The 72,089-nt window shown below is 37.3% G+C and overlaps 1 pseudogene; it reads right to left on the reverse strand.

The window, feature by feature from the left end:
* Positions 1–20,934: 20,934 nt before the first annotated feature.
* Positions 20,935–21,582, reverse strand: LOC122432294 (annotated as a pseudogene).
* Between the last annotated feature and the right edge of the window lie 50,507 nt (positions 21,583–72,089).

Consider the following 72,089-nt stretch of genomic DNA (forward strand, 5'->3'; position numbering starts at 1 on the left):
TTTGCAATGCATAGTGAATGGATCATTATGGAAAAATTTGAGAGTGCCATTAAAAATGTGTTCTCTACATTAAAATGAAATAACATTTCCTACCAACACATTAGATGGTGTTATTTTGCAGTTTAATATTAACTACGTTAGAGTATCAGATTCTTCAGTGACCTTGTTAAAAATAACTAAAATGTGAACATTATTTTTAAATGAAAATACTATTTAATCATTTTAAAAGCTACATCTTTTGACATAGTTATAATCATTTTCATTGAGAAAGAGATTTATTGTTCCTTTTAAGTCATTCTCATTAACTTGTATAAGGCATGCTTATATAACTTAACTAAAATGTAACAAGATTCTTCGCCTTTCACAAATGTAATTTACAGAAGAGCAGAAGATAAGCCAGAACTCAGTATTACACTGAAATGAATCATCATTGATAACTGCACTTCTTCCTGTCTGCTTAGCTTTTTATCTTTTCCCTTCATAATGTACTCGTGGATGATGAGTAATTTGCAATGGATTCCATTCTAACAATTATACAAACTGCCCCACTCCTATTTCCTGACAAGCTAGATTTAGACTGAAAGGCGTGCAAGAATAGCACAGAATTAGAACTCCTTCTCAAGCAGAGTGTGAATATTAGGAAATAACCTGTGCTGCTGTTGGCTGGATAGTAATTTGGGGAGACGGGGAAAAGAATAAAGGCCTTGAAATATGTGGTGTTGCACATTGTACATGCACGGCGGAGCCCCCATTCACATGCAAACGCTGGGAAGGAAAGTAAAATGTCTGTGGAGCCCAGCAGAGTGGCACACAAACAGTAACTTATCATTTCATTAATGCTGTTGTTAATATTTTAATTGCTCTTGCTAATGTTTATCTTAACCTGAAACTACCTTTCTTTTACACCGATGAACTTTGCCAGTTGACTTTGGTGATGAAGATGCTCAGCTGGAGCGGCACTTGTGTGTACAGATAGGGCTGCGTCAGAATCATCTCTCTGGCTGCTTTGCTTGCTGAGTTTCATCTATGTGTTCACTGAGAATTTATTGACAAACACTGTTGTAGGTGACTTGGATGCAAATATAGTGAAGGAATCTTGTCTGTTCAAGTCCAACATGTACAACATTCATTACAACCATCCAGTAAGGGCTTCGGTAATCAACATGTACGCGACTGTATGGAAACTCAACAGGGAGCGCTTTATTGCCCGGAGAGATCAGTCAAGTCCATTTGGACTCCTTTGGGCTTGCAGTAGATATTTAGCCTTTGCGTGAAGGGAGAAGATGTTCTTAGCTGAGTAAGCATTTATGCGTAAAGACAGGATGAGAGAGCGTATGGCTTGTTCAGGCATTAGAGTGACTGGAGAGTAAGTGACAAAGGAAATGTATTTACTTTTCTATTTCCCTGCTTTTAAATATTTATTTTTTTATCTCTTTAATTATTTACCTCCTATGCAGTTGATCTGTAACTAGCCCTGTTAGTAATTTGGGTATCATTCATGCATTGTGTGCTGAGAAAGCTGGATCCTCTGACCCTGAATGGTCATAATACCTCAAGGATTTTAAGTTGCCTATGATAGTATTCTACCACTGAAAAAACAGGATGGTTGCTTCCTGTCAGGGATATAAATTATATTATAAAAAAAGATGGAAATGTTGGGAAAACATTTATGATTAAAATTTGAAAGAGTGGTATTTGCATTCTGCTTTTATAAGTAACCTTAAGCAATTTATTTATAGATTTCCTTGTTGCAGAGTTCATTGGGGTAAGCACTAATTTCTAAAGGTGCAGTTTATTTAGTCATGGCAAGGATACAAATGATAATCCTGTCAGCAGTTCAGAGGGGAAAAATGGATACCTTGAGACAAGGCAATTGTGTAATCCTCAGGCTTCCCCAGAAAAATATTGCCATGATGCCGTGGTAGCAGAGAACTTAATTTCTAACAGCTTTGATCTTGAATTTGTTACTGCATGTACAGTAGCAGTGTGATTGTTTGGAGTCATTGTGGGCCTGATTCTCTATTGATTTTCCACCCATATTGGGTACATGTTGAAAAATCTAAGGCTGCTTTGAACTTGCTGGAGAGTCATGTGCAAATGGCATGTTTCTTGCATTGATCACAATGCAGAATTGACTCTTACCATCTTGGTAAGAAATACTTACCAAGTATAAAAAAAAATACTCAAAATATTCAATCAGAGAAATAAGATGCATTGTTTATGAAGAAGCTTGTACAGAGAGCTTCAGTGTTTCTAGCATGAAGGTATGCTTCCAAAGGAGAGATCACATACATAAATATGATATTTAATACTCAAAAGGTTGCCTGTGCTTTCTAGTAGAAACAGAGTGTAGTGATGCTTCGTGTTTTTGTCTTGTTCTTAAATGGAAAGTGTAGACGGGAAAGTTTCTGATGGAAGAAGTGAGAGATCTGGGGTTTAAATACTGGACTTAAGGGCAGAAGTTTAGAAACACAGCCTATAGGCCAAGTGTGGTCACTGCTTGTTGCTCTATGGCTTGCAATTTTTTTTTTTTTTAATTTTGAAAGGTTAAAAAATAGTTTGTTATCAGTGAAAATGAGTTAAAATTGCCAATTGACATTTCAGTGACTATAGCTAAAATTTTATTGAAACAGACTCATTTCATTTTTTCACATGTGGTCTGTGGCTGCCTTTGTTTGAAAAGCAGAGATAAGTAGTTGTGACAGACAGTCAAGGCTGAAAATTCTCAAATATTTATTATATGGTTTTTGACAGAAAGTTTGCCAACCTCTGGGCTTCTTTGATGGCTCAGACAGCAAAGAGTTTGCTTACAAAGCAGGAGACCCGGGTTCAATGCCTGGATTCAGAAGATTCCCTGGAGAAGGGAATGACTGCTCACTCCAGTATTCTTGCTTGGAGAATTCCATGAACAGAGGAGCCTGGTGGGCTACAATCCAAGGGATCTCAAGGTTGGAAAAGACTGAGTGACTAACCCTTTCACACTTGCCAACCTCTGATTTAAGAATCAAGGGACTAAAAAAAAAAGAATCAAGGGACTGAAATTCCCTACCAATCCAAGGGTTAAGACTCTGTGCTCTCACTGCTGAGGGTATGTGTTCAATCCTTAAACATGAGGATTTAAGATCTGACAAGCCAGGTGGTCAAAAAAAATATATATATATATATACACACACACACACACACACACACACATATATGTGTGTATATATATATAAATATATATAATGTGATATAATATGATATATATAGATCATGTAGAATATCTTGTAGTTAAAAAAAAAAGAACTACACACAATGATACTCAAGAGTATCAAGAGAGTTCAGAGCATCCAGTTATTTGTATAAATTCCTTTAAGTGAAAGTGAAGTCCCTCAGTCGTGTCCGACTCTTTGCGACCCTGTGGACTGTAGCCTACCAGGCTCCTCCGTCCATGGGATTCTCCAGGCAAGAATACTGGAGTGGATTGCCATTTCCTTCTCCAGGGGATCTTCCCGACCCAGGGATCAAACCCAAGGATTGAACCGGGTCTCCCACATTGGAGGCAAACGCTTTAACCTCTGAGCCACCAGGGAAGCCATAAATTCCTTTAGGTTTCAGTTAAATTGCAGAGAACAGTATCTGAAAGTGAAGATAGAAGATTTTCTTTCACTTCTCTTTTGTTAAAAACTGAATATATATATATATATATTTTTGAGCCTGAAAGTCCATAGTTGATAGAAACAGGCAGGTACATGCCAATGGATTTTTCAGTGACTGCGTGGTTGGGATTCAGCGCAAGAAGTCATCTCCAGCGAGCAGATGGCCAGCATTAGCAGCAGTAAGAAGAGATGGGTAGAGCTGCATGCATCACCTCTCCCCCACTGCTACTATCCAGAAAGTCAAGTAGCATGTACTTCAGAAATCGGAGTTGCAATTCACAACTCTGTAGTAGGTGTTCTATCCTTTATAGACAGATAAAAAAATAAAATAGGTTAAGCTCTAAATAACAGAACTAAATCCTAGGATAATAGATCCACTTTAACTCCAACTGAATGGCAATATACTTGTCATACTGGGAGAAAAAAAAAATGTAGTTCTCAACACTGAATACAAAAGTGAGAGAAAAAGTCCCCAAGAAAACCACTGGACAGTGTATAATTTCAGGGTCTGCTAGCTAAACTCAAATAGCTGAATGAGTGAGTGAAAGTTGCTCAGTCGTGTCTGATTCTATACAGTCCATGGAATTCTCCAGGCCACAATACAGGAGTGGGTAGTCTTTCCCTTCTCCAGGGTATCTTCCCAACCTAGGATTGAACCCAGGTCTCCTGGCAGGCAAATTCTTTATCAGCTAAGCCACAAGGGAAGCCCCAAATAGCTGAGAGTAATATAAATACCTAAGAATGTTAGTCTCATGGAATCTACTTAACTGTATTCAGAATATTTAGTTATATTTAGGTGAGCTGATTGGGGGAAAAAACACATCATAATAGAGATAGATAGAGCCTTTGTTTTCTCAGAAAACCAAATTATATTTTTCCTAAGGTTTTCTTCTATGCAAAATATAAATAGAAAATTTACTCTTTCATAGGAAATGTATAGATTCTCAGTCTTTGAAAAATTTTCTAGGGAAGGTATTTATTGGTTCCATTTTACTTTTTCCATAAGCCCCATCCTTCCCTCATTGGGCATAGGGAATTGATACAAAAGATCCTCCCAATTTACTGTCAACAGTTTTCCCTAGAAAATGGCACCTCATTAAAACAAACAAACAAAAAACACTCTTTTCTTCCTCACTTTTCGCATTCAGGAACTGCTGAAATACCATTTTCTGATGCCTGGGTATCCAGTGTAGTTTGTATTTTTTGTGACGCACGTTCCCTCCTTTCTCATCCCTGCTCTTCTGTGCTCAAGTAGATCCTATACTGAGGCCTCTCTTCGCTGTCTCTGCTGCGGAAGATCTCTCAGCCGGACTCTTTCTTCTCCAGACCTGAGACTCTGGCACCTTCCTGTTGGTAACCTGGGCGTCGAGACAGCTGCGTTAGCGTTGCTTAGGGCCGCCTGCATTTCCCAGAATGGTCAGCGATTCAAAGAAAGCCAATGTGAAAATGTTACGGGGGTTCCACTTTGGCTAAGTGTTCTTTAAGTAAGTGGTGCCCTATCACTATCAAATTAAATACCAAGTGAGGGTTTCAAATGGCATGTTTGAGCATTTCTCTGTGGGTTCATCTTGTCCTTCAGTAAAGTTTTGCTCAGCCTGAAACAGATGCAAAGGTATCAGGAGGCAGGGCTGTTTCCAGCATTTCTGTCAGGAGGCTTCCTGGAGGTTCTCTGAAAGCACTATAAGAGCAGTTCATGAGCACGCATGACGCTTCTTTCTCTTTTCACTTGTATGTTTTTAAAAGCTATTTTCTATTTTTACTGAAGGACCTTAGTGCCGGCTTCAGGATAGGAGGTACATGCAATGGATTCTGCTGTTTTTGACATTATGCATGTAGAACAAGGTCATATAAGCTTGTTCCTTGGAATGTATAAAACTGGATTTCTGACTGTCCATCTTTATGCTTTGGCGAATTAATTTCATTTTACTAGTAGTGCTCATATTTCTATTTGAATTTAATTTATCCTCTTTAAGTTTCTGTTCACGAATTTTCTTTGATCATCAATAGTTTTTATACCTCAGACATGTCTATAAATGTTCTTTTAGTAGGGTTAAATTATTCTGTTAAACCCTCTCAATTTTTTTTTTAACCTGAATTTTTTTCACTGTCGATTTTATTAATACCAAATACATCCATATGTATACATTCTAGGTTAATACCACTTTTCCCCAGTGTTTTAAATGTGTGTGTATATATATATATACACACATATATGTATATATATATTTAAATATATATAATTTATATTATAAATTATAGAAATTTATATATTTTATATAATTTATAAATATAATTATATAAATATAATTATTTTATATAATTTATTATATATAAAAATATATATAATTTTATAAATTATAAAATATATTAATACATATAATTAAATGTATATATATACATATATATGTGTGTATATATATTTAAATATGTATATATATTTAAATGTATATATATTTAAATGTAAACACTCTAAATTCAATTAAATTTTAGATATTTTCAAATATTTCCAATGTTTTCTTGCCTTTGTGATTATTGCTGAAAAGCCTAGCCAGTGCAATGTCTTTCAAAGTTCTACCACTTATGTAATTAACCATCACAGAGATGGCTTAGAGAACATTCTTTACATTGAATGTTTTCATTTACAGTGTGAATTTAGGTCTCAAATCTATGTTGGGATCAGCTTAGGTTTATCACTTCTCATAGAAGCTTTCTTTATTTTTAAAAAATAAATTATGGACAAGGTCAACACCTGGTTTCTCAACGCTGGTACCGTTGACAGCTGGATGATTTGTTGTGGGTCAGAACTGTCCTGAGCTTTAAAATATTGAGCAGGGTCCCTGACTCCTGCCCACTCGATGCCAATAGCATGGCAGTAGCATCTCCCCTTAGTTTTCACAACCAAAAACGTCTGGAGACACTGCCATCGGGCTGCTGGGGGTGAGGGAAATACGATCTCAGTGGAAAACCATTGATTAAGACCAAAACAAACATGTTTCCCAGGAGCTCTTCTTTGCAGGCAATGTATATGTGTGTACTTTTTCTAATTAATAGTTTTTCTTTCTGCTCTTTCTTTTTTTTGATCATATTGCAAAAAGGAAACCTACCTATTTTGTGTATATCATGAAAATCTGTTTAAATGTAACAACATTAAGAAATTCCAATAATTTGCTCTATAGAATCCCAAATAATTAAAAGAGAAAAATCACTGTTTAAGAGATGAAATACTTCAGTAAATTATGCCATGGTTTGAAGAAGTATTTATAGAGTATCTATTATGTAGCTGGCATTAATATTCTTAGATAAGTTTGTAAATTATTAAGTACATTGGTGTTAATACTCCGAATAGTCAATCAGATTGTCACTGTTGTAACAGTAAAATGCTTGTTAGAACTATGTAAACAGATATATGTACAGGATGATTGTAAATAAATGAAGAATCAACTCAGCTACACATCTGAAGACCCTAACCATCTATTACATACCTGCCTAGTAACACCAGATACACAGAAGTAAAAACAAAGTTCCTGAAAAGATGACAGTAATTATACAAAACCAACATATGCTTGCAACCAAAAATACTTACCCCTTTATAATTTAGGTCAAATACAGAAGAATATGTGAATATATACAGCAGTCAAGCCCTGGAATTAATGAATCTGATTTTGAAAACCTTTATTTCAGAATTCCTTTGGACCATAAGATTTCTATAGAGAATAGTTGAGACACAGTCTAGATTTTTTTTACTAAAAACATCTTATGCAATAAAGAGAGCTAAATTTGGAGTTCCTCATGTTTGTCTCTAGTGTAGCAAACATATTGTAAACTCTGCCTCCCAGATACCATTTCCTGTCACTCTAGGTCACAAAGCCACCATCTCGTTTACATAGCTGTCCCCTGCTGCCTGGGTCCCTCACTGACATCACACAAGTGCCTAAGCGAAGCTGACCGCTTCCAGCTACAGGGGCAGGACCTGGAGATGAAACCTGGTCAATTTGCTCAAGAGTGGGCATATCACCTGAAATGGTCCGGTCAGAGTGAAGCTTAGGAATTGTCTACTATTTGTGGAAGGGACCCTTACACTGATATTGTGTGATTATGAGAAGAGGGTGTCCCAACAAGGCAGGCAGCACTAAGTGTGTTAATTAGGGCAGTGCCTGATGATTCAAGTAGCCCGTTAGCAGTAGGAAGTGTTTCCCAGCCTTTATTTTGGGCTGTGTGGGTGAGCATTGCCTTCCTACCAGCAAAACCACATTAGGCTGGAACGACACTGTTACTAATATTGTTTTCATTGAAAATCTGTGTAGGAGGGAAGTAAAGGATTATTGTTGTTTATGTGCTAAGTCATATCTAACTCTTTGAGACTCTATGGACTGTAGCCCACCAGGCTCCTCTAAGGACTTAATTTCTTCAAATGTTTCTTTAGGGATACAGTAACTTAGGACCCTGTGTGCCTGACAGCTTGCAGAGGTAAATATGGTTGTGGGGTCCTGATAACTTAGGTCGAATCTTTTAATCTATGTTAAGCCTTTTCTGACTTATATTGGTGATAGTTACTATGCTGCCCGAGTGCTCAGAAACAAAACCCAATCAGCTCTTGGCTTCTTATCTACACACTGTAATGACTGATGAAGACTTTTTAGCTCAGTTGAATTCAAATGCAGAAACCTTTTCCACATTTAGTCACGAGGAGCAAAGATCTATAATGTTAAGTGGTCTGTTACTCAGGGTAAAGTGAAAGTCACTCAGTCGTGTCTGACTCTTTGCAGCCCCATGAACTATACACTCCGTGGACTTCTGCAGGCCAGAATACTGGAGTGGGTAGCCTTTCCCTTCTCCAGGGGATCTTCCCAACCCAGGGATCAAACCAGGGTCTCCTGCATTGCAGGCAGATTCTTTACCAGCTGAGCTATGAGGGAAGCCATACTCAATATAGGAAACTCTGAAATCCTAATCATGCACCAGTCATAAAAGTATACTAACTTAAAAGGGTTCATGCCATAGAGAAGAGTGTGCTTGTAGTCTTAGCTTGAATCTTGCTCCCTCCGCTTACTTACTTCAGTGACTTATATGATCTCATGCCATCTACCAAATCTCATGGAGCCTTAGTCTATGTGGAATGAGTCAATCTCACCTCACTTATAATCCTTAAACATCATATAATATATATATGAAAAAACATCATGTAATATATATATGAAATACCCAGTAGAGTTTTTTTGCACACAATGGGTGCTTAATACATTTTAGCTGCTCCCAGAGGGAAGCTCAGATGTCCCCTGTTTTTTGTTGGGGACAAAGCATGAAGACCCTTCAAGGATTAAAATGCTAAAACAATTGCACCAAATTCTTCATGCAGTTCATTTAAGAGAGAGAGTCAACACCCCAGTGCTATTGAGTGACCCCTAATGGTGTCTTTTGAGAATAAAAGAGGATGATCTCTCATATACTTGTAGTATATGTAGCAGTCTCATATACTTTGCTCTTTGAAGTTCCTAAATTAAAATTAAAAATATAGTTACCTATTCAACTGCTTTCCTCTTCTCAACAGAAGAATATTGCATAACAGGACTTTGTCAAGGAGTCAGCAAAATTACTTTTGAAATTTGTACCTTGTCATGTATGATCCCTTTTCAAGGTACTAAAAACAAAAAACAACCCTTCTTTTCTCCCACGGCGAAGGCCTGTTGATTACTCTTCTATATTCACCCACTTTCAATTGTACTTCATTGATAAGTTACCTTTTTTTTTTTATTGAAAAGGTATTCTTAACATTTAAGTCTACAATATAAGAAAAAACATGGAAGGTAATTTTGAGAATTAGAAATAAGTATTTCCTTTATCCTTTTTAAAAGGATAAAGGTTCTACATAATGAATAATGGGATTTCACTTAAGTTAATCTTGGGAATAAAATAATTAGGAAAATAACTACAGAGATAAGTGAAATGACAGTCCTCTTTCTGCCTTCCATTCTTCTCTCACATTTCAAGCAACCATCTTTTCACACTGAGTATTCAAAAGCCTGTCAAGTTATGACCAGAATTATAATTTTTTTGGTATATATTCTATACCTAAGATAATTTTGTGCTTAGCCCTCAAATTACTATTTCAATTACAATGCAAATGGACACATGCATGCGATTTTATTTAAATGCATTACCTTTCTTTGACTGTTGCATTGCCAAGGTGCTGTTCTCTTTGGTTCATTTTCTGCTGTTTTCAGGAACTAATATTTGCAATTACAGTGAATGAGAAATTGTGATTTGACCTATAGAAACTGGCTTCTTTGAATATTCTTTTTCCATTGTTAAACCCTAAATGATGTCATCAGTTTTGTTTCTATTATTTACATTTTTTTCATTACCTGTAAGCCATTCCAAGTATGATATATTTTTTGGATTAAAGAGACTCATGGTTCTTTCATAGTTAGACATGTCAAAAATTTCACAGTTATGATTTTTACATTTTCTGTCACTGAAAGGAGGTGAATATATTTCCTGCAAAATTTATATTTTATCGTCTACCTAATTTTTTCAAGCTGTCCAGTTCAATTCTTCCTTTCCCCCTCTCAAAAACACCATGTACCAGCTAAACAATCACAATTTAGGGTTGAATGGTGAGGAAATTTCCATAGCTCCATTTCCCCAAGAAATTTTGACATTTAGAAGAATGTATAAATTCTCTTACTTGTGTGATTATGTTTTTCTTTTCTCCTTTAAGTGACTTCTGCCTTTTAACCCAAAATTGGGAAAACAAGAGGAGTTGAGATGTATAATGGCTAAAATCTGTAAAGTGGCTATTCTAGATGTTACAGTTAATCAGTAGTCAAGCTGGAAGCTGAACTAAAATCAGACTTTGAGCAAATGTCTCCTCTCACTCTACTATACAGATTATGGTTTGTACATCTGAATTTTTTGAAGCAATGAAAGAATGATTTGTTACCATAGATAATAAACTTAATCTGTTAATTATATAGAAGAGGCAGTACTATGGATGACATTGTTTTTTTTTGTTATTTAAGGTTATTCATTGAAAATTTTCAACATGGAGAAGTCTCTGTGAGGCCTTTACAGAGAAATTAAAGGACTCTTGTCACTGAAATATTTAAATTTAATTACTTTTAGTTTCTGTGTATTTTCTGTTAGATCTAACCCTAGATGCTAAATGCTTAAAGACCAATCACTGACTTCTAGAAAGGAGCTTATTATTGAAAGTTGTCTGTTCCAACATAAACGCTACTTTTTGATTTTGCTTCAATGATCGAGTCATTTAATATCTTCTTGTACCTCTCTATTGACTATGTGAAAATAACAGCATTTCTCACCTCTCTAATATAGGCAATTTAATAAATTATTAATACTTATTGAGTATTTTAAACTACTGCCTTAAACTGTGTACACTAACAGATAATGGTATGTGAGAAAAATGCCTCAAGGGTGACCTCACCTGTGTTATGATGTTGACCTCTGCACAAACCCAGATAATGGCCGATGGCTTTTCCCACGAAATAATTATTGATATGTTTCTTCAACCCACTACTTCTAACAGCCTCCTTCCTTTTCAAGGAAACCCACTGATATGCTTTAGAGGTACTTCATCATTATCTCTTCTACTTTTGTGAATAGTCAGTAGGAATATTTGAGGGCTTCTGGAGCTATATTCATTTCCCACTTTCCTCTTAAATTGTCACTTGAAGTTCAGTAGAAGTAAATAAGTCAGCTAATTGTTTAGTTTGCATGTGTTCAATCAAAAAATGGAATTTTGCACCTCTCAAGATTATCCAGGTTGAGTGGGGGGAAATTCAGAGATATGATAGCCAGAGTCAGATGAGTGAAAAAATGTAACTATACAGTATGTATACAATGGGACTTTTTATGTGTGTGAGGCATAATTTATGTTAGTGAAAATGTCGCAATGTTTTCTATATAGTTAACCCTTATATAAAATAATGAAAGGACTGAATCAGAAAAGTATATATGTGTGTAGTATATAAAAATATTTTCAAATATGCAAAGAATACTGTGTAAGTATTTAGAGTGAGGTGCTCTTATATGATTCCAGAATTTACAGCTGTTCTCTTAAAAACCAAACACTATACGTTAGCTCTGCTGAGGTTGGTAAGTGTATACACCTGAAACAATCAATCAATCAATCAAGCAATCAACTCGAATTCATTAAGTATTTATCAAACTCCCACCATAGGCTGATCACTGTGCTCAGAATTGGGTGTACAGAGATCAATGGAAAGCAATTCTTGCTCTCAAGAAGTAGCCCACGTATCAATAATAAAGAACAAAGTACTAAGTGCTGTAAGAGAGCTATGGAAGCACATGAGAATTAGGAGAAGAATCATGAAAATGATAACAAGAGAGATGAATCTTGAAAAACGGGTAGGTTCTTTGTACAACAGAACAAAATATCAAGATATTCTACTTGACTTGAGGGAAAAGATAGGAAAGAAATAGAGCTGATAAAAATAACGAAGCAGGGAAAAGTAGAAAGATGTTGGATTTCAAGAAACTTGAATGTCATGATAAATTTGGACTTTGGTCTCCTGGAAATGAAGAAACCTACAAGAACTGCAAGCATTAATGTATGGGTCAGTGATCCTCAGGGGGGCATGTGGAGGACAATATGGCCTCACAGGTATCATTTGATAATATTTACAGACATTTCTGGGCTTCCCTGGTGACTCAGTGGTAAATAATCTGTCTGCCAATGCAAGAGATGCGAGTTTGATCCCTGGGTCAGGAAGATGCCCTGGAGATGGGAATGGCTACACAGTCCAGTATTCTTGCCTGGAAAATTCCATGGACAGAGGAGCCTATTGGGCTACAGTCCATAAGATCGCAAAGACTCGAACACAACTTAGCAAGTAACCAATAACAACCGACATTTCTCGTTGTCATGTTTGGTGATGTTCTAATTAGCATCTAGTGAATAGAGAGGCCTGGGGTGCTGCTAAGCATCCTGCAATATGAAGGAGAACCTTACAACAAAGAGTACCTAGCCCACCATAGCCGTAGTGCTGAGAAAACCCTGTGTAGCCTATGGGATGGTTAGAAAGAGTTGTCCATGGTGGACTGCTTTCTTAGGGGGCTAATGCTATAGTTCAGATAGAAAACAAAACCAGAACTAAGAGACTAAAGGAACTTAAGAAGGAGACTCAGTGGATATACTGAAGAAGAATAATCTGTAAATTGGTAGCTTATTGAATACAGATTGAGATAGAGACACTGACAATGACTCTGAAGTTTTTGGACGTGGGTAACTCGGGATGACTGTGGATCTAATAAAGTTGGGGAAGTTTTGTGAGTTTAACTTCTAATATATTGAGCTTTGGGTTTCTGCAGCTCATCAGAGGGAGCTGTATCATAGGTAGTTACAGACCTAAGCATCAGGAAATTTTTATTTATTCAAACATTAGATCTTTATTTAATGCTTTAATCTAGGCGTATGGAATCATACAACTGTCAGACATAACAGATGCCCACATTGAACTCCACACTCTTCAGTCATAAAGATAGATTAGTGGTGTATATAGGTGGTGTTGGCTCTTTTTCCATGAGAAATTAGTTGTTTTTTGAAAATGTTAACATGAGGTGACAGTGATATAGGAAATAGATAATCTTATTTAGTTCTGATGGGTATATTACCCAGTAAAAGGTATTGAAGTGGTAATTTGTCAATGTGTTTAAGATCTTCCTATCTCTTGGCCAAGTTACTTAAGTTCTAGGAAACAATCAGAGATGAATTAAAACTTTTCAGGGAAAGCAGTTATCACAGCATTGTGGATAAAAGTGCATAGTTAAAAGTGATGCATGTGCCCCCAAAGTAGTATAGTGTAAGATAAATCATCACAGTTTCATAGGAGTTAACTCTAAGTAGACATGAAATTCAGTGTATGGGAATGGCCAGTGGCATGTGGAAATATCCATGACTTAAGGCTAAATGAAAAAAGAAATGCAGTTATTTATGAACATCTTAGATGAATAGATACACATTTAAATAGAAATATTTAATGTGATTCTTAAGATGATATAATTAAAAGTGATGTGCATATTCTTATTTTCTATGTTGCATGAAGGGTGATCAGGGTGAAAGAAGCTATAACTGGGGAACATAAAAGCCTTAAATTAAAAACTGTGGTGTTTGAACTCCATCCTGGAGATGCCAGAATTCAGTGAGAGATTTTAAAGGGAGGTATAATCACCGTATTACACAATTGTTAATTTTAGAGTGAAGTCTAACACATAGGGTTCTGTGAATACACATATCCTAATAACGGGTAAATAGCTTTATAGATCCATATATACTGATTTTTTCCTTTTTCTACTGAGATCCTAACAAGTTAAAATGAGACAAGTGAAAGTGAAAAGTGAAAGTGTTAGTCACTCAGTCATGTCCCACTCTTTGCGACCCCATGAACTGGGCTCCTCGGTCCATAGAATTCTCCAGGCAAGAATCCCAGAGTGGGTGGCCATTCCCTTCTCCAGGGGATCTTCCTGACCCAGGGACTGAACCTGGGTCTACTGCATTGCAGGCAGATTCCTTACCATCTGAATCACCAGGGAAGCCCTGAGGAAACAAAGTACACGTGTTTTAAAAAAGCACAGAAAGAATTAGAAAATAGCAGATCTGTAAAGGGCAACTGGTAGGCATGTAAGAGCTGACAGGTACTTGGCAAGGCACAGAGAAATGCCAGGATTGCAACTAGAGTTCTAAAACATTAGCAACTTTAAGTTCTGGAGGAATTATTATTATTAGTTTTTAGAATTCACAGAACACTAAACTTAAATGAATAGTCAACACTTCCTTGTAGTCATGCTATTTTCTCTCATATTTTCCTGTCCCACACTTTGAGATAACCAGTTGCATCCTTTCTCTAAAATCCTTGACAAAGCCTCCCATCCTTTTTACTCCAGGGTATCCTTTCCTCACACATGATGGAGAAATGGAAGTTACTGGCCACCACTTTCCCGGTTGTTGATTGTTAAATGCAAGCATACATCTATACCAATCTTTTCACCTTCTTCCTATTAAGAATTCTTGAATATTGTGAATCTCATTTCCCCAACCTTATTCAAGGAATTCTTCCCCTTTGTTCTCCATCTCCCAACTTGTCTTCAAAAGTATATGATAGATTTTCTGTATCCCTTTTTCCTCTTTGTATCAACCTCTCCATCCACCCCAAACGGAATTCTTTCCCTAACAATTCACTGAAGCTTTTCTCATCAGGAACACCAATGAATTTTGCTTTACCCTGAGATTCCTGATTATATTTGCATAGATTTTCCAGGAGGTTTCAATAGCCAGTAACTTCCTCTTCCTTGAAACACTTTCATGGAGCCAGGGCATCCTTTAGATTTTGCTGGCTGCTTACATTATTATTTTCTGTCTTTCCTCTACCCTTTCCTTGCAGGCTGAAATTCTGGATTCACCATTTTGCTTACCACCTTTCTACCTTTATCTCAAAATGTACCATGTTGAGGGCCATCTACTTTCCTGGGGTTTTAAATACCACCTAATTGTTAATAATTCCTAATGTTTTTAGAGCCAGCCTAGACCGCTATTCTGCTTTTTGGATATGTATATACAACTCAGTTTCCTTGTTTGTTTTATGGACATCTCATATAACGTGTGTCCAAGCCAAAACTGTAAACTATTTTCTCCCTCATCATGCTAAATGGAATCACGCATTCAAACACTAGTGGAAATCAGTTACTGAGAAGTTATTGCCGTTCCGCCACTGTTTACCGTCTTTACCAACATCTTAATCTAATGCAGTTAGACTAATGCAATGTATCTACTTATTGTCTTTCTTGCTTCTCTTGTCTTTCTTGATCTCTAGAATATTATTTTCTTACGGCAGGAACATTATTTTGTTCAAAATTGTACATGGGTCACCTCCAAAAATCCTGGATACCAGTGAGTTGTAAGGTTGTATATTTTTCTTCCAGTAGACAATTAAGGGACATTGTGACTTAAAATATTTGAATAGGATATATTTGAACATGAGGAGTTACATACTGAATTTGATAGTGTTATCTTTAGTAGCCCATATGGTACAGGTATTTTAAACATCTGCCAAATCAGGACATGAAACCTGGATATCGAAAACTTACAAATATATCAGATTTGAAGTGATTCAGAATACTAGAATAACCTGGGAAGGTTTCTTATATGTTAACTATATATCCCTATGTATTAACTTAAATATTAAATCATATTGCAAATAATTGTATTTTGATAAAAATACAATAAATGGCCTTGAACATGGTACTGATTTTAAAGAATTGTGTTCAAAGCATAAGGAGAGTTTGCTTCCTATTCTTTTGATTTAAATTCAGATAGCATTGAGAACTCACTTCTCACTTGCAGGATGTCTTCTGGGGAGCAGCTGGGACTGTGGTTTGCAGGGTCAACTGATGTTCATATTTCTGTCCCTTCACTTTGGAATCTATACTCTACGTTTTTTGCCTTTGAGTCATGTTCACTTCGATTGCTGCCTGCCACATAATGCTGCCATCACCTAGCAGTAAAGAGCATATGCTGCCTTGTTTAAAATTGTATTCAAACCTTGTTTCTCCTCTACACTTTGGATGAACTTAGTTTTGCTCCTAACACTACAGTCTTTGAGTTATGAGAGTTTTAGAGTTATAATAATATAGATGATGATCATAGTGGTGGTAAAAAATTGGTGGTAAAAAAAAACACCATCATCGTTGATGATAACAATAAAGCAATGTCTTTGAGTCTCTACACAGAATAGAACTTGGGTATAATGCTATGGGGCTGACTTACATTAGCACCTACTTAATTAAACAAAGGAAGAGCTAGATGCTTCTTTAATTCAATAAGGATGTATTTTAAAGGGGATTCAGAGCACATCTGGCTCTCAAATTGTGACTTTTCCTCAATTCAATAACTTCACCCCTAATGTACCTATATATTAAAATGCTTCACCTTCTAGTGGGTTATACAAAAATAAAATGATATTTTATTTCAAGAGGACATTTACTTTCCAATCACAAATTGTGAGTAAAATGTTGGACACTGACTAGAGATGTCAATAGTGTACTAAATTTCTGTTCAATGATTATATAGTGTCATTAACTTTTAATTTATGTACATTAATGAGTTTACAATATAGAAAGTATATATTTTAATGTCTATTTATCTACCATAGTTACACATATGTGCTTATTCTTTTTTTGCTAAATAAAATTCCATTATCACCAACTGCTATTTAAAAAGACTATCTTTTTCATTTAACTTTTACCTAGCTCAAAATTGTAAGGTAAACAAAAATAATGAAACATGAATTTCAAGATGGTTAGTATCACCGAAATAATTCTATCCATTTATATTCCTGTTTTTTTAAATTAATTTATTTATTTTAATTGGAGGCTAATTACTTTACAATACTGTGGTGGTTTCTGCCATCCATCGACACAAATCAGCCACGGGTGTACATGTGTCCCCCATCCTGAACCCCCCTCCCACCTCCTTCCCCATCGCTTCCCTCTGGGTCATCCCAGGGCACAGGCTTTGAGTGCCCTGTTTTATGCTTTGAACTTGGACTGGTTATCTATTTCACATATGGTAATATACAAGTTTCAATTCTATTCTCTCAAATCATCCCACCCTCACCTTCTCCCACAGAGTCCAAAAGTTTGTTCTTTATATTTGTGTCTCTTTTGCTGTCCCACATATAGGGTCATTGTTACCAACTTTCTAAATTCCATATATATGCATTAATATACTGTATTGATGTTTCTCTTTCTGACTTACTTCACTCTGTATAATAGGCTCCAGTTTTATCTACCTCATTAGAATGATTCAAGTGTGTTCTTTTTAATGGCAGAGTCATATTCCATTGTGTATATGTACCACAGCTTCCTTATCCATTCGTCTGCTGATGGGCATCTAGGTTGCTTCCATGTCCTGGCGATTATAAACAGTGCTGTGATGAACATTGGGGTGCACGTGTCTCTTTCAGATCTAGTTTCCTCGGTGTGTATGCCCAGGAGTGGGATTGCTGGGTCATATGGCAGTTCTATTGTCACTTTTTTAAGGAATCTCCACACTGTTCTCCATAGTGGCTGTACTAGTTAGCATTCCCACCAACAGTGTAAGAGGGTTCCCTTTTCTTCACACCCTCTCCAGCATTTATTGTTTGTAGACTTTTTGATAGCAGCCATTCTGACCAGCATGAGATGGTACCTCATTGTAGTTTTGATTTGCATTTCTTTGATAATGAGTGATGTTGAACATCTTTTCATGTGTTTGTAAGCCATCTGTATGTCTTCTTTGGAGAAATTTCTGTTTAGTTCATTGGTGCATTTTTTGATTGGGTAGTTTATTTTTCTGGTATTGAACTCCATGAACTGATTGTATATTTTTGAGATTAATTCTTTGTCAGTTGCTTCATTTGCTATTATTTTCTCCCACTCTGAAGGCTGTCTTTTCACCTTGCTTTTAGTTTCCTTCATTTTGCAACAGCTTTTAAGTTTAATTAGGTCCCATTTGTTCATTTTTGCTTTTATTTCCATTACTCTGGGAGATGGGTCATAGATGATCTTGCTGTGTTTTATGTCAGAGAGTGTTTTGCCTATGTTTTCCTCCAAGAGTTTTAAAGTTTCTGGTCTTACATTTAGATCTTTAATCCATTTTGAGTTTATTTTCGTGTATGGTGTTAGAAAGTGTTCTAGTTTCATTCTTTTACAGGTGGTTGACCAGTTTTCCCAGCACCACTTGTTAAAGAGATTATCTTTTCTCCATTGTATATCCTTGCCTCCTTTGTCAAAGATAAGGTGTTCATAGGTGCATGGATTTATCTCTGGGCTTTCTATTTTGTTCCATTGATCTATATTTCTGTCTTTGTGCCAGTACCGTACTGTCTTGATGACTAACTTTGTAGTATAGTCTGAAATCAGGCAGGTTGATTCTTCCAGGTCCATTCTTCTTTCTCAAGATTGCTTGACTATTCAAAGTTTTTTGTATTTCCATACAAATTGTGAAATTATTTGTTCTAGTTCTGTGGAAGATATTTCCATTTTTAATAATATACCGAGGAGTAGAATAATTGAATATAGTGATATGTTGACTAGTTGTGAGCCCTCCACCCAGCTAAATAACTTCCATTTACCTGGATGTTCTTTCTGTTTGCTGTCTGTTTGATTTACCGAATTGTTACAACAAGTAACTACATCAGGAGAAGTCATATAAGCTTTTATGAAATTTTACTTCAGAGACTTCCATATAATCTGAAAATTTAAATTAAAAAATCAAATGATAATGGCACAGAGAAGTTAGTAACGGAAAACATTGGAATTTACTTTTTTTTTTCTTGGTAAATGTCAACTGTTATTGTGTCCTCATTGTACTAGCCATGGCCAGTATCATTTTCTGTTTGCTTCTAATAGAGAGATATGGGTAATGACAATTACTATATTAGTTTTACTTGCATGATGAGTAATATGATTTAATTTGTGGGCTTAGCACATATTGATTTTATAAATTAGCTATCCATTGTTTAGGTTGGGCACATTACATGAATATTGTTGCTTTATAAAATTATGTGAATTTCACTCTGGCAGTTACTTGAGACTGAGTTTTATGAGTCTTGATCTTCACCATTTGTGGATATGTGACTCTCTTAATATTAAATATATATAGTCAATTTGACATTTATTTGAGTAACTTAAAATTTTATATTATTTTGAATCAAATAACAGAACATTCAAACAATAAATGGCAACAATTATAACGCTTTGTACTCAAAGATAGAAAAATATGAAAAGTAATGCAATTAACATATTCACTAAAATTCTACTTTGGAATTAGAATAAGGATAAAATAATATATCACAGATGTAATGATAATTTCATGTTTGAAGAGTTTTCTTTAAATTTTATGTATGCATAACTAAATTTGAAAAGGATGAAATGAATTATTCAAGGTCACATTAGTTATTAGCAAAAGGCCAAGGGTGGGAACCATGGTAATCTGTAGTTCAATAGGGTCATGAAGCATTCACATTGGGTAAGAATTTCAAATATCTTCCATCTCAGTCTAAAGGATTAAAAAACTTTTGTCATCTCAGTTTGCTACTTGGACTTCCTAGAATGAAGATTAGTGAGATACAATGAAAATAATAAAGACTTTTGAAATCCTGATAGATCACAGTTTGTATATCAACCCTGACACTGTGTCATTGAACAAGTTCCCAAATATCTCTCATCTCAGAGTTCTTATTCTCTCATCAGTAAAACAGATTTTGTACCTCAGAAATAGTCAAAGATATATAACTGAGGCCACTGTCTACAAATTTTTCAATAAATATTAATGCTTTGTTCTCCCAGTATGGTGTTTCCCAGCAGATTATGTTGCTGATCCAACCTGGGGTTTAAATAACAATTTGATCCAGCTATAAAACAATGTATAAAGAAGCTGGATTCAAGTGAAGGCATGACTTGCTTCCAAAATATGTGCAATCAAAACAAGGAGGGAGCTTCCTAATATCAGAAGAACTCATAATAAATAGTGATTTCTATAAATGAACAACAGTGAAATTAGAAAGAGATGGAGCTGGCATGGTACCAGTGGAAGTGGGGCAAATGACTAATTCATAATCTCCTTCATTTACCTAGTTCTAAAATGTACAGTTCTTGTGTAAAAAGCATTTTGATGCAACTCAATGTTTTTTGGAAGAAAGTTACTCTGTCTTCATAACAAAAAGTTACTTATAATACAATTAAATTGATAAATAATATCTTGAAGTTTTGTGTATTTTAAGATGTTGTTATTGTTCAGTCGCTAAGTCATGTCTGTCTCTTTGTGACCCTGTGGATTGACTGCAGCATGCCAGGCTCCTCTGCCCTCCATTATATCCTGGAGTTTGTTCAAATTCATGTCCACTGAGTCGGTGATGCTATCTAACCATCTCACCCTCTGCCGCCCTCTTCTACCTTCAGTCTTTCTCAGCATCAGGGTGTTTTCCAATGAGTTGGCTTTTTGCATCAGGTGGCCAAAGTATTGGAACTTCAGCAGTAGTCCTTCCAATGAATATTTAAAATAGTCTCCCCTGTTTTGAGGTGGAACCACATCTTATGCTGAGAAGTATGAGAACATAATGTTAATAATGTTGGAAGAATAGAATATTCTACATTTCTTTTTTTTTTTTTTTTTTGCATTTAAGGCCAATCCATTGAGTATTTTGAAATATCCAATATTTTGAGGTATTTTTAAACTTTTATATGCAAGTAAAATCTTCATCTAACTTTTCAAACACTGCTATATTTGAATATTAAAATAATAGCAAGTAGTGAAAGTATGATGATTATAGTCCTTCACTCTGTTACTATTAAAAATAAAATGCCAGCAGTGAGTTTCACTCCTGGCCTTAGTAAGAAGTCTGACACTGAGCACCACCTCAAGAATGATCATCATCCTCATATGCTTCTCCACTGAATGGCACCATGTTTCCTGAGCTGAATCAAAGTCCACTAGTTTTACTTGGTCTGTTTCATCAATCTCTTCTACTTCCTTCTTCTCAGGAGTTTTTCTAGCAAAGAGAGTTTATCAGGGGAGAGAAAGCCATTCTTGGGAAAGTGTAACCTCAATTCAGTGATTAGGCAGCCCTTTTCATATAGTCTATGATAAATTGGCATGCCTTCGTTTAGCACACACTTGATGTCTTTATGCTTGACAATCTGACCTGGATGAGAAGTGATGACTATGGTTTGGTCATCAAGAGTAGACTGCCTTTTGGAAGCCACACAAAACTTCAGCCATCTCCAAGTTCATGCACACGAGATGGTATTCTCCTGCTTAGTTAAAAATATGGTCCTTCTGATCTAAAGCGGTGATAATATCCTCTGTCTCCAATCCTGGTTCTTGGTCTCCTTCACCATGGAATATTATCTTCTGGCCATCTTTCATGCTTTTTGTTAATATGAAATTCTACAGTTTTCTTCTGAAAATACTGATTGCTAACATTCTCATTTAACACTAGTGTCATAGTGAAGTCCAGTATGGAAATATTAATGTCAAAATTAGGGATAGATATGATGGAGTGACAGTAAACAGTACCCTTTCACATCTATACTCAACAATCATGAAATTGTCATTGAATAGTTAAGAAAATTATAATCCATAATCTTAATCTTACTACTCTTTATTTCAAAAACAAATCATGCCAAAATCTGCTCAAATCTGTAGATAGATAGCCAGGGAAAACTGTTCTGTATCAACCTCTTAATCCTTTATTTCAGTTAAACAACATAAAAAAGAATGTCACTTTTCTGAAGATTCCCAAGAAGTTGGAAGCAAGAAGATGGAAGCATTGCCTTTTGGAAAAATCTATTCCAAAAAAGTTCTTTCATTTTCAAGATTGTCATTAGACAAACTGTTGAAAATCTGCCCACCTAGTGTTGTCACCTGAAAGAGATGAATAAATTTAATCAATTCAAGCAATCAGTAGGATGTTTTGTCTACATGGTGAATCCAAATATCTGTGCATTTGAATGTTACTAAAATATCTGGAGAAGAATTTGAACTTTTACAATTTTGACAAGAACGTCTTTCCATTTGACAGAGTTAAGCTGTTCCACTTATCCCCCATTTAATTAAAAATCTGTCCTTACTTCATACTTCTTAGTAGTTTAAAGTTTGTGCGTTTTCCCATATTTATAATTAATTTGCATATACTTTTACATAGAGCTATTTTAACTAACTTGATATATTCAGTCAATAGAGTCACATCAGATGTTTTAATACATAAACTAAGAAATTTAATTGATCCAGAAATAGTCAAATCAAATTATATTGATGTCACACAACATAAGTCTACAGTATCTCTCTTCTTAGAACTCCAAGTGAGGAGGAGATTTTGTCCCTGTATAGTTTAGTATGCCAAGAAATATTTTATAGTTTTTTAAAGATCCTGGAGATGCTGATAAAGTACCAGAATACTTGATCAGGAACAGCCATGAACTCTATTATGTTTTATGTGCCAGTTAGCTCTTAATGCATTTACATGTCTCAATACATTATTAAATAAATATATTGAAAAAAATAAGACCATAAAGATATTCTTGAACAGTATGCCAGGTCCAGAATTATTTGGGTTGAGAGTTGGAGTCTGAATAAATCCCATAAGAGATGGAATGCTCTAGCTCAAGTTTTTGTTTTTTTCCCTCATTTTAGAGGGAGATGTGTATTGAATGGCTTCTTTCCCTCAGAAACCTGGTGAACATATTGGTTAAATGAGACACTCATTAATCAAGAACCTCGCCTGCCTTGGTATTAGGAATAGAGAATTTCCATTTACCCTTCGAGAAGCACTTCATTATATAGTATTTGGTAAATAGTAAAGCTTGGTAAAGCTGATCTACAATATTTTGGCCACATGACACAAAGAGGGGGCTTACTGGAAAAGACCTGGATGCTGGGGATGATTGATGGCAGGATGAGCTGGTTGGATGGCATCATCGACTTGACATAGTTTGACCAAACTCCAGGAAAGAGTGAAGGACAGGGAGCCTTGTCCCCCTGCTGTCCATGGGGTTGCAAAGAGTGGGACATGGCTAAAGTAACTAAGAAACAATAGCCTCTCATGTCTAAAGGTAGGTTATTATTTTCTAAATGGCAAATAAATCTATATTAAGATTCAAGTCATAAGGTAACCAACTGTCGTGGTGTGCCTGGAATAGAGTGACTTCCAAGAGGCAGGGATTTCAGTGGGAAGTCTGGGAAATTGCCAGACCAGCAAAGACGATGGTCACCATATCTGTAGAATAGGTTCATTTTCTGAAGTCTTTTTTTTTTTTTTTTAATGATTTGCTAATTGGTTAATAGCTTTGATAATTTTGTTGTTTTTCCTTATAATATCAAGTTTGATCATGTTATCTCTGAATTTTTAAAATTCACTTTACTTAGTAAAATCTTAGAGGGAGACCAATACAGGACAAAGAAGCTACCATTAAAGGATTTCCCTTAAAAAAAGCCCTCTGTGGTTCAGAAGTAAGCCTGGTTTTCATGCCATTGTTAGGTTCATCAGTTATAGTCTGTACTTAAGGATAAAAGATTTCCTAATGTCTTCTGTGGAAAAATAGGATTCTCTTTCTTTATACATAAGTAGCCTTCCAAACCTTCATCCTTGGCTCTTTGAACAAAATAGGAGAGGAAGTTAGAAGCTTTTGCAGGAGCTGCAAGTTGGGTGACCATATCTAAGCTAAGGAAGCCTTGATTTTAGGACCTCTAGTTTGGAATGAATAGATCATTTTGCTCTTTCTTCCTTTGGTACTTACTGAGTTGGAAATTTTCACCACGCATGATCTCTTGCAGCAGAAAGCAGTGTTAGTACCAACAAAAGGGGTATGAATGGAAATCAGTGACATGTGTCTGCCATTTTCTAGTCTAGATGGCCTACACTCAATCTTTGTGATTTTGGTATTAAATCTGTCTACAATTCCCATTTACAGGTAACAGCTTTTACAAAGGTTTTTTTTTTCACTTTCAAAACATTCATAGTAATATATAGACATCTGTATCTCTGTATACTTACTTCAATAGGCAGTTCAAAAAAATAATAATAAAACTTTGAAAAAAAAGAGTCATGTTGGTAATAATGGTAACTTGCTTGCTCACTTTTTAATTTATTGGAGGCCGAATGAAGTCTAACTTTTAGCCTTTTATCTCTTTGCTTATTGTCTACTCTTGTTCTTTGTCCAGTTTTGTTTTGGTGTTAACATTTTTATCTCTCAGAATTTGTATATAGAAGATATTATTAACCCAGTTAGCATACTTGTTGCAAATAATTTTCCAAAAATGTCACTTGACTTTCATTTCATTATTATTTCTTACAAAATATTTAATTATATTTTCAAAGTTACTGATTTTTTTCCCTTAGTTATTTGTTTTTACTGTCACTCTTCTGCTTAGGGAGGGATGTAGGCATATTTCTTAATCATATCTTCAGTTCACTGGCAAAGAAATAAAATGAAGTAATTTTTTTTCAATGTTTTCTTATTTCTCTTGTATTTTCACTTATATGGCTCTAATCAAAGGATAAAAGTTTTGAAGGACGGTCAAAATAGGCAAGAAATCAAAATTATTTACTAAACACAAAGTTGACTGCACCCTTCCTGACATCAATACCAAGCTCTTAGGTTTCTCTGGGAAATATGCTCTAAGGAGTATTTTGTTAACCTTTTTTTTTTTTAAGAGATAAACTGAAGCTTTACATCATAAAATACTATTAACCTGACAGATTTAAGTAGATCATTTTAGTCCTTCCCCCCCCCCCTCCTTGGAAAGTGGCAATCACATTATCCTTATGCTTCTTTCTTGTCAAGCATATTTAATAACATGCTCAGAAGCAGATGGACACAAACACTTGATGTGAAATCAAAAACTGTAAGTCTTCTCAACTGAGAAATTCAGGTTAGTCATCGCAGAGTATGAATACTTGAATCCAGTATCTTCCCATCTTTTTACATTAAAGCTGGGCCACTTAGCCTTCTCCCTATAGATTTAGTTTCATTTCACAATTTAATTTCAGGCTTGGGGAGAAGGAAAAAAAACACAAATTATAGAATTGACAAGAATGAGCATAAAATAAAAAAGATAACCATTTATAATGGTTTTCCTGCATCCAAAGTTAGTTACTGGATGCTTTACATATTCTCATGACAATCCTCAATGATAAATTAATTTGCATTGTACCCCTTTACAAATGAAGAATTAGAGGTAAAAATGTGCCAAGGGGCATGGTAGCTTGTTTTCCAATTGGGGTATAACTGACATATAATATATTAGTTTTCAGTATACAACATGATTAGATATTGGTATACATTGTAAAGTGATCACCATAATATGTCTAAGTAACTTAACAATCTGTTACTGTACTTAGTTACAAAAATTCTCTGCCTTTTATTTTCTTGAGGAACTGCTATACTGATTTCCATTGTGGCTACACTAGTTTACATTCCCACTAACAGTTCACAAGCGTTTCCTTTTCTGAACATTCTCCCTGGCACTCATCTATTTAGTGTTAACTGTTCTAAGAGGTATGAGATGATTATTATAGTCTTGATTTATGTTTCTCTGGTAGTGATGCTGAGCATCTTTTCTTGTGCCTGTTGACCATCTGTATGTTGTCTTCGGAAAAATGTCTTTCAGGTCTTCTGCCTATTTTTTAATTGGATTTTTTTCCCCTACACTGAGATGTGTGAGTTCTTTGTCTATTTTGGATGTTAACTCCTTCTCAGATATGTGATTTGAAAATAATCTCTCTTATTCAGTAGATTGCCTTTTCACTTTGTTCCTTTGCTGGGCAGAAGTGTTTTAGTTTGAACTTGTACTTGTTTTGCTTTTTATGCTAGATTAAAAAAAAGTCACAAAGACCAGCGTCAAAAAGTTTACTTCCTATGTCATCTTCTCGGAGTTCTTTTGTTTCAGGGATGGTACTTGAATGTAAATTCAAGTTTCAGGTCTGTTTTGAGTTAACTTTTGTGTATGTATGGTGGTCCATATTAATTCTTCTGCATGTGGCTATCCAGGTATCTCAGTACCAGTTATTGAAGAGTCTGTCCTTTCCTCATTACATATTCTTGGCTCCTTTGTTATAAATTAATTGACCATGTATGTGTGCATTTGTTTCTGGTCCTTTGTTCTGTTCTATGGGCCTATGTGTCTGTTTTCCTGCCAATACTTTACTGTTTTATCGACAAATCTTCTGACCTCCAGGCCAACCTTTGAAACCAGTTGGAGACATTAGCCATTCTTACTGCCATTGTTGTTGACACCATACTTCCTTAGTAATAAGACTAATGTCACATTTCTGACTCCTTGAGTCCCTGCTTTCTGCCAGATTAATCTAGAACAATACTGTGCATGTGTGTTAAATCACTTTAGCCATGTCTGACTCTTTGCGACCCCGTGGCCTGTAGCCCATCAGGCTTCTCTGTCCATGGGATTCTGCAGGCAAGAATACTGGAGTGGGTTTCTATGCCCTCCTCCAGGAGAATCTTCCTGACCCAGGGATTGAACCTGCATCTCTTATATCTCCTGCATTGACAGTAGGGTTCCTTACCCCTCGCATCACCTGGTAAGGCACAGAATGATACTCTCCTCCCTATATTTCTGTTCTGGCAAGTGTCTAGATTTCCTAAGAACTATCAAAATGTTCTTTGCAACTGAGTCCTCAGTATTCATCACTCAGCATCTTTTGTGGCTAATACTCTATTTGCAGACTTAGCCTCCATTGATAAACAGACAGCCCTTTGGACAATAAACACTCTGTACCTCAGATTCTCTACCCATGAGTTGAGACCTCATGAAGAACTGGCAGAAGGATTAAGAGAAACAGGATCCACAGGGCATGTAGTGTAGTGCTTGTCACATAGTAAACACTACATAAATGCTTATCAGATTTTTTTAAAGCTGTTTTAAATTCCTGTTTCATTTATAATCAAGATTTCTCTGTTGCACAGTGCCTGAAGGTTGCATTTGGAATCAGCCTTTAATTCATCTTCGGAATCTTAAATGTGGCTTTTCCAGAGTTTTCCATTTACAAAGAGAACACATAGCCTTTATAAATGGACCTTAGACCCCACTGAGTTCACATATCTTTAATGGAGTTGTAAAGATTTTTTTCATTTTTTAAGAACACTTTTATAAAAATGAATAGCTTTGACTGGACTAAAATAGAAAATGTAGAATTAAAAATATTATATTTTACACTTGGCAAGGGTATATATTGTTTCATAAAACTTTTATGAGATGTGTATGTGTTAGGTTGTAATGTACATTATATAATTTATTCTCACAGTCATTAGTTTGAAATAAATGAGTCCATATTATTAAGTATTTAAATAGTATGTCTAGAGTGGCTTGAGAATCATTGGATTCTGTAATCTCACTGTCAAAGGATACATAACAATCTATATATGTTCACAAAATTCAAAGCAATATTCAGTGAATAGTATTTTTCAGTTTTTGCTTTAAGAGAGCATAAGCTTCTTTCTGTACATTTACCCCTTTTTAAATGTCATATTTGAGATTTGTATGGGAAGGAAGAACTGTAAACTGTGCTTTTATATATTAAGGGTAGAAAACCAACATCCCAAGTACTATGTTATGTAAAACTTTAGCTGATATATACATGGGCTTCCCTGGTAGCTCAGCTGGTAAAGAATCTGCCTGCAGTGCAGGAGACCCTGGTTTGATACCTGGATTGGGAAGATCCCCTGGAGAAGGGATAGGCTACCCACTCCAGTATTCTTGGGCTTCCCTTGTGGCTCAGATGATAAAGAATCTGCCTGCAGTGCAGGACACCTGGGTTCCATCTCTGGGTTGGGAAGAACCCCTGGAGAAGGGAACAGCTACCCACTCCAGTATTCTTGCCTGGAGAATCACATGGACAGAGGAACCTGGTAGACCACAGTTCATGGGTGGCAAAGAGCCAGACATGATTGATTTAGTTCAATAAAATAAGTATTAGAGATCTTTGTTTTAAAAGAAAATTAAGAAAAATCTTAAAATTTACCTAGATTTTCTATGAATTACCTGTTCTTCAGCTAATCTAATTCTATTTGCCAGTTTCTCCTATAGAAGACATATTAATTAAAATTCTGCTTTAAAATATTAACTTTCGCAGTTTTCTTATTTTTCTTTCCTTTTAATTCCTTCCGCTTATCTGTCTCCCTCCCTTCCTTGCTTCCTTCCTTCTTTATTTTTAGGAGATGGAGTCTTTTCTAGAAAATTGATATAAATCTTGAATAGCTCCATGAAATGCAATTGGATATAGAGGATCAATGTTTTTAAGAGAGTCACATGTGACTAAACATATTCTTTAGGTTTTTCTAAGTATGGGAGAAACCTCTGTCTTTACAGATTATGATTTATAGAGAATAAGGAATAAAGTGAAACAATTTGTACCTTTGAAATGGATGTAATTCCCATGAATTCCTTTCACAAAGCATAAAAAAGATGATTAACCAAGCAAAATAATTGGCCAGTTCCTTTATCTAGCTATCTTGAATTGAAAAAAAATTACTTGCAATTTAGCTCTGTATTTTTATATGGATAAGTGTCTATTAGGAACTCAAGTACATTCATAAAAATAGTGTCCGTGAAGTCTCAAGATGCTAAAACACTGTTGTCAGATTTTACTGTCTCTGAGAGTCTTGCCATGAAAGGTAAATTAATTTTAGTTACATGTAACTTAGGTATAATATTGTTTTTCCCCTCTTAAGTTGTGGAAACTGCAGTTGTTATAATTGATCTTGCCTAATTGAAACCTCCGTTGAGTGTAGACCTTGTTAATCTAATTTAGATTATAAACCCAGTTAGTCTGGAGGGATTTTACAGACCTTGTTACATTCTTTTCACAGATTTTACTCCTCTCATTTCTTCTCTAGAGACATTTAGTCAATCGATGCTACCAAAAAAAAGGAAACAGTGACACTGGGTTTTTCATGCACCTGGTTTTTTGTATACATGCTCCTCAGCTGCAAGTAAGTTACCTGCAAGTGAATTTCTATCTTGCCTTTGTTATTCCATACTTAACCTGATCCTATCCCTTTGAATATCTTAATGGCACCTTGGAGAGGCAGTCACTTGCACATCCATTCAAGAGATTATTTCCCCTACTCTGATTAAATACTCCAGCCAAGTGGTTACTCCAGACATTACTTTTAACTCTTATTCTTCTTATTTAAATATGAAATATAAATTATGACAGTCTTCTATTACTGAAATAGCTTTACCTATTGTGACTTTCCAATTGGCGTGATTATGTACTTTGTTCGATGGCTAATATCTAAGCCATATCTGAATTTTGCATTGCATTTTAAGTTGGCTTTGACTGTGACATCTTGTTAGTAATTGATTGACTCATCTTCCTTGGGCAAATTCTCTCAGTCCTCACAGAGCAGCACGGGGCATGAAACCTGGCTTTATGGAATTCACAATTAAGTGTCGATAAAATAGTTACACAAATAGTCTAATAGAAGGAGGACTGTGATGTGGACAAAAAGGTAGGTACCAAGAGTAACAGAATAACAAAACACCTTCCATCTTTCTGGTTTTCTTTCCATCCTTGTCTTTGGCTCTGATACCCGTTATTGGGAATCAGGGGTCATGTGTGATCATAATGCAGTGTACCCAGCTTGCCGTCCTCATTGTTAGCCTATTTTGGCCTTTATCCAGTCTATTTGCATATCCTCACCCCCAAAGAAATCAACTCATTCTTTGTGAAGACAGTGCTAGCCATGCGCTCCTACACTGGTGTTAAGTACAGATCTCATCTCAAGAAGTCTTGATAGAGTAATTGAGGCAAAAGCCATTCTTGTCAAATCCAAAGTTTACCTTGTTGAGGAAGACAGTGGCTTGTGAGCCTGTGGAATCATAAAGTACAGTTTATTCAATGTCAGCTCTGTCTTCATGAATCCCCTGTGAGTTTCATATTGACTTTGGAAATTTGGACACCAAGGGGTAGGGCTTATGAGATAGCCCAGCTGGGTTTGAAGAGCCAGATGCCCTAGATACTTCCATGCCTCTGAAGACATAGCTGATCATGCTGCAGCCCTGGAGTACTGCCAGCCACTTGTGGTCTATGAAACAAGTGAAACTCAGTAGAATGTGTTCTCAAAGTGTCAATTTTAAATATATAATACGCTTATAATAAAAATGATAACAAACAAACAAATGGAATTACTTATAGAGCCTTACTATGACTAGCAGTGCATCTCATTCTACTCATGCTTTATCTTATACCAATATCATAGCAACCTATGAGGTAGAGATTACAGTTGACTCTACTTTAGAGCTGAGAAAAAAAAAAATGGCTCTAAACAAGGTTAAGTGATCTTCCCCCAAACTGCGCAGTAAGGAAGTCACGGAGCTAAAATTTAAACCCAGAAAAGGCTAACTCTAGAACCAGTGATCAAAACACTGCACTGGTTTTGAGGATTTGGGGGAAATTTCAACTCCTTTAACAATAACAGTCACGTTTTAAAACATTTATAAATGCTGAATCAAATATTTTAAAACTATGACAACCTTATACTCTGGTTTCTCTTCAGATCATATAAAACTATGACAACCTTTTTTCTTTTGTGATGAATTGATGGATAAATTCTTTCAGAATGTTGTTAAGGGAGCAGAGGGTATGACATTAAAAAAAAAATCTCCAACAATATCATTTGAATTTAGAAATGAGACTATACTTGATTCTTTTCAGCTCATTACAGTTGAGCTATTGTTTAAAAGTAAATTGTTTACTTTATTCAATATTAAACTTATGACCTGAATTTTTAAAAATAGTTATTATTGACACCTCTTTGAGAATTCAAAGTTAGAGTCACTTCAGTTTCAGTCGCTCAGTCATGTCTGACTCTTTGCGACCCCATGGATTGCAGCACGCCAGGTTTCCCTGTCCATCACCAACTCCCAGAGCTTACTCAAACTCATGTGCATCGAGTCAGTGATGCCATTCCACCATCTCATCCTCTGTTGTCCCCTTCGCCTCCCGCCTTCAGTCTTTCCCAGCATCAGGGACTTTTCCAACGAGTTGGTTCTTCGCGTCAGGTGGCCAAAATATTGGAGTTTCAGCTTCAGCATCAGTCCTTCCAATGAATATTCAGTACTGATTTCCTTTAGGATGGACTGGTTGGATCTCCTTGCAGTCCAAGGGACTCTCAAGAGTCTTCTCCAACACCACAGTTCAAAACATCAATTCTTTGGTGCTGAGCTTTCTTTGTAGTCCAACTCTTACATCCGTACATGACCACTGGAAAAAACCATAGCTTTGACTAGACGGACCTTCATTGGTAAAGTAGTGTCTCTGCTTTTTAATATGCTGTCTAGGTTGGTCATAGCTTTTCTTCTAAGGAGCAAGCATCTTTTAATTTCATGGCTACAGTCACCATCTGCAGTGATTTTGGAGCCCCAAAATAAAGTCTCCCACTGTTTCCATTGTTTCCCCATCTATTTGCCATGCAGTAATGACTAGAGTCACTTAGGTAATAAACATATGGCTGGCTCCTCAGTGTGCAGGTTTTTCTTCTCTTTTGTAAAGTGTACTAAAGGTAAAGTAAAGCAGTATTCATTTAATATTTAAAATGTTAGTTTTTTGTTTTTTTTTTTTAAAGCATAAGTGATTACTGAACACCTACTACATGTCAGGCACTGTAGCAAGCCCTGGGGAATACACTGATGACTGGTCACATCCCTTCCAGTAAGTGGAGAGAAGATACAGGTAAACGGAGCAATAAGCCCTGTCTTGCCTGTCCTGGGGATATATGGCTCCTAATACCAGCCTCCAAGAGGCACAAAGGGCGTGGGATAGAAAGAGCAGAGGAAGCTTCTGCCCAGAGATGTGCTGTGGAAAGTGAGTGGGAGCTAGATGGAAGAGCTGGGTGGCAAAAATCCCAGGCATATAAGATGATTCATGGGGTATACACTTTCCTTTTCCAAACTATCAAGGAGAAGAGAGGAAGCTGATAAAAACTGAAAAGGCGTGAGCTGGAGCAGATGGCACTTGGCATTGTGTATCTTGATATATAGTTTTGGTCTTGTCCTGTGAAAATGGGATGTATCAAGATTCCATTTGAGAGTCAGGGCGAGCCATAGTCAGATTTGTAACTTGGGATGATCATCCCTAGTGATGGAAATGTCAGGGGAGCGGGGGAGCCAGAATAGGCAGGAGAATACCCGCTAAGAGTCCGCGTGGGTAATAAGAAGCATGATGCCAGGGGCCTGAGTTGAAATCCAGGCAGGGATGATGAGCTGACAGCTGCTTAACAGGCAGGACTTGGCAGGTAAGTGGATTGGGACTGGGAGGCGAAGTGGTAGGAGCATGTCTCAAAAGTCTCCCAAGAATCTACTGAGACTATTTTGAAGTTGTTGCTCTTCTTAGAGACTGGAATAGAGGAAGAAGAACAAGCCAGTGGCTCTTTGGTGGGACTAGGAATGTAGCATGGTTTCCTGGTTTTTGATTCCTGTAGTTAGCCAATGGTTAGGATGCCTTTAGAATTTCCATTGTTGACTTATTGGCCCATTTTAATTATTCTGCTAATGAATCAACTGTTTCCTTGTATACAGTATATGGAGAGAGCAAGCTTACATTAACATTTCAAAAAAATGACAGGAACTTAATCTTTCCTTTACATATTCACTCTTTCCTGTGTATGGAGATATGGTGTGGTGATAGACAATAGATCTCAAGTCAAATGCTGCCTGGGTTCAAACCCTGATTCCAGACTTAAAATTTCTGTGACTTTGGACAAATCAGTCAACTTCTTTGTGCTTCAGTTAGTGTATCTGAGCAATGAGGGTGGCACAGTGGCAAAGAATCTGCCTGCCAATGCAGGACACGTGGGTTCAGTCCCCGGGTCTGAAAGATCCCCTGGAGGAGAAAATGGCAACCCGTTCCAGTATTCTTGCCTGGGAAATCCATAGACAGAGGAGCCTGGCGGGCTCAGTCCATGGGTTGCAAAGAGTCGGATACGACTGAGCATACACACACATAATGAGGTCATTAACTCCCACCAGGACTTGTTTTGAGGAACAAATTGGCCAGTGTATGTAAGGTGTCTGGCACATGGTAATCACTAAAGGTCATTAATTAGCATCTTTTCTACTTCTGTGCTAAATCTTGTTTTTGGAGCTTTAAACACAAAGACAAATGGGACATAATTATATTAGGCTGTGGTACTTTGTCTTTCATTAACTCACGGATCAGATGTGTTTAACACTAGAGAGTTCATGTCCTTTTCTTTTAGTTTAGTGACATTCTCTATTTTTAGAGTTTAAAAAGTAAAAAATGATTTCATTGTTTCCTGGAAAACCATGGTACTCTAATTTAATGGAAAAGGATGTTGAATTGTGAGCAACTTCATCCTGAGTTTGACAGACAAGTTATCAAAAAAGAGAAACCCTACTTTTTTCATGTAATTTGGAAACAATTCTCTGGAACGACTTATTTTCTGATTAAAATATTTTTAGTCTATTTTGCTTTGTATCATCAATTGAAGTGTAAAGTAGTTACAACACTGTTAGCCAAATATCTAAACAACATACTTTATGACAAGATTTTTTTTTCTTTTCTTTTCTTCCTTCACATTTATTGTGAGCTTATATACCCTGAGAGTATTTCCTAGAAAACTAGGTGAATACAAATCTGATTTTTCTCCATTTAGTTTTAAGCTTTGTGCTTTTAGAGCTGGTTCCATGACCAACAATGAGTGAAGCAAGGCAAAGTTAACTTTCCAGAATGGCACAGCAGTTGTTAGGAAGAGATGGTTTCTTGTTCTAATGGGTAGAAAACTATCTTTTCTTTCCAAGGTAAAAAATATCACATCCCCAGACCATGGAGAATACAGAATTGGATATGTATTGAAATAATAAATTGGCAGTAGCCTTTAATGTTCAAAGCCCTGAGAGTTATGCAGCCTCTTCCATTGTACTCCAGAGAATCACCTACTTGTATGCACCCCCATAAAGCATCACTTCTCAGCGTGTGCTCAGGGGCACCCACAGGCTTCTTCAGTCTCTTTTTAGGGTGTTCTTAAGCTCAAAACCGCAAACCAAAACAATGCTAAAACATGATTTACCTTCTGCATCCACTGTTGAACAGTGAGTTTTCCAGAGACTACATGATGTGTGATATCACAAAGCAAAAGTTCCTTGAAAAAATTCAAAATAATAACATTTTCTTCACTTTTTTTGATGTGAATTGTAATGTTGTATTAGTTTGAGGTTGCTTTCAGTGTTAGTTGAAAATAATTCATTGAGATTACAAGCAAATCAATATTTAGATCCCATGTTAAAACTAATCCAGCTCAAGAGAGAGAAAATGGACAAGAATTTTTCTACCATTCACCCAAATATCTGTCCCTCCATGAAAATAAAAGTGGAAGATTTTCCGTCTCTGATGATCATTTTCAAGTGGCATAATGAATTAGGTGGATCTAAGTGGAAGATATTTTAACTGGGAACATACTTTTAACTGGAACAATCAACAGATTGAGTAGAGAACACCCACTAATATTATCTGTCTCTTTTGACTCCATAGTTTGCAGTACATTTAGCCCCATAGAGCCACACAGGTCCCTTCTCTCAGGTAGGACCCTTTATGGACGTCTGTGACCATTAAGCAGAGACAAAAGCAGTTATGTTACATTCCTGAGCAGGGGATTCTTGAAAGATTGTCGTCTCTGAGGATTAATGTTGTGGCAGCAAAGGGTGGATTGGCGAGGAGAGACCAGAGTCCAAGAAAATAGCTGGAAGCCTCTTATAGATGTTTGGGGTAAAGAATTCCACTGTTAAAATGGGAAAAAAAAGAGAGAGAGAAGATGCAAAAGAGAAACAGGAGGAGGACTCAAAAATGATGCTCTCGAATTAGGTCATGTTAGAAGCAGCAGAGTCACAAGCAAGTCGAAGGTTTTAGAGATTACTAGAGAGTCCAGTGGCTGGCAGATTGTGATAAGGAAGACTTGGTCCATAGGGGAAAAGAAGGAATTCAGTAATGAGCAGAAGTTTGACTTCAAAGCAAGACCAACAAGTTAAATGTTTCGTACTAAGTCGTGAATAAAAAAAAACTTAGATAAAAATGAAGCATTGAGCATGAAGTCTCCTGTAGCAGAGGGGCAGTGATGAAGTGAGTCAAAAGGAGGGCTGCCCTGAGCTTGAATGAGTTGGAGGAGAGAGATGAACCTGGACCACTGTTGCAAATTGGGTTGTCTCATCTTTTCAGGCAATCTCTGTGCACCCTGAGTTTGCAGAGCACTGCGCCAGAGTCTAGCTGGAGCTTTATGAACTGTCATGTCGGGGGAGAAAAGAGTGTACAGGTCTAGTAAACCTTGAGGCTATAATCACAAGAAATCAACACATATTTCATGTGAAGTGTGAGTTGCTCAGTTGTGTCTGAATCCTTGGAACCTCATGGACTGTACCCTACCAGGTTCCTCTGTTCATGGAATTCTTCAGGCAAGAATACTGGAATGGGTTATCATTCCCCTCTCCAGGGAATCTTCCCGACCCAAGGACTGAACCCGTGGCTCTGTCATTGCAGGCAGATTCTTTACCATCTAACCTTAATCATTTATGTCATTATCTTCATTAACTACTTGTGGAACTAACGTCACTGTAATGACAGCATGTTCTGGCATATAAAAAGTTGCCCATCTCTTACAGAAATAACTAGCACATCTCCTGTTTGGATAGGGGTAAGAATGGCAGCTTCTGACAGTGGGAACTGTACGTAATGAGCTTCACTGTTTATTTATTGAAATTGTCTGAGAAGAGAGACTGACAAGTAGGCTAATAACACACTAGTGTCAACAGTGGGACGCGAGCGCTCTCCTCACGTGGCCGACGTTTAACGATGCCATGTATTTATGAGACATTTTAACCTTGGTTGTTTTTAACTGTGAAATACCTAGATCATATTATGTATAAAAAAGTATTGACTGGGAATCAAATTTATGGAGAAAAATATCACGCTTTGGGTTGAAAAATTGACCACTACTAGAATATAATTTCTGAAAATGCAGCCTGAAGGCAATTCACTAGAGGGTAATTTTTCAGTGCAGTAGGCAAGTTTTCACAGGCTTGTGACAGCCTCTCTCTCCCTTTCTCTCTTTCTCATAACCTTTAAGGCATATTTTTGTCCTAAATATGCTTCAACATTATTACTCCTTAAGACATCTTGTTTAATTCATATAGTCATATGACATATGAAGCATAATTAATGCCTAATATCAGAATCTGGGTTTTTAGTCAAGATTTTTGAATGACTAATTTGCAAAACAATATAAACATCCTAAGTCTAATTTTGATCAGTAATGATAGACACATGTACTATTTTGTGCACAACATCCTAAATAATTTCCCAGCTCCTAGGCTTTTTATTGTTTGTTTTGTTTTCTCCCCTTTCCTGAAGAATCCAAACACAGTCTGACTTTTCTTTTCAAGCACATAATACTGGCCATGTTACCCTGCTCCAGAACCTTTGCTGGTTTCCTACTGTTTGATAAAAGTAGAAAATTCTTAAACGGGAAAGTAAGGATCCTCTAATCCAATTCCAGTATGTTGCTGTTCAGTCGTGTCCTACTTCTTGTGACCCTGTGGACTGCAGCATGCCAGGTTTCCCTGTACTTCACCATCTCCCGGAGTTTGCTCAAACTCATGTCCATTGACTCGGTGGATGCCGTCCAACCATCTCATCTTAATCTCCTCCTGCCGTCAGTCTATCCCAGAATCAGGTTCTTTCCTCAGGAGTCAGCTCTTTGCATCACGTGGTGAAAATATTGGAGTTTCAGTTTCAGCATCAGTCCTTCAAATAAATATTCAAGGATGATTTCCTTTAGGATGGACTGGTTTGATCTCCTTCCAGTCCAAGGGACTCTCAAGAGTCTTCTCCAACACCTCAGTTAGAAAGCATCAATTCTTTGGTGCTCAGCCTTCTTTATGGTACAACTTTCACATTCATACATGACTACTGGAAAAACCATAGATTTGACTATATGGACTTTTGTCAAAAAAGTAATGTCTCTGCTTTGTAATATGCTGTCTAAATTTGTCATAGCTTTTCTTCCAAGGAGCAAGTTTCTTTTAATTTCATGGCTGCAGTCACCATCCACAGTGATTTTGGAGCCCAAGATAATAAAGTCTGTCACTGTTTCCACTGTTTCCCCACCTATTTGCCATGAAGTGATGGGACTGGATGACATGATCTTTGTTTTTGAATGTTGAGTTTTAAACCAGCTTTTTCACTCTCCTCTTTCACCTTAATCTAGAGGCTCTTTAGTTTCTCTTCATTTTCTGTTATAAGGGTAGTGTCTTCTGCATATCTGAGGTTATTGATCTTCTCCCAGCAATCTTGATTCCAGCTTGTTCTTCATCCAGCCTGGCATTTTGCATGATGTACTCTACATATGAGTTAAATAAGAAGGGTGACAATATGCAGCCTTGATGTACTCCTTTCCCAATTTGGACCAAGCCCTTATAACATGTCTGTTCCTAATTTTTGCTTCCTGACCTGCATGCAGGTTTCTCAGGAGGCAGATAAGGTGGTCTGGTATTTGCATCTCTTGAATAATTTTCCACAGTTTGTTATGATCCACACAGTCAAAGGCTTTGGTGTAGTCAATGAAGCAGAAGTAGATGTTTTTCTAGAATCTCTTGGTTTTTTGATGGTCCAATGGATGTTGGCAATTTGATCTCTAGTTCCTCTGCCTTTTCTAAATCCAGTTTGAACATCTGGAAGTTCTTGATTCACATACTGTTAAAGCCTAGCTTGAAAAATTTTGAGCATTACCTTGCGAGCATGTGAAATGAGTGTAATTTTGTGGTAGTCTGAACATTCTTTGTTGTTGCCCTTCTTTGGGATTGGAATGAAAACTGACCTTTTTTGGTCCTCTGGCGACTGCTGAGTTTTCCAAATTTGTTGGCATACCAAGGGCCGCACATTAACCCCATCTTTTAGGATTTGAAATACCTCAGGTGGAATTCTATCACCTTCACTAGCTTTTTCACAGTGATGATTCCTAACACCCACTTGACTTCACACTCCAGGATGTCTGTCTCTAGGTGAGTGATCACACCATTGTGGTTATCCAGGTCATTAAGATCTATTTTGTACAGTTCCAGTATGTGTACCTGATTATTTCCCTTACACTCGCCACCCCCTCTATGCATTTGCTCATGGTGAGGACTTTAATACTAGCTTTTATAACATAGTAGTAGCCAAAGGTGGCATTTAACATTTCCCTTAGGAGCAGTTTTTAATATTAAGTAGTGCACAAAGTTTTAAATATTTCAGGCATTCTTTCTAGATTCCTTTAAGGTTTGCTTTCATGAGTAAAAGGAGTAATAGGAGTGAAGAAAAAGAGAGAGGGATGGAGGGAAAGAGAAAAATAAACACAGAAAGAAGAGAGAGAAGTCTATCTATTTAGTTGCAAAGTATTTATGTTACAAATCCAGTCAAATGAGAAGTTCTCCTTAAGAGTTATTTTGGACACAGATTTCATTCCACACTTGGATTTTCCTTTTTCCCTCTGGGCCATTTTGGCATAATAACTTATATTGGGATGTTAAATATTAATGGTTTTATATATTAATGATAGGCCTTTGCTATATTAAATTATAAAATCTATTCTATTAATGGTAAAAGTCCATATCTTATGAGGTGGTGTAGATCATTGGAACAACCAATACTTCAAATTAAGAAAAAAGAAGAAAAACCTCTTAGAGCTTAGTACTGACCTGGTTCCATGTTATATTCAAATGTTACCTTGAATGTCTTGGTCTTTTCTCTATGATCTATGTAGACAAGTGTTAGTTGCTCAGTCATGTCTGATTCTTTCCAACCCCATGAATTGTACCCCGCCAGGCTCCTCTGTCCATGGAATTCTCAAGGTAAGAATGCTGGAATTAAAAAAAAAAAATACTAGAATGGGTTGCCATTCCCTTCCCCAGGGGATATTCCTGACCCAGGGATTGAACCTGAGTCTCCCCTATATAGGTTAATCTAGTAGCTTTTACAAATTTTTTTGTGTTTCAGATTAAAACTATTGAGTGCTCCCATTTTTTATATTTTTGGGCATATTATTTTAGTCTCTCTAAATTTCTTCTCCTGACTTGGAATATCTTTTATAATGATTCTTCTGTCTAGCTGAGAAATTAGGTATTTTTTCTGCCTGTTTGTTTTATGCCCTATGCACAACTTCCTCAGTAGATGACCTTGGATAAGTTTCTCACCTGTCTGAGCCTATATTTTGTTGTCTGTATAATGGGGATAATACTAATGCTGACTTCAGTGAGGTTATGCATGTAGAGAAGTTGAAGTGTGCTTAGATTATAGTAAGCACCCAATAATAAGCATGCTGTCAGAAACATGTGAAGCCTGTGTGGGTGAATGTTTAACTGAACATCTTACTGTAGCCCTTGTGTCAATCCTGAATGTCAGATTGGCTGAGATGAAGAGGTGCAATCTAGTGCTCAACAAGCCTTTTTTTCATAGACTTGCTGTGAGTAAGCAGCACAATATTTTAGAATTAAGTATTTTTGAAACTCCTTTTGAAAGTATGGTTTCTAGGCAGTAAATGGTCCTTTATTCCACTACATGCCACCAGTAAAAAGAGAAAAAAATGATGAAGAAGTATTGAGTAATTCCTTGCTAAAAAATCCAGTTTTTAATTTATAGAGCTAGGCATGAAATAGTTTTATTTTACATTAATTGCTAAGTTTGGCTATTTTGTGAAATATTTTGATCAGGCCTCATTTATTTAATTGACTTCACTTCTCTCTGTATTCATTAAATTATTCCACAAATACTTATTAAACATATACTATGTGTTTGGCACAATGCTAAGTGCTTAGAATACTATGGTAAACAAATAAGGCTCCTTGTCTCAGAGAGCTCGCCATCTCTAAATAACTTCTCAATGTATTTATATCTTGACATTAAAATTGACATTGAACATTTCTTGAAAACCAATTAGGAAAACATCTACACTAAAATTATATTTTTTCCTGTGCTATGTAATTTTCAAAAACACTACCACTGTGTAACATATACAGATATATCCAAATAATGTCAGTGTGACGAATTAAAAGAAACATTGCCTTTCCTTATTTACAAATTAGATTTTGAACTGTTTACTTAGATGCAGTTTAGCATAAAATATCTTTAATTTTCTCATCATTCTGGTAAAACTACTTCAATATTCATCTACATTGTATGTAATGAAAGCATAGCTTGGATTTGACAGGGAGAAACATTGATTTTACATATAAATTCTGACCATTTATGAGCTTACATGGGTTACTTTGCAATTAGACTTGGTAGGAATCAGAATATATGAAGAGAATTGTACATAAATGTATATGTACAACACGTAAAAACAGTGCTTCTATTTTTGTTGAATACTGTAGTAAACAACTGAGAAGTGGTTTTTTGAACATATATCTGACCTTTCAAAGATGCAACTTGCTGGCTTTTGTTTGTTTTTCTTTTCCAGTGATGTAGCAACAGCCCCTAATATATGGAGCAGATGCACACTTATAATAAGCTTCTAAATATTTTGGTAAAAACCAGAAGCAAACTTTGCTTAATATCACATTGTTTAGAAGGTTGGTGGATTGAAGAAGGGATTTTTTTTTCCTAAGCCACTCATAATTTTGATGTATTTTTCTCAGTTCTAACCAAAAATGTGTTGAATACACAAAAAGCATTTTCCAGGGCTGAAGCTTAGGCTTCCCAAACATACATCTCTCAAATCTGCTTAAGATGTTACTATGCAACCTAGTTTTATTTTTTCATCCATTTGCATTTTTAGATGCGTTTCTCTCCCTCTCCGGTTATTAAAGTTGGCGGCTGCATGGGGTAGATAGCGAGCCCCACTCTATGTCGGTGTCTTCGTGGAAATCACCTGGGGCCGAGAGTTCCGTCTTTCTTACCTTATCGTATCTGGAACACAGATTTGCTCTGCTCGTCATATTTTGGCATCTGTGAATCACTGTCATGTTGTCATATTCGTAGTTACAAAGTAGCCGATGGGAAAGGAGCCAACTACTTGAGGCATTTTCAATGGAAAAAAAAAAAAGTCTGATTTCAGCATTATTCATTGGAAATGCTACTTGTGAAAGCATTTACTTCAGTTTCTGAGATGCTGGCAATGACTTTAATAGGCAACACATAATCTTGCTTTTTAGAAGTGCTCCTATGTGCTAGAGAGTTGAAGCAACCAGTAATTACTGAGAGCTACAGGTAAAATGGCAAGTTTAGGAGCCCAGAATGAATACTTATCCATGATTTATTTACATGTTATCAATAGTTCCTGCTACTTAAATGGACAATGAGCAAGTCATGTCAATAGAGGTTATTTATGAGAATTAATTCTCTTAATCATGTACTAGTCCCTTATCATTTTACTTTTCTTCATGAATTAAAATGGGCAAAATTAAAACTAAATTTTAAAATTAAATGGATTCAGGGTAAATCTGGAAAAATAGTAGCAAATAAATTTGTAAAAAGAAAGGATTTAATGTTTTTAAGTGAAGTTAAAATCCATCATAAGGCAAAAATGCTAAAAATATTTTAAACATCATGTTTTGTTTTAGCTCTATATATTTAGTAAAGCTTTCTCAGTAAATTAAGTTCTCATCTCTGTATACCTATCCCTTTGTGTATTATTTAAGTTAAGAGGATCCCTTTTTGTAACCTTTATGGAGATATAGGGTGTAAACACACACACGCGCGCACGCGCACACACACACCCACACACACACACACAGAATGACTCTACAACATCTAACTACATTAAGATTCTTCTAACTCAACTTAAACTTTGAATTTATGAATCTTCTCATATGGTCCCCTAGTAATTTTGCTGTTGTTTGAATGACTGTGGTGACAAGATGGCAGTGCTAAGACAAATATCCAAGGAATGCTATTCATTTACAATGGAGTGTATAGATATTTCCTTAAGCAAGCATTTATAAAACTTTTATTCTATGAATACTATCGGTGGTGGTATACTTTGAAAAATAAATCTCAAAGGACTGTAGTTCAATAATTTTGGAAATTCTACACATTCCAGTTTTACTTAGAGCTTCGTAATGAACATTAGCATTTAAAAGTGTCTGCAGAATCCTTCAATAAAAACACTTTACAAAAAACACTTTGAAATATATTTGGCCACCGATTATTTTTTCTCCCTTAAAACACAGTTGTACCCCAGGGAGCGTATTTTGTTTGGAAAATCTATCTTAAACAGAGAGACTCATGGCTGCTTAAAAAGATCGAAGCGTCCTTCAAAGCAGAATGGTGAGCTACATCTGTATTCTAGAAGAATCAGCTTATTTAGTTTTTTGGCAATTCTGTTCTAAACCCACATCTTAATCATTCATACCACCACATCATTCAGACCACCACTCCTAACACAGGAATGTTAGTCTTTCCTAGGACTTGCATCCCCAAATCTTCACAGTAGAGTCATCTAAGTGTTCAGTCTTTCTGCAGATGGTATCAGGAGAAGGAAATGGCAACCCACCCCAGTCTCCTTGCCTAGAGAATCCCATGGACAGAGGAGCTTGGGGGGCTGCTGTCCGTAGGGTCGCACAGAGTTGGACACAACTGAAGTGACTTAGCATGCATGCATTGGAGAAGGAAATGGCAGCCCACTCCAGTATTCATACCTGGAGAATCCCAGGGACAGAGGAGCCTGATGGGCTGCTGTCTGTAGGGTTGCAGAGTCAGACATGACTGCAGCAACTTAGCAGCAACAGCAGCTGATGGTATGAGGCCCAGGCCCACATTGATGACATGTGGGAACATATTGAAGTTGGGTGGCCTCAGCCTGCAGTGGCTTGGGAAGCAAGGTTTCCATTCCTGGCCAGAGATTAAGTGGGGTCATGGCAAAGAGAGCACCAAACCCTAGCCACTAGACCAGTGGTCGGTGACAAGGGCCTGGCCCTTTGGCTTTGCAAAAAAGATTTCCCACAAAGATGGAAAGTGGTGAAGCAAGTAAAGTGTTTATTAGGAGGAAAAGAGTGCAATGCCTATGGATAGACACTCCTGCAGACTCAGAGTCGCAGTCTTGTGAATCGTTTTTATGGGGCATTTCTTCCAGGTTTCCTTTGGTCAGTCATTTTGATATGCCTCGTTCTGAGCCCATATTTGGTTTATCTCTGTATCTTCTCATGTGTGCACACACATCTCTTAGCCAAGATTAGTTATGCCAAAGAGGACTTTGGGTAGTTGGCATCACTTACTACGGGGTGGTACTCCCTCCATTATTGACCTCCAAGGAGGCTTTCTGTGAATGTGTAGTCAGGAAGCTATCCTGACTTTGAGAAGGAAAAATACATGGTCTTTCATCTCTTATCTGGGCAGGGTCCAGCCTCCTCTCTCAATTGTCCTGCTATTCTTATCTAAGAGTATCAGTCCACAAGGAATGAATCTCCAATTGCTTTACCCTCTGGGGGGTGAGGGCATCTACTTCCTGCCTCAGTGTGAACCATTTTGCAGAAATACATGCATGTTAAATGAGATGATCTTCTGAAATATGACAAATGATTAATGCCTTTAATATAAAAAGAACTTCTACTAGTGAATATGGAATAGATAAAGAGTCTATCAGAAAAATAAGCGAAGTGTGTGAACAGGCAATTTCCAGGAAGGAGAATGAAAGTAAGCTTTAACTCTATATAAAAAGAAGTTTGCCTTCAATAGTGGACGTGAAATCCAAATTAGAGCAAAATGAGATTGTATTTTCTTTCACCCATCAGATTACCATATGGATTCACATCTACAGCTGGTGAAAATGTAAGGAAATTGGCACTATTAATTTATCAGTGGATTATGAATTATAACTTTATTTAAAGTATAGTCTGTCAGTAGCTATTAAGATTATAAGTGTATCTCTTGATCCAGTATATTTAACTCTGGAGGGAAAAAAAAAAAAAGACATTATAAATTTCTTACTGGCTGAGTTCTTCAACCTCCCCTCCCTCTTACGTCCCAGCCTGCTGCATCCAGCTATACAGATCCACCTCCTTATCCCGTCCACTGTTAGCTCAAATACCACTGATGGGTCAGTCAAGGTGGAGCTGGACATCTAGGTAGCACTGCCTATGTGAACTTACTGCCACTGCTCTTGGCCACGTTCCCGGTCCACTAACCCCCAGTCACTGTCTCTAGAAGCTCCTTCTCCCACTGTCCTTGTGCTGTTGTTCAGTTGAGATGACTTCTTTTCACGGTGGATGAAGTCAGGCTTCTCAAATCTCGAGATTTCAGCTGTTTGGAAATGTAGCTCATTCAGTTCATACACACATCGCTGGCCCTCCCCCAGTGCACCCAGGATTGACATGGCGAACGTGAAAGGTTTCAGTATCTGAAAGATGCTGGTCCAGGGTAGTTGGTGGTTTTAGTCGCTAAGTCATGTCTGACTCTTGCGGCCCTGTGGACTATAGCCTGCCAGGCTCCTCTGTCCATGGGATTCTCCTGGCAAGGATACTGGAATGGGGTGCCATTCCCTTCTCCAGAGAATCTTCCTGACTCAGGAATCGAACCCAGATCTCCTGCATTGCAGGAAGATGATTTACTGACTGAGCTATGAGGGATGCCCTGCCCAGGGTAGCAATCACCTCTGACTCTTGGTCCTTAGAGACCAGTTGACTGTCCTAGACTCCTTTCAGCCTCAGCGTAACTTCCCTCCCAGGAACACTTGGCCTTCTTGATCAGGCCTTGGTCACTAGTGGTTTAGATACTGGATGCTTTTTGTATAACGTTCTAATTCAGACAACAGTTAGGAGCTCAAAGTCCTCTGGAGGTGCCTCCATCTTCTATGCAGATACCTAGGAGGAGCGTCGGCACCCAGCCTTAAACACAGCGAAATGCATTGAGGAAGTGCTGACGACCATCAGACCCTCATCCAAGCAGAATATCTTGCTAAAATAACTGAAGATGATGGAAATTCTCACACCGAGGCTGCCTCATGGCGTTTAGATGCCAGTTCTCTTAAGACAACAGTCTGGAAGCGATTATTTTTCTGCCCTTGTTTACCTAATCAAGCTCATTGTTATGAACCACACATGTTCACTCTCTCCTGCTGGCAAGAGCAGCCTCTCCAGGAGTCCAACCCACCACACTCCTCAGGTTTAATTTCTGCCTAATTGACTGCCTTGCCAGATCTTCCTCCTCTGTTCAGATTCTGATTTCAGAGTCCCCTGGAGTGAGCCTTCTTCTCCCTCCCCCACCTCTTCTCATGAGATCATCCATATTCCCAGTGTCAAACTCAGCCTTTATTTTTATATCTAAATGTGTATCTCTAGCCCAGTGATTGTCAATCCAGAGAAATTTTGCCTTCCCACTATTTGGCAGTGTCTGGAAACATTTTCATCACAATCCGTGTGATCGATATACTGTCATCCAATAGAGAGGGGCAAGAGACGCATGTGTGCTTTGTAGGGTAGCTCACAGCATAGGACAGAAGCATCTAGACTAAGAGTGATTAGTGTGGAGGTTGAAACTCCCTGTTGCTGAAACAAGCTCTGTTCTAGAATTATGTATGGAACATTACCACTTACATGTCAGTGTGGTTCACACACTTGATACTGATAAAATAGAAATATTTTCTTCCCTAATTCTATGTTATTTTTCCTTTTTCAATCCCATCTTGGTAAATGGGAGCATATCCTATTTTGCCTCCCTGAGACCTGGGAGTTAATGGTGCTTTCTCTCTGTCTCACATCCAATCTCTCTCACATCAGCAAATCCTGGGAGCTGTATATCCCAACCTCATTCTGCCACCATCCTTGTGTCTCTATCTCACTTGTAACTGCTGTGTCCAACCCCCATCATCTCTTTCTTGGTCATTGCAATAGCCTCTTAACTGCTTTCCTGGCTTCCACCCTTGACCCTTGCTAGCAATTGATACAACAACAGAATTTTAAAAATATAAATTGGACCAGTGCCACCCCTTCTTCCAAACCTCAGTGTTGTCCCTTTTAAACTTACAAAATTGCCCTGAAGTCCAAACCTGGTCCTATGCCCATCTTCCTGACTGTGCTCAGAAGCCTTCCTACTCACAGGATTTCTGCTCACAGATTGCAGCAGTTTTATCCCCATCTATGCCCTCCCTGTTGCGCTTCTTTCTTCCTGGAAGGTCCTACTGCTGGATTCCTCCTAGACTGATGACTGCTTGTCATCCATTCCTATCTTCGATCAAGTGTTACATCTTCTGAATGTTCTTTCAATGTTCTGCAAAATGCAGAGGCCTCTCCCATCCACTGGCATGGTGTCACCTGTTCTCTTGTAGTATTTAAGCTGCTTTGTTCATTTTAATGCCACTTTTAAATTTAGATATAATTGAAAAATAACATAGTTCTATGTGTACAACCTAATGATTTTTATGTATCACAAAATGATTACCACAATAAGTCTGGTTGACATCCATCCCCATACATCCATCACCATACATTGTTACAATGTTTTCTTAGTAATGAAAAATTTTAAGATCGATCTCTTAGCCACATTTCAAATACACGATTCACTGTCATTAACTATCGTCGCCATGTTATTCCATCCTCATGGTTTATTTAATTTATAGTTGGAAATTTGTGTTTGTTAACTCTCTTCACCTATCCCCCCCACCCCTGCCAGTAATTAGTAGTGTTTTCTGTATCCACAAGCTTGGTTATTTATTGTAGTGATGGTGGTGGTGGATTTTTGGATTTCAATTACAATTTGTCTTGCTCTGTCTGATTTATTTCACTTAGCATAAGGCCCTTAAGCCTATCCATGTTGTTGCAAATGGTAGATTTTCTTTCTTTCTCATGACAGAATTGTATTCCACTGTATATACATTTCACATTTTTTTTTATTTGTTCATCCATCAGCAGACCCATAGGTTTCCATAGGTTTCCATATCTTGACTGTTAAAAATAATGTTGCAGTGAACATTGGTATATAAATATCTCTTTGACATAGTGTTTTGTTTCCTTCACATATATTCCCAGGCGTGGAATTGCTGGATCATATGCTTATTCTACTTTTTAATTTTTGGAGGAAACCTCCATATTGTTTTCCACAGTGGCTGTATCAATTTACATTCCTACCAACAGGCCACAAGGGTTTCCTTTTCTCTACATTCTCACCAACACTTGTTATTTTTTGTCTTTTTATTATTGGCCATTTTGACAGGTGTGAAGTGACATTTCATTTTGGTTTTGATTTGCATTTCTCTGGTCGTTGGTAATGCTGAACACCCTTGCATGTAACTGGCCATCTGTATGTCTTCTTTGGAAAAAATATTTATTCAGATCTTATTTTTTAATCAGATTCACTTTTTGCTGTTGTGGTGTGTGAGTTCTTTTTGTATTTTGGATATTAACACATTAACAGATTCTGTTTGCAAATATTTTATCTCGTTCAGTGGCTTGACTTTTAATTTTGTTGATGGTTTCCTTTGCCGTGCGCGGCTTTTTAATCTGATTCAGTCCCACTTGTGTATTTTTGCTTTTGTTGCCTTTCTTCATCAAATCCAAAGAATCATTTCCAAGACCCATGTCAAAGACAGTTTATGTTTTCTTCTCAGAGTTTTATGGCTTTAGGTTTTGTATTCAAGTCTTGGATCCAATGTGTTCCCTGGTGGTCTAGTGGTTAGGATTCGGCGCTCTCAAGTCTTGGATCCATTTTGAAGTGATTTTTATATGTGGTTAGGGGTCTGTTAAGTTAGGGATCCAGTTTTCTTCTTTTGTATGTAGCTGTCCAGTTTCCTCTGCATCATTTATTCACGAGACTACTCTTTTCCCCACTGTGTATTCTTGGGTCCTTTGTTATAAATTAATTGACAGTGTTTGTATATGTCTAGTTCTGGGTTCTGTTTTATTTCATCGATCTATGTCTGTTTGTACGCCAATGCTATACTGTTTAGATTACTATAACTTTTTAATATAATTTGAAATCAGGGAATGTGTTGCCTCCAGCTTTATTCTTTCTTATGATTGATTTTGCTCTTCTGAGTCTTCTATGTTTTGTTCATTCTGTTCTCCTCAGCGCACTCACATAAAGACTCCTGTCTTCTGTGTTGGTTAGATTAATTATGGTTTTCATCAATACAAATAATCAGAAATAAAGCATTCACTGTTAGTCTTACACTAAAAACTTTGTAGAGAGGCTAGAGATCATAGTTCTAAAATTGAGTAAACTATTTCCAGACAACAGTGTGGGTCCACATAAGATGATATAGCTTGGACATCTTTCCCAAACTTTGCCTGCCTGCCAAAATTAACAATTTCCCTCAGTTCTCTTCTGTTGTCATTTTCTCATAAAAATAATCCTTTGTTACCTAACATTGTATTTATTCCTATTTCATTTTCAACTAGATTACGGATTTGCTTAAAGGCAAAGATTCTTTGTATATTTGTATCACTAGCAGCATGGTGCCCCACCTAAAAAAACAAACAAGCAAAAACTCTGAGACTCCTCTTTATAGCCAACGTGTTTCAGATGTTGTACAAAAAATTTGTGATATATGTTTGTTACTCATATTTTTATTACTACTTGATTTTCTGCTGAGTTCAGGGTAATTGGCGCATTATAGTATTTCATATTCAGCAATGCCTAACTTATATAATAATTATCACTTGGTAACTACTATACCAAGAAGTAGAGCAACAGAGTCACTGACACTGATATAAAAGCTAACATACTGAGGGTGAATTATGTGCCCAGCCATATTCTAAATACTTTTAATATGCTAACTTATTTAATCTTCACAATAGCCCTATGAGATAGTGATTATTTTCCTCTTTTGACATTTGAAGAAACAGTGGCAGAGAGAAGTAATTTGCTGAAGGTCACACCATAATAAAGAAGTACTAAGTGCCCTTTCAACCTAGGCAGTATGATTCCCAAGTCAATATCCTTAACCTCTAACCAGTCACTTTTGATAAAAAATATAATTGACTTTGAACAGGACTGTGTAGCTTTAAAGTAAAAGAGTTCTTTCCATCTAGATGTGACTTCTTAAAATTCCAGAATGGATTTATTGCTGTATACACTATACAATTACAGATGTCTCAGCCTTCCACTAATTTTGGTGATAAATAGTATTTCTGCTTTCTGATACACATGACAAATTCTTTTTTTATCCTCTATGAAAATGCAAGACTTTAGTTGAATACAGTAACATATCTCTGCATAGTTGGGTGGGGGAGGGTGGAATGCAGGAAAATAAATCACTCTACCAATGCATCTTGGCAGCGTAATCATCTATTTCTAGCAAAGAACAAAATAGACGTTACACGACACACTCTTATTTGAGATAATCTTTTAGGTTTCACGATTAACAATCCAAATAAATCAATGTGAGCCAAGTTTAAGAATAAAAAGATAACCCCAAAGCCCTTTAATTGTCCTTTCTATCAAAAAGAATACAGTTGTTATTTACAACCACAATGAACCATGCTAATTTTCGCAAGAGGCTAGAGAGGCAGCATATTCAGTAACAATAGATTTGCATAACAACGATGAAATGCACAAATAAAAATCTCCATTAAAAGCTTGTTAGAGGCCAGCCTGAAAAAGAGAAATTAAAAATATTCCACGGCCATCTCTCACTAGGTAGCCAACTCAACGCTAAGAGCCATCTGGTCTCTTTTCATGCTCCATATCCACTGTCCTCTCCGACGTAGACATGGACATGGTTTTTGGTCCTCTAATTAAGTGGAATCAATGTGGAATGGTAGGGCCGAGATGCAAGACCATTTGCATCATTTTTTTGACAAGGTAATTGCCCGTCAGTAATTAGGTTTCAAAAGGATCTCACACCAAGGGAACGAAAACGTTCACCAGAGAGATGACTGCTTTCGCTTACTAAATCTTAACTTCACAGTATTTTAGATAAATCACAGGTCGAGACACCATCACTGCCTTACAGATGAAAAAACTTGATATTTAGGTGTGCATTTAAAAGTCAGGAGCCAATTCTACAACGGAAACAGAATTTAGAGGAAATAAAATCTTTTCTTTACCACCTAGTAGCTCTATGCCTTTGAGGTAGCAGATATGTCTTGGTTTCATTTTGCTCAATTATAAAATTAGAGTGATGATCTGGTCCCATCACTTCATGGGAAAAAGATGGGGAGACAGTGGAAACAGTGTCAGACTTTATTTTTTTGGGCTCCAAAATCACTGCAGATGGCGATTGCAGCCATGAAATTAAAAGATGCTTACTCCTTGGAGGGAAAATTATGACCAAACTAGATAGCATATTTAAAAGCAGAGACATTACTTTGCCAACAAAGGTCCATCTAGTCAAGGCTCTGGTTTTTCAAGTGGTCACGTATGGATATGAGAGTTGGACTGTGAAGAAAGCTGAGCGGTGGAGAATTGATGCTTTTGAACTCTGGTGTTGGAGAAGACTCTTGAGAGTCCCTTGGACTGCAAGGAGATCCAACCAGTCCATCCTAAAGGAGATCAGTCCTGGGTGTTCATTGGAAGGACTGATGCTGAAGCTGAAACTCCAGTACTTTGGCCACCTCATGCGAAGAGTTGACTCATTGGAAAAGATCCTGATGCCGGGAGGGATTGGGACCAGGAGGAGAAGGGGATGACAGAGGATGAGATGATTGGATGACATCACCGACTCAATGGGCATGAGTTTGAGTAAACTCCAGGAGTTGGTGGAGGCCTGGCGTGCTGCGATTCATGGGGTCGCAAAGAGTCGGACATATGTGAGCGACTGAACTGAACTGAACTGAGCCAAGTCTGCCAAGTTTTTCCTGAACTTCAACAACTTGAAACCTTTAGTCTGTTAACCCATCATCTTCTCTTACCTCTCATTCTTCTTATTTCTTACATTATGTGCTCAGTCGCTTTAGTTGTGTCCGACTCTTTGCAACCCCATAGACGGCAGCCCACCAGACTCCCCCGTCCCTGGGATTCTCCAGGCAAGAACACTGGAGTGGGTTACCATTTCCTTCTCCATATGTTACTTAGTTCTCCCTTTGTTCACTTCCCATTGCCTCTGTCTCAGTTAAGTTCTGTACCTTCTCAGCATGGATTACCTAAAAAGTCTTTCAATAGGCCTATTTCACCAACTTTAACCAGCCACCATACTGCTAACCTGATTATCAAAGTAAAAAAATATGGGATCACTCTTCCTTTTTAGAATCCCCTGTATCCTTCAGTTAAACAAGTAGAAACATCTTAACAGAGCATAAGGATTTGGGCCTTTCATCATTACTTCCTTTCCCCTCTAATTTAGCGATGTACGGAGTAAAACTATCCCCCGCCCCTTGTCTTTGACTTTGATCTACTCTTTTGCCACTGTGTGATTAAATTCCACTGTCCTCAAGATTCACACTTGGACTTCAACCTTCAAAGAAAGGAAAATGCATTACCTCACTCACCCCAATAGTATATCACACACACACACACAAACACACACACGTGTGCACGCATGCATGAACTTAACCAGAGTACTAAACGTCTGAAAGAAGAGGCCCATTTCAAGGACCTCAGTGTTCATATAGACAGCTCTTTATTTGCCTGTCTCCATGGAGAATTCACTTGAAAACCGATGGTCTCAGGGGGAAGTCTATTGCTCCCAGTTCTGCTCAGAGAGGATTTTGCATTGGCCTGATTACAAAGAGGGTGGCGAGCTCTTAGGAGTGTTGAATGGTTCCCTCTCTTCTATCCTCACATCCAAACCATCATCAGTACATTCATGTGGAGGAGTAAACATCAGCGGCTGCAGCCCATGGTTGGGAATTAGCTGACAAATGTGAATGTGTTTATGGCAGAGAGAGAAGCTGATAAGAGGCTGGGAAATGGCAGCTCTGGGCTTGCCCAGAAATGAGCCCAGGTTGCCTGTAAATGGCAGTGATTTGGGCTGTGGTCCAGCTGCTGAAAACCTTATAAGTTTATCTCACACTGTTCTGATCTTACTTAAGAATATTTAGGGGGGTTCTTTTTTAGGGTAACTGCTTAGTACAGGAAAGGAACAGTCAGGACATTTTACACTTTATGTAACATAGAATGAGAGTAACCATCAGCCCTTAAGGCGCATCAGCTTCTTCAATGTCTTCACTTAAAATCGGGCTTCCTTTCTGAGCATTCACACAAAGCTGATGCTTCCTCCACAGAATGTGTGCCATGTGGCCAGGCTTGCTCAGACCTGTCCTCAGTTACACGTAATGCATGGACACCTAGTCTGCTTAATGCATGGTCACCTAGCTTTCATTGGTCTGAGAAGCTCCCCCAGTTAGATGGTAGACTGATGTTCACTCTACCTGTAGGGAACTAAGCAGAGCTCAAACTTTCTCTCTGCAGTGCTTGAAAAGAGAAAACTGAGCAAAACACAATTGCAATTTTGCAAAAGAGATCCAGCTTAGGATTCTTGGGAAGAATCTTGGAAAAAAAAAATGTTTGAAATTTGTAAGTGAAGTCAAGGGTCATAAAGGTGAAAGGACTTTCTCAGCTTTCACACTGGCTAAGATCCTGGCTTGAGACCAGAAAGAGGGTCACTGATGTGAGCAGAAAAACAGGCCAGTATCTGTAGTGTTATGAGAAGGTCTTGTGAGAAATTACAGTAGAAAAAGTCAGAAAGTTTCAGAGCAACAAGCCTTAGAAACCAGGTCAAGGGTTTTCAGATTCATTCTGAGTGATAACCGAAATATGTAAGTAGTGCTGAAACTTGATGACATCTGTTCTTTCTTAAAAACAAAAACAAACAAAAAACCAGTTCTCTGCCATGTGTATGGGTAATGGATCAGGGGTGGGGTTAGGTGTGTATAGAGCAGAGGAGTTATGGAGGCCCCCTAACAAGGTGACTGACAGTCATCGTAAAAGACTGTGGAAGTTAATCTATTGTGGTGGTTTTGGGGAACATAAACTATTTATCTTCGAGGACTTGAAGTTTTTGTTTTGTTTTCTTTTGTTTTTATTTGTTGTCCTGAATGCTTCCATTTATATCAAAGTGAAGAGACACCTAGAAGTCATCCCTATGGGCAGGTGCATATTTTCATTGTATGATTTAATCAGTTTTGCCCTGAATGGCTGAGAAGGGCATCCTCAGAGAGGGAACATGTCCTGACATTTGCAGGGGGCAGTCAAGGGCGATATGAAACAGTGGGGCACCAGGGGTAACAGAGGGTCTTCTGGGAGCGCAGCCCAGCCCCATAACCAGGAGCATCATCAGGTCACCTCTCCTTCCATCCCTGGGCATCTCTTACCCTGTCTCTAAATCTTATTAGAGAGTCCATCTAGGACTTAGAGTGAGAAGCGATTTTCCTGTCCTGACAATTTAACACTCAAGTGAACTCAGATGAATTTATACCAGGAGCCACCTCTGTTTGCAAATTAGTATCAGGACGTTATCAGTTTTGCAAGTCTTTGGCTCTTGTTTTCAGGATACAGTTAAACTCGGTTAAAATGATATTTTTCGATACCTACAGGTGTCTCTCAATATCAAGATTTGTGATACATTTAGACAGTAGAAAAAATGCATCTGTGTAGTCTTACATATGCAAATAGAGTTCATAAGAAAATTATTCTTGATTTTTTTTTTCTTTTTTGCCTCTGAGAAAATGAATTCAGGTCCTGTGGGAAAGGAAGTACCGTCAAAGGAGTTTCTTCTACGGCTATTATTTCTCCTACTATAGCCTAGCCTCTGATTAGGATTAAATGTTATATTGATTCAAGCCAGTGTTGTTTCAAGTACAATCTTGGCTGCATATTGTGTGGGAACATGACTTTGTTTCATCTCAGTGACAGTTGTCAGGCATTGTAAATAAAAATCTCTCTGACTTGAATGTGTCCCAGTAAGAAGTATATGAGAAATTCAAATAACTAATGCAATATTTGAGGAGAGTACATCTTATATTAACAACTTTTCTCCAGTACTTTATTTTTATTTAGTAGAAATGAAAGTTGCTCTAACACCTAACCCTTAAAACTTTCAGCATAGACATTAATTCACATGTGTCATATTACAGTCATTGAGTGGAAGGTACTGAGATCTACAGCCACGACCTGGATAATATGCCCCGTAATTTCTGTTTTTGCTCTCAAACATGAAACTCATTAGCTTTTGTGCTTTCAATGCACATGCACTGAACAGAAAGGCATTTAATTATTACAAGCAAGGAGGTGATTTTAATTTTTAGTGAAAAAAGAAGCTAAATGAGATCAGGAAAAGTTTTTAAAGTTGGCCTATAATTGCACTGCAGATAACAATGAATCATCCTTTATATTATTTACTGGAGACCAATAAATGATATGTTTTATTTTAACAGGCAATTTGCTGCCAGAACTGTGCTTTCCCTCTAAAAGGTAAGTGCATTTTAAGAATTATTATATAAAATTATCATGGTTTCTGATTTATAGCTTCGAAGAGCCTATTAATTTTAAAGTCTTGTGGTTGACAGCTGTGTTGTTCAAAGGCAAGGATATATAGTATTAATTATCTTAAGCTCCAGATTATTGTTCATGGTGGAGACATTGCATATAAAGGACAGACTGGCACTATTTTCTCTTTTAGTAGGAATAATTAATTAACCTGGTGACTCTAAAAGAAATACCTGTTGAAGTAAAATACAAAGAATACAGTTTTAGTTTTATTAATTTGCTTCAGTTCTGGATGGCTTTTGACAATTTTCATGGAAATTACCAGCCAATTGGACCTTGCCTGCAGTTTTTGCTACTGATCTTTCTTGATTGGTTGCTTAAGGCTTAGTCATTTTGAGGGTGAAAAGTGGTTGTATCTTCTCGGTAGTGTTTGACAATAACACTTTTATTGAATATATAGACTTTTAACATTTTGGTGTAATATATTGGGTTTAAGTATGGCTTAAATTTTGTTGCTAATTCAATCTAGTATTTCAACTTTCAAGAATCCTATGAGGTTGAAAAGTAAACTAAATGCTTGAGTATAGCATATTCTGTGTTTACTGTGTAACAGGAAGCAACCAGATCATGGTCTTGTGTCTCCGCTTGCCTGTCTCGAAGCATTTGGGCAGACAGTGAATTCATGACAGGGTTATTAATTACCCTAGCAGTAATTACCTTAGCAGTATACCTAGTCTAGCAGGCATAGAGTCTGCTTCTTCATAAAGGTGTGGTCTTTGTCTTCAAATGATGCCCTTCAACACCTTGCATAGCAAACATCGATCTCTATTACCGATCTTGATTCCATATCTCGTTGATTCTGTATGTTGGCTGCTGAGCATCACATTTTTACCATTACCTTTGTGGATGCTGGAAGGAGAGGTTCACTCTCTTTCTGCCATTGGGCCCTCATGTGGGTTGTAGTAACCAAGTAGCGGTATGTGTAGCTAAGTTGTTAAAATGAGTAAATTCGTAAATTATCACTCTTTTGCCACCTAATAGTTGTTTCTTCATATGCTTTGTATTTGTGTGGTCTGATGATCTCGGGCTATGAGCCTAATTTATTGTGTTAGGACCCTCATGCCAGGTTATTTAGTAAGCAAAGAAAAGCATTTTGGGAAAAAAACACTGCTGCTTTTCAAAGTCCTCCACTGGATTGGAGCCTGTGAATAAGTGAGCAAGAGATATTTTTCAGAAGCATAGTTCAAATTCTCCCTTCATAGTGGGTGTTAGCTAATAATAATTTCAACAAAGTCTTGTTAATGTTTAATCTGAACTATATAAATGTGTGATATGGAAGTTACAGTCAGTGTTCAGATCACATTGCATGAAAACAAACAAAAGAAGTTAAAGTTTCAAGCATGTTCCAGCACCCCACCCCCTCACATGCTGTGATGGATAGAACATGGACTTTGGAGTCAATTAAAACTCATTTGTGCACCTAATCCCAGCTCTTACCCTGTGAACAACCTCAAATAAGCTCCTTAACCTCTCAGAAATAGTTTCACTGTTCTTCAAACTGGATATTATCATACCTACAACGCAAGCCTGCCATCAAGATGCCAGAAGATGACTTGTCAGTTCCCTACTTTCTAAGAGTTAATTTCTTATTATGGACAAACTCCTTATCGCTCTATTCGATAAAGCAATAGTTTTATGGTGTGCTTTTTCCTTCTTGTGTATTTTTTGCCTTGGCTCTGCTGACTTGGTAAGATATTGAGATTTATAAACACGAGGGCACAGTCGGTGTCTTGCTCACTGTTTATAGAGACGTTGTTATATTCTGTTGGTGGTGTCTGTGTGTAGACTCAGGGGATTGTTCTCAGGCATTTGTGGACAGAGACAACTCTTATTTAATACTAACTCTTTATATATCTTAAATATTTGTCTTTTCTTTGATGTTCCTACTTAAGGTCCCACATCTGCAGATTCAACCAGCTGCAGATCAAAAATGTTTGGAAAGGAAATTCCAGAAAGCAAGCTTGAATTTAGCTTAGCTCCAGATAGCAAGCTTGAATGTAGCTAAGCTCTAGAAAGCTAAACTTGAATTTTCTGTGCACTGGCAACCATTGATATAGCAAGTCCATTGCATTAGGTATTAAAAGCAATTTACAAATAATGCAGAGTATATAAGAGGGTATGCAGTAGGTTATAAGAAAATACTACACCATTTGACCTGAGACTTGAGCATTTGTGTGTTCTGGTATTCCAGGAGGTTGTGGATCCAGTTCCCCACTTGGATACCAAGGAACAACTGTATGCTGACGCTTGGAACCAGGGCCCTTTTTTTGCTTCTTTTATTCCATTATCTAGAAAAAACATCTCCTTTTTTGCAATGCTTTCTATTAAAACAATGCTGGGTAATTGGATAGTTAAATAGTTGAAAATGGTTCAATAGCGTTCCTAGGTAATATTTACATTTTAATGAGCTTTGTAATGGTCTAACCTAAATGCAAGGGAATATGATGACCTCTGTGGCAGTGGGAATCATTTGAGGCCATTAAATCTTTGCCAGGCAGCCCTATAAACTATAAAAAGTAGGGTTGCTTCCTCTCTGTCCTTACGGTAAAGCTTCTATGTGTGTGTACCGTCTCATTCATATTCTTTCTTCCCCCTGTCTCACTGCCTGTAAAAAACTTGAAACTGACAGAGATTGATATCCAAGCCTCTTCTGAAAATTGTAAACACATTTTCCTCTGTATCCATTTTAAATATCCTCTGTTCTGTTCTCCTGCCCCTTAGGTTTATTAGTTTCTCCCAAACTTTAAGAATAATTTCCGTTTTTAATTGTGTTTACTTGTCAGAGATTTTCACATACTTTAGCCAAACAGTTCCATTAAGGTTGGAAGGTGTTATCTAGTGTTGCTCATCGGGAAATGAGATGAGGTTGCTTGGCTCATCAGAAGAGCAAAGATGGGTTAATGCTAGGGCTTTTGACATCCAATCCACTCCAGGTAGGCAGACATTATTCTATCACGTAAAAGCAATTTGTGTGCTATTTTTCTTCTACAGATTTATTCATACGTATGGAGATAGGGGGGAAAAAGAAAACCAGACAAAATGTACTGCATGTGGTAATGTGACTGAACTCTTCAATAAGTCAGACTTTCACCAGGCTACTTGCCAGGATAAACTCAGTGTTGACAGGGCACTTGATTTTGGGAGAAAAAAAAAATATATATATATATATATACAGTAGAAAGCCTAAAACAAAAATACTTTACAAATGATAAGTAAGAAATTCATTTTAAAAATAGAGTTCTCTGCTTAAATAATGGAATATGTATATGATATTGCTAAGCTTTTTGACAAAATAGGTCCTGCTTGCTAGATTTTGCTGGACACAGTTAACGGATTCTGGCAAGAAAAAAAAAAAAGTGGATTCCCCAGAGAAAATTTTAATGTCATTCCAACTGCATTAGTAATAAAGACTTAAATTATTGATATTTGTTTTTATCTCAAAATTTTATGTGGATTTATTTTCTGTTATTGCTGAAAAGTGACTGCTGGGTTCCAGTGCTTGCAGAAAATGCCTTTTTTTTCATCTCAGTTCTTTCATCTGCTTGAGTGTAGTGGTTCGCTCTACTTGAGCCAAAGCTTACCAACTGTATCTGTCATAACATGATTTTTCCCCAGTTGGCCAAATGGATGCTTTATCTGCTTCTTGATTAATTAAAAAAAAATCTATGTTAGTTTTGATAAGTTCAGATAGGTTAAATGATCATGAGAGGATTATTCTTGAGGTGATTATCCATCCATGCATTTAGTTTATCTCAAATAGGTTGCAAGTAAGGTAGGACTGTCTGTACATTATGAGGGATTGCAACTATATGAGAAACACTGAAAACTAAAGTTAACCTTTCTGAAAGAATTTCAATTTTATCATTCACTTTTTTCCTAGAAGACTGAAAAATATTTTTCTTTACCATTATAATGCCCTCTCTTAACACTCACATTGTGTTGGTATACTATTGGTTTTCTCACCCTGTTTGATGGTCTCTCTTTTATTTTTGATCATTACTCCCAGTCATTTTCAATAACCATTAAGATGTCTGAAAAACACTGTAGCAAGTCCTGTTGGGTTATGAAAGTGAAAGTGAAAGTTGCTCAGCCGTGTCCGACTCTTTGAGACCCAAAGGACTATAGAGTGCATGTAATTCTCCAGGCCAGAATACTGGAGTGGGTAGCCTTTCCCTTCTCCAGGGGATCTTCCCAACCCAGGGATCGAACCCAGGTCTCCCGCATTGTGGGCAGATTCTTTGCCAGCTGAGCAACAAGGGAAGCCCAAGAATACTGGACTGGGGAGCCTATCCCTTCTCCAGTGAATCTTCCCAAACCAGGAATAGAACTGGAGTCTCCTACACTGCATGTGGATTCTTTACCAACTGAGCTATCAGGGAAGCCCTTGGCACTTCTTTCATTTCTGAATCTACCTCTATGTTTTTTTTTAATACCTTTCAATTTGTGACATATTTTCACTGGTGATTTGATTATTGGCATGTATGTGAAACCTAACTTTGAATCAGTATTTCGTGTAAATATTTAAAGTATAAAAGAACAAAATTTGTTTGATTGTTCTTTAAGGGGTTTCTCTCTGTGTAGAAAAAACCCAAGATTCATTCCTTTTTTTCTACATATTATTATTTGCCTTTATATGTTTATCTTGAAGTATAGGTTTGTCTCACTTAATTTTAGAAAAGGATTTAGAGGCATCCCTGGACCACCTAGACTTCCCTTGTGACTCAGATGGTAAAGCATCTGCCTACAATGCGGAAGATCCAGGTTCAATCCCTGGGTCGGGAAGATCTCCTGGAAAAGGAAATGGCAAACCACTCCAGTATTCTTGCCTGGAGAATCCCATGGATGGAGGAGCCTGGTAGGCAGTCCATGGGGTCACAAAGAGTCGGATATGACTGAGCAGCTTCACTTTCACCTTTTGGACCACCTATCTGTCCTCAGCATTCATTGTGATTAATTTTTTTTTTTCATTAAAACAAGTACTAGCAGCATAGAAACCTCATACTGACAATAAGTATAGATACTAAAGATTCTATAATTAAATGAATATAGGTAAACTTTTCTTTGGGTAATCAAAACATGTTTGTTCTAGAAAGAGTACCAGCTGTAGCCAGTAGACTGGTAAATTTAAAGGAGAAAAAAACCAAATTTACCATAATCCAATCATACCACCCCTTGAGATATTTCTGTGTGTTTTCCTACTTTTTGATGCATCTATTTAGACATAAAAATTTGATTATACCTTTGCAGGCATATTTCAGTCATTTTCTTAGATAGATTAATTTCCATCCATCTTTCTATCCCAAAAGGCACCAAGGGCCTCCCTTGCCCTCTGGCTTCTTTTGGTTCAGTGAGTGAGAGATGTCAAAAATGAGGAGGAGAGAGCGGAGGAAGAAGCAGGTTTTATTTCCCTGGTTCCCTTCTTCCAGGGTTGCCTCGAGGAACCTCAGCCGCAGCTCAGCTCCTCTCACTCAGCTTCCCTAGACAGTTCCCTGGGTTCTAGGAACTGCTTGACAGGGATGCAGAGCTAACATTCTCCTGTGCATCCCTATGTTTTCTGTGAACAAAACACATCTTTGTAAATAGTCCTTTCTTAAACTCAGAGTTGTCCTAATTTAAGCACGCCATCTGTTTCTAGTCGGAACATTGACTTATGCTATACTTGATAAATGATTTTATCACCTGCTTTTTATTGGGCTCTACAATGCCTTTTTTTTTTTTCATTTATTTTTATTAGTTGGAGGCTAATTACTTTACAGTATTGTAGTGGCTTTTGCCATACATTGACATGAATCAGCCATGGAGTTACATGTGTTCCCCATCCCGATCCCCCCTCTCACCTCCCTCTCCATCCGATCCCTCTGGGTCTTCCCAGTGCACCAGCCCCGAGCACTTGTCTCATGCATCCAACCTGGGCTGGTGATCTGTTTCACCCTTGATAGTATACTTGTTTCAATGCTGTTCTCTCCGAACATCCCACCCTCGCCTTCTTATTGGGCTCTACAATATGCCTTGAACATCCTGGCATGCCGTTCAGCATCATTTTACCGCATTCTAATCATTCTTGGGCCATGCGCATCATGAACGGACATTTACTTTGTTTTCAGTGGTTTGTTACTAGAGAGCCTCATTAGAACTGACTCATCAGAAAAGACCCTGATTCTGGGAAAGATTGAAGGTGGGAGGAGAAGGGGGCGACAGAGGATGAGATAGTTGGATGGCATAACCAACTCAACGGACATAAGTTTGAGTAAACTCCGGGAGTTGGTGATAGACAGGGAGGCCTGGCGTACTGCAGTCCATGCGGTTGCAAAGAGTCAGACACGACTGAGGGACTGAACTGAGAAGGCACCTCTGTAGGGATATACATCCTTTTTATTCTCTTGGGATAAATTTCTGAAAGTGAACTACCAGAAGTAGTTTCCAAATATTTATATGTTATTATTGCTTCAGATCTGTAATCAAAGAATGCTCTCTATTGATCATCCTTTGACTGCACCAGCTCTGCACTACCTCAAGCCCTTCAGCAGTCACTTTTAAGTCCTACTGCTTGAAAATGAGACATCACATCTCCAGGCTCTAGGGTTTCCTCTGTGTACATTCTAAGCTTTGTTTACTCAGAAGGCCATCAACCCACTCTTCTTAATTAGCAATAGGGGAATCCATTATGGCTTAAAATCAGGTCAGAGAAGTAGGAGGCTCTGCTACCAGGGGGCTGTTCAGTGCTTGGGAGGGCATTCGGCTAGAAAGTCCTCTCTTTATATCTGTCCAGGCTTCACTCATCCCAAACACCAGTTCTTCCCAGTTTGGGACAGAAAGCCTGTGTCTCCTGAAAAAGTAGCAGAGGAGCGGAGAGAACCCAGCAGAAGAACACTCGGGAATAAAGCTACTGACCATATTGGAGCATCTATAGAGTTTGTTGATACACAATGCCCTTTAGCAACTTCATGTTTAAGAGTCCAGTCACTCCCTTTTCTCACCCACCTGCAATAGCATAGGGCTGACCATCGGGGCCAGTCTTGAATCATATAAACGCCCAGCTTTATATTCTCAAGGAACTGAAGCAGTTGAAATACAAATAAAACAGAAATTCAGGATTTTTTTTTCTTCTTTTTGTTAAATAGAATTATAGATTGCACACAACTCAAGTACTTTATTTGTAGCTATAATAATGACCTAGGTGATACAAATTTTGTCACCAGAGTTATCAGCGTGTTTCTACATCTTGGCTAAAAGCCCAGAAAGAATAGATTTACAGACTGAAAATCTGGAGTGTTTTATAAATATTATAAGTACTCTTCTTACTGAGGAAAATGTGTGTTTGGGGCAGCAACTCTTACAAGGAAAATGTAAGATTTTCATATATATCATTTTCTCAAATATTTTCTCATCATTTCTGTGTTAGATTAACCAAAAAGAAATCGCTGTTCCTGGAAAACAAATAATAAGCAAATAAAAGCAATTAAAATACCTCGTCTCCTCATGACTTTCAGTGTTTCAGAGATGTTTTTCAAACTTGATCTCCTCAGAAACTACACATCCTCAGACCTATTTTCAGAGGTCCCTGGATTCCCAAGCCAGGCTTCAACAGTACATGAACCGAGAACTTCCAGATGTTCAAGTTGGATGTAGAAAAGGCAGAGAAACCAGAGATCAAAATGCCAGTATCTGTTGGATCATAGAAAGAGAAAGAAAATTAAAAAAAAAAAAATCTAATTCTGTTTCATTGACTACGCTAAAGCCTTTGTGTGGATCACAACAAACTGGAAAATTCTCTAAGAGATGGGAATACCAGACCACCTGACCTGCCTCCTGAGAAACATGTATGCATGTCAGGAAGCAACAGTTAGAACTGGACATGGAACAACAGACTGGTTCCAAATAGGAAAAGGAGTACGTCAAGGCTGTATATTGTCACCCTGCTTATTTAACTTATATGCAGAGTACATCATGAGAAACGCTGGACTGGAGGAAGCACAAGCTAGAAACAGGATTGCTGGGAGAAATATCAATAACCTCAGATATGCAGATGACACCACCGTTATGGCAGAAAGTGAAGAGGAACTAAAGAGCCTCTTTATCAAGGTGAAAGAGGAGAGTGAAAAGGCTGGCTTAAACTCAACATTCATAAAATGAAGACCATGGCATCTGGTCCCATCACTTCATGGCAAATAGATTGGGAAACAATGGAAGCAGCGACAAATTTTATTTTCTTGGGCTCCAAAATCACTGCAGATGGTGACTGCACCCATGAAATTAAAAGACTCTTGCTCCTTGGAAGAAGAGTTGTGACCAACCTAGACAGCATATTAAAAAGCAGAGACATTACTTTGCCAACAAAGTTCTGACTATTCAAAGTTATGGTTTTTCTAGTAGTCATGTATGGATATGAGAGTTGAACCATAAAGCTGAGCACCAAGAATTGATGCTTTTGAACTGTGGTGTTGTAGAAGACTCTTGAAATTCCCTGGGACTGCAAGGAAATCCAACCAGTCCATCCTAACGGAAGTCAGGACTGAATATTCATTGGAAGGACTGATGTGGAAGCTGAACTTGCATTACTTTGGGCACCTGATGCGAAGAACTAACTCATTTGAAAAGACCCTGATGCTGGGAAAGATTGAAGGCGGGAGAAGAGGATGACAGAGCATGAGATTGTTGGATGGCATCACCGACTCAATGGGCATGAGTTTGAGCAAGCTCCGGGAGTTGATAATGGACAGGGAAGGCTGGTGTGCTGCAGTCCATGTGGTCACAAAGAGTTGGACATGACTGAATGAACTGAACTGAACTGAATTTACTATAAGATGTTTATACATAAGTATATATCTTTAAAATATTGATAATATCAGTGAAATCCTAATTAATCACCTTATAATATCGGCTGTCTTGCTATTTCAAATTGTACTGCTATGATTGATAAGAAGTCACAAAGGTGGGGAGGAAAGAAAGAGAGAGAAACGATGCATTAATGTTAAAGCCCCTTGAAACCCGGAAAGCTTTACTAACCAAAATTTCAGTTTATTTAGAATGTAGCAAATTGCGAGGAGAATTGACATGTTATTACATTTCAAATATTAGCACAGTCATGTGGAATTTACAAAAATCCCTGTGCTAAAATTCAGCAATGTCATCACTTAGGAGTGCCAGTTTATTTTCAAATAAATGATATCATCTATTATATTGTTTTGTGATAATATATTAGCCCTGTTATTTTGAATTGTGTAGGCTATATAGTTTTATTTATGAAAAGTTTTTTTAAACTATCAGTGTTAATTTTCTGTTTATATGCTGATAAATAATATTAAAGCAAAAGTAATTTAAGCTAAAATTAGGCATTTGTGTCAAAATTTGCTTCATATGTGACATATTGATTGTGAAATTTTGAGACATACTTAATATTGGTTATTCTCCTGGCACTCTGAATCAGAATTATATCTATTTTTGAAACATGCTTGTGTCTCACCACTAGTTTTTCCATGTATCCAGTTAGCCATTAAGTGTCAAGGTTAAATTGCAGTGTAGCTGCTGAAATTAGCTTAGGAATTTCTGTGGAGAGTATGGACATTGGTCATGATACACATAAATATTTCTCAGTAAAACATACATCTCACTGAAATGTCTGGAAATGCAGAACTTACTTTACAGAAAGCATTAAGTAACCAAATGAATGTGTGCAATGCTTCACCGTGAATCACACAGGGATATGGAAGATGATTACATTTCTAAGCATTTTGAGACTAGGACTTGCTGAGGTGTGAAGAGCTCTTAAATTCATTGTTGAAAGATCTTCTTGAGTATTTCTAGGTCCTTCTAAGGCTCTGGTTTCACTGTAAGATTTGGATATTTTGCAACATTATTCCTTATTAATAAATATCACATGTGATTCTTCATGACTGTATATTAGAAGTGCAATGTTAGAAATAAAAATATTTCTAACCATTTTGCCTTCAGTCTGCCAATCTGCTCCATACCATCTTTCTTGACACTGCTAAAATAATCTCTGCAAATTTTTTTCACTTGTTTGAAAATCTTCAATATTTTTCATGTCCTAAGGTCTTACATTGACATTTAATGCCCCTCTTCCTTAACCTGTCTTTCTAAATGTCAGCTTCCTACCCCATATGATGACCCTCTGCTCCAGAAAGACTTCTGCTCCTGATGCTGAAACGAACCTTACTCACATCAGCCTGTCATCTAAGAATCTTTTTGTGCCCCGTGTCTAACTTTGTTATCCACCTCTGAGCCTCATTTCAGACAGGATACAGATCATCAATCCTTCACTGATTTTTATTTCTGATATTGGAAGTTGTTTCATATTCCTCTAATTAGATAACACATTTGAGGAGAGTGTAACTTCATATCTTATGTAGAATGATTTTAGTCTTATCATAACATTCAGTAACTTGTTGCTGCATTAAAGCCTTAATTTTGATTTTATATTTATTACATTAAAGCTATTTATACTTAAAGATATATTTATGTTAAACAATATCACATTTTTTTATGTGCTCTGCAGTAATAGTCTAGAATAATACCTCTCTGATTCCATGGAAAATAGAACACCACAAAATAAATATTTTGAAAGGAAGTAAGGAGACAGTTGTAAAATTTCTAAGGCATTCTGGAGTTTCAAATTAGCTGAAAAATACCAAAATATGGATGTTCCTTGTATGTAAGCAACTCCATTTAAAAATCCGCAAACTGCTCAGCTCCGTACCTCATTTACCCAATGCTGAGTTTTACCTTAAGTAAGAAATGCACAGACATGGAAAAGATATTTTGCAAAAGTAAAAATACCTGACTACATAGATATTAAAACAACTAAGTTTCTGGATACTACTTACCTTCAGTACAGAGAATTTATTACTTATGGGTGTAAATCAGGATAATTTCACACATGTCATACGTAATATATAATAAAATCTTGACATACTATATATTATTCACTTTGAGGGGAAACTGACAACTCCATGAAATTGGTTCAGGCCTCACCTCTGTGAATTATCTGAGAATGTGGAAAACGTTAGACAAATTCATAGTTGTGGTTTAGTTAGTTAGCAAGTCAGCCCAAAATCTTGTGTTTGGTGACATAGAAGGCAATTTTGTGTGAGAATACAGTTGCCCACTATGTCAGCCTTCATGATTCAGAAATTTGTTCCTTTAGCAAGACCACTGCCCAGTTCCAGATAGCCTTCTATCTGCCTGGTATTGGAGAATAGCAAGACAGATGGTATAACATATACGGGTTCTCAAATATGCTTTATTTCTTTTGAGTTGGCAGTTGTAGCGTCTCTTATGATAAAAATACACACAGAAGCTTGGGCTGGAGAAGTTTTACTACTCACTGATAGTAAAACTGAATAAGAATTTTGTTCTGAAAATGGACTAGAATGAAAAATTGTGTGTAGTTAGTTCAGAAGCTTTTGAAGAACGACAGATTGAAACTTTCAAGTACACAATTTCAAGAAAGCGTTTAGGAATTTTTATAATAGCAATTTCAACAGATCATTTAAACAGATGTAAATACACATTCAAAGGGATGTTGGCGTTATGATTAGAGTTTAGCCCTAGAAAATCTAGAGCATCGATATGATTACAATTTAACCATAGACTAATTAACATATTATTTGTTTTGACACTTTAGAGACCCTCTTAATTCATTTAGGCAAGTCTTAATTTCTTCTTCTTCAGGAGGAAACAGAGATAAAAATGCTATTTCATTAGGTTCTGACCTCCATAATGGCATCTCTAAACAACATCCTTATTAGTAAAATATGATAGAAGTGCCTTTAGGGTAGAAACAATGAATATTTATTTAGAAACTGGCTTTTGGCCAATTTTTCTGTACCCTGAAGGCATAAATATTACATACCAGAGTATTTCCTTTCCTGTGCACTTAGGATTTCATTCTCTACACTTTTGTGAAAGGAACTAGTATCTGCCTGGCGCTTTGGAGAGCTCATTTGTCAAAGGCTCACTTGCAGTTGGAAGCCATAACAGGCATTTCTATTCAATCATGAAATGTTAAATAGGTATAAATTTTGAGTAACCATCTCCAATAAATAGTTCAAATGTAGGGGAGAGAGTGGTAACTAGTTGCCAAGATTTTGAGTGAGTGGTTTTCAAAGGTGAGGGAAGTAGTTAAAATGAAAATAACTTGTATCCCTGAAGTCAGTCTTTGAGACAGTGCAGAAAACTGGCAAGTGGTGTTTTGAGAACATTCTCTGTGTTGTCTTTCTGTTTTCCTGTGGAGAATGTTTGCCACACCTCTCAGCATAATCACTATAATTGGTGGAACAGGTAAGCTGAATTATGGATGTTGATGCCACAGCTTGCTAAAGGTAACCATTGGCATTATGTTCAAAGCCCTAACATCCCTTTGAAAAAAATGCTAGGGTGGTTTCCATGCAGCAGAATTCCCCGATTACTCTTTAAACAGCCTAGGAAAAAATCAATTTCCTAATGTTAGAAATAGGAATGGTTCTTTTTTTTTTCTTCTTTTGACTCTCAATTGCACTGGATTGTCTGCAGCATTCACATCTCTAAATCATTTGTGAGTAAGGAGGGAACAGCTTGAGAAATATTAAATTTTCATCACGTTCACTTCTCTACTATGACAACATTTACTTTGTATTTAATACTTACTGTGTTTTATACCTTGTAAGTGAAAGTCACTCAGTTGTGTCAGACTCTTCCCAACCCCACAGACTATTGCCCAGCAGGCTCCTCTGTCCATGGGATTCTTCAGGCAAGAATACTGGAGTGGGTTGCCATTCCCTTTTTCAGGGGACCTTCCTGACCCAGGGATCAAACCTGGGTCTCCTGTAATTTGGGCAGATGCTTTACAGTCTGAGCCACCAGGGAAGCCCCTTTATGCCTTAAGTATTATTATTAAAATGTCATATGCTCGTAAAACACAGGATCTGAAGATTTTTTATTTCATTAATTGACTTTTCAATAAGTATTGTGCATGAGTTGAGACTTCACGAGTCATTTTGATTTTTATTAAACTTGACAGCATTGGTTGTATGTACTTTCTTTCTTTGAAATTGAAAACACACAGTGTTTTTAATGACATCATTCAATCTTCTTGGCATTATAGTTATTTTGGTATAACCATGCCTAGAATATAGTTCCCCAAATCTAAACTCTGCACCAACCAGCTTGCTTGTTCTTTGTTTTCAAATACAGGGTACATGAAAAAATGATTATTGCTAAACCAAATTCACAGTCACCAACATAAACCATGGACTTAAACATTTCATAATAGCTTTTAAAATTAACTATATCTCAGCAATGTAGATAAACATTTCCCAAAAAGCTGGTTCTGTGGATGTGAATAAAGTATGTACAGTAAATACAAATATGGGCTTAAAAAAAAAAGAAAAAAGGTGATTCCCTGTTTTAGAAACCAGAAACTACAAATAAGTAGTAGTGGGGAATGAGGAAAGAGAGAAATCTTTCTGGGGTTTAGGCACTATTTGATTACACTAAGAAAGTTCTCTGGAGGAAGGAGCAACCCCGTGAAGCCCAGGGCCTAGATGACAGGAAGGCGGTCAGGTGGGAGAGAGTGAAGCCAGGCATCAAGAAGCAGAGATGGAGGGTCTGCCGCGTGCAGGGTGCGGTACCACGTGGAGCAGGCATGCATTTTGAAGATTAGAGAGTAGTAGTCATAATCCTTCAGGAAGATAAAATCACAGAGAAAGGCAAGATCTCAGAAAACCTACAGCATTAGTGGAAAGTACAGTGAGTGCTTGAAATGACTGCTGAGAGAGCAGGGTGATAGAATCGTAGGAAGCAAGAGGCTTGTGAGCAATATATGACATCATGGATGTGAAAACTCCACGTCACCTCCCCGGTGATGTAAAGCTATGTGGCTCAGTAGAAATGAGTCTGCGACTTTCGGCTAGCCCTTTCAAAATGATGTATGGGTAATACCAGGGAGGTTATAGATACAGAAACCAGTTGCATAATAGCAGACTAAGCTCATCTGGGATAACGGGAGCAAGAATCAAGGATTGTTGGTAAGAATTTACATTTTCTTCTCATTAGATCTTGAAACAGATTTCCTGATAGTCACATTAGCTAGTAACACAAATTCACATTTCAGTCATCATTCTAATGATTTATTTACAGTGTTCACACAATGACTTTAGTTATACTATAAATTGTAGTTAGGTATCTCAGCCTGACCATACAGCTGGTTAGCACTGTATATTTAAACCACAGTATATCTGTATATATGGCAACAGTGGAACTTTGTTAGTAAAAATATTTTAAAATTCATACCCAACATAAACATAAATGTTTATAAGCCTATTGCATGTATTTCATGTTAATATATCGTGTGCCTTATTAAGCATTCATAAAAATAGAAAGTAAAAAGAGATGAGACTAGAAACAGTTGTAAGTTAAAATTCTACTTTGCATACCATCATCCATGGATCGTCTGGAACACGCAGATTTGTGGGTTTTCACTTCACTTTAATGACTTGATTTACCACTGATGACCATCATATAATTGATGACCATTATATGATCATATTGGGTTGGTCAAAAAGTTCATTTGGATTTTCCCATAAGATATTATAGGAAAACCTGAACAAATTTTTTGGCAAACCCAATGCGTAGCCATCATTTGTAGTAACAGATGTTTTGCCATTGAAACATACTCATTTCTTGTTCGAAAGATCTGAAAAAGATTTCTTTCTGGGGGTGTTTTTCTTTTGGCAAACAGACACTATTTCCTCTAGACATTTCTATTAGCTAAGTGAGGACATAGAGACAACTTCAGGTTTTAGTCAGTTTTGTGGTTTCAGGCAAGCCCTCCAGCAGGGTGGGGGTGGATGGGGGGCAAATGAAAAATGAGTGGGGGTCAGTCTCAGCAGGAGTCAGTGGACACTCGAGAAGATCCTCAGTCTGTGTCTGCAAACACCACAGGTAGCCGATTAACCAGTGTATCCAGGATTTATCTCACCTGGCCAAGGCCTTAGTGTAATATTTGAACTTGTTCTGTTTAGATTTCGCATTATAACAGATAAAAACCTTAGTTCTTTTGTTATCCCTCTTTACAAAGGAGCTTATGAGAACAGGCCTACTTTACACTGTAGTTCAAGTTGTGCTGTTGCCCAGTTTTGTGTATGTTTGATACTGTTCATTTTTCTTCTAACCCATTGCAACTTGAGTAGTCCTCGCTTGTATATATAACTGAAATATATCTTATACGGTAGTGATTCAAATCATATGCTTTAAGTGGCATATTCCTGACTGAAAAAAATGTGTTTATATATATATATATATGTATGTATGTGTGTGTGTCTGGGTGTCTGTGTGTATGTATTTAAGCTCTAAGACAGGGCATTGTTTCTTTCTAGGTGCTCAGTAGTAAAGGATACAATTTAAAAATGAATAATATTTTGAGCGCTTAATGTAAATCTTGGTGACTAATAGTTGATAGCACTGTATTGTATAATTGAAATGTGCAAAGAGTGAAATTTACGTGTTCAGTGATGGGTGTGCTATTTAACTAGATGGGAGAAATCCTTTCACAATATATATGCATATCAAGTCACATAATCTGTACTTTTGATGTCAGTTTACAATTTGATGTCAGTTTTATCTCCATAAAACTGAAAAACTAAAAAAAAAGAAAAAACACCTAAAAATTAGGATATTCTTCAGAAGTTAGAGAAAGCGCAGTTACGGTAGCTAGGAAGTGGTAATTGATTAGACCTTTTCAAATGGAATATGAAGCCGTAGTTAGTGGTACAAATATGTCCTGTAAGAGAGTCCATGTAACTAAATGCCAGAGGGCAAACTATGACCGGAGAACCCAGGTGTAGGTATTGAATCTTATGCTGTAGGAAATTAGACTAACCTGGGAGGACTGGCCATTCTATGCAACAAGTTTCAAGTTCAGAAAATAGGATTCATCAGTATTTTTTCCTTTTTCCCCTCAGCAATGTTATTGATAGCTATAGTCATCATGTCATTCATTATATCTTAAGTATCCTCAGTACTTCTCCACATCTCCTGCTTCTGGCAACCAAAATCTGATCTCTTTTTCTGTGAGTTTTTTTTTTTTAAAGAGTCAACACAGCAGTGAAATCATGCAGTATTTATTTTTATCTGATTTAATTCACTTATTATAGTGCTCTCGAAGCCCAACTGTGTTGCCGCAACTGGCAGGATCTCCTTCTCTTTATGATTGAGTGATACTCCTTTGTATATGTAACAACTTCTTTATCCATTCACCCGTCAGTGGACACTTAGGTAATTTCCATGTTTTGGATATTGTAGATAATACTTCTCGGAACATGAGGTGGTTTAGATGTCTCTTTAGTAAAGTGTTTTTGTTTCCTTTGGACGTATTTTCAGAAGTGGAGTTGCTGGGTCATGTGGTGGTTGTGTTTTTAATTTTTTGAGATTCCTCCATAGTGTTTTTCATAATGTCTGTTCCAGGTTACAACCCACCAGCAGTGCACAAGGGTTCCCTTTTCTCCACATCCACACCAGCCTTTGTGATCCCCTGTCTTGTCGATAACAGCCATTCTAGCAGGTGTAAGAAAATAAAGTCATTCTAACAGGCAGAAGGTGATAGATCACTGTGGCTTTAATTTGCATTTCCCTAATGACTAGTGTTACTATCTTTTCATGTACTTGTTGGCCATTCTTATATATCTTTGGGGAAAAAAAAAATCTCTGTTGATTTCCTGCACCCATTTTTATTTGAACTAGTGATTTTCCTCTTGAGTTGTATGAGTTCTCTCTATATTTTGTTTATTAACCCCTTAATCAGATAGCTGACTCATAGATATCTTTCCCATTCGGCAGAAGTCATCCATTTCTCTCTGGGCCAAATTAGAGTCATTAAGAGAATTGGGACAATGGGACTGAATATCACGGCAGGGCCCTATTGTGGTGCAGAAGGTGAAATTACTGAAAATTTCTAGGAGTCGTTTCCATGGTGTAAACAATGATTATTACGTTGCTTCAAATCCCATCCACAGTAAAACCACTTTGGAGTAGGGATTCCATAATTTTGGAGAACCAGTAATTCCAGGGAAGCCAGCAGGTTGGCTCTTCTGCCCGGGCCGAGATCTCCTGTAGGCAGCGGAAGGAACTGTGGCTGATAGCATCAGTGCCTGCTCAGGCCGCACCATCGCCTCCTTTTCTCATTGATCCCAGAGCAGGTGGCTTTTCCATCACTTTTGCTTTAAACTTCCGTTTAGTGCCTAGTGACTAGGAAAAGCTGAAAACACTTTAAAAGAGTCTACTAGAAGACTGTTCAAGAACTGCATGAGGAAACTGCTGCTCCAGATTTCTCCCCTGTCCTGTCCTGTGAAACAAAGACCCCAGGAGTCCTTCCTCAAACCTCCACCTTCAGACACAATCCCTTCAAAGCACACTGCACACACAAGACTATATGAATGCCCCCGTGTTTTTTTGAACACTCTCCTGCTTGAAGTTTAAATGTAGCTCAAAACCCCATAATTTTCAAACCTTAACTCCCCTCAAT

Source organism: Cervus canadensis, chromosome 31 (assembly GCF_019320065.1).
Source record: "Cervus canadensis isolate Bull #8, Minnesota chromosome 31, ASM1932006v1, whole genome shotgun sequence".
NCBI lineage: Eukaryota > Metazoa > Chordata > Mammalia > Artiodactyla > Cervidae > Cervus > Cervus canadensis.